The sequence below is a fragment of the Wyeomyia smithii genome, chromosome 2 (assembly GCF_029784165.1).
Source record: "Wyeomyia smithii strain HCP4-BCI-WySm-NY-G18 chromosome 2, ASM2978416v1, whole genome shotgun sequence".
NCBI lineage: Eukaryota > Metazoa > Arthropoda > Insecta > Diptera > Culicidae > Wyeomyia > Wyeomyia smithii.
In genome coordinates this window covers 116,870,357-116,942,193 of record NC_073695.1, presented here as the reverse complement: position 1 = coordinate 116,942,193, position 71,837 = coordinate 116,870,357, and the positions used below count along the sequence as shown (strand labels likewise).

Here is a 71,837-nt window from a genome sequence, read left to right as displayed (position 1 = left end):
AAACTTCGATGGTGCTGTTGCATGACTTGCACATTCCGCACATGATTTCGCTGTACGCTCGATGTCGGCGTCTATTCCAGGCCAATAAACGAAAGAACGGGCTAAACCTTTCATTTTTACGACTCCGATGTGTGCCTTATGCAAATCGTTCAGAATTGCTTGTCGAAGAGCTGGCGGTATTACCACTCGATGCTCGAAAAGCAAACAATTAGCGGCTATCGTGTATTTTACGTCCGGGGCCTTGTAGCCTAGCTGCGTTAGATTGCGGCCTAATTCCAAATCTCGGATAATTTTCCCGAGGTGAGAGTCCTTCCGTGTCTCTCGTGCAATATGTTCAGCTCGCACTGGTAGCTGGTGTATTTGGTGTATAGCAAACTGTCCGAAGTCGTCATCGGCATTTCTTCCCTCGCCCAAAGAAAAACTCTTGACATTTGATTGTGTTGATTTACTCGGCACTCTGGAGCAGTAATCAGCATTCGTATTCAGATTGGTCGGCTTATAAATTATGTCGAAGTTAAAATGAGCCAGGTTATCGGCGTAATTGGCCATTCGACTTATACAGAGCGTAGGGAGTGATTTTCCTGGGCTTAAGATCTGCGTGAGAGGCTTATGATCCGTAATCAACGTGAACTTACGGGCGTATAAATAGTGGAAAAACTTTTTCACTGCCCATACTATGGCAAAAGCCTTTTTGTCGATTTGCGGATATCTTTGCTCTGTTTTTGACATAGTGCAGCTAGCGTACGCAATTGGTCGCTCTGTTCCATTGGATAGACGGTGGGACAATACTGCTCCGAGACCACTTTGGCTAGCATCTGTTGCTAGAATTAACGGTAATGCTGGGTCGTACTGCATCAAGACTTTTGGGGAGATTAGGATCTGTTTCAAGTCCTGATATGCCTTTTCTGTGCAAGGTGTCCATTTAAACTTATCGGGAAGCAACATATCACGCAAAACTCTAGCTCTAGTAGACAGGTTTGGTATGAATGCACTGTAATAGGTTGCTTTACCTAGAAAAAGCTGCAATTCCTCAGGGGTTGCTGGACGTGGTGCATCGCGAACGGCTTCGATATGCTGGTCCGACTTGTGTAGGCCGTGACGATCGATTTTGTGCCCTAGAAATTCGAGAGATGGCTTAGCAAAGACACATTTTGCCTTGTTGAGTCGCAGTCCATGTTATTTCAGCCTTTCCATTGTCGCAGACGTTTGCGAAGACGATAATGTCATCATAGAAATTGACGACGTTGTCCAACCCTTGGAATGCAGACGTCGCTGCTAAATAGCTGGTATATTTGCGGCTCCGTAAATTGCTCTCGTGGGACGAATAAGACCGTGTGTCGTAGTGTTCAAAGTGAGTACGTGACGGAATTCGTTATCGATAGGCAGATGAGTATATGCATCGGTTACATCCAAATGACAAAACAGGGCAGCGCCTTTCATTTTGTTGAAGATGGTTTCAACTTTCGGTATGGGGTGCTCATCCACTATCATTCTTGGGTTGACAGTTGGTTTATAATTACCAGTGATTCGCAGATTTCCGTTTTTCTTGACGACGATGTGAGTCGGAGATGCGCATTCCGAGTAATCCACTTTTTCGTAAAACCCTGATGCAATTTTTTTGTCGATTTCCGACGCGTACCGATCATGTAGAGCTAGCGGTACATCGCGAGCTTTGGCGAAGATTGGAGAAACATCTGCTTTTAAATGCACTTTTGCTGGCGGTCCTACCAGCTTACCGGGGACGTCACTGAAAATGCAATCCAAGAGTTCCGACAGTTGTGCAGCTTGATCCGGTGTTAGTTCGGTGTTTGTCAGTGGAGAAATTTTGCGATGGAGGTTTACCAGATCTGCAGACTTCAACTATGTGGCCCTTTCTTTTACAATTATTGCAGATGACATCGCGAAAACGACATTGGTTTCGCATATGTTGACCACCACAACCGTTGCAGGCACCCGATCCACTGTTGTGCCGACTGCTAATTGACTGTTTTCCGTTTGCTGTGTCCCTAGGCTTAGCAGACTGTTGCCTCTGTTGACGATTTAGCGGCGCTGATCGGGACAGCTTCTTCATCCTCGGTTTTTCAAAACCAAGCTTGTTTGTTCCTTCTGGTAACGTTGATGGTAGTCCAGCGTTGACTTCTCGTGCTGTATTGCGGGTCGCTTCCAAAGAGTGCGCGATTTCATACGCGGCGGCAAACGTTGCGGGATTCTTCGAACTGATTTCGTCGCAAATATCTCGTGCCTCTAACCCATGTAGTAGTTGCTCGACCAGCATACGGTCTAAAAACTCGCCGTAATCGCAGAAAGCAGCACCTTGCTTGAAACGTAGGACGTACTGTGCGACTGTTTCGCCTTTTTGTTGCACGACCTGTCTGAACTTAATGCTCGCGACGAACTTGTTTTTGGCACGATCGAAATGGTTGACGAGTGTTGTGCGTAAATCCGGAAAGGTAATCACCGCAGGATCACGAGGGGTTACCAGGAATTTCAAAGCGTTGTTTAGCTCACCTCCCATATGAACTCTAGCAAAATTCGCGTACTGGGCTTCAGGTATATGGCTTAACTGCAATGCCCATTCGAACCGTTTAAAATAGTCTGAGACGGACGAACCTTCTGTCGAACGATATTCACTCATCGCAAAAGATGGAACCTTCGGTAGTGGAGCAGCGGCGTCTTCCCGTGGATCGATTTGACCAACATTGGCGTGCTCGATAGCATTTCCTATTGATGACTTGAGCGCTTGGGCGATCATCGCAGACAATGCCTCCATGAATTCGGGATTTGCTTGAGCCATTTTGTTTGCTCGGAAAAATGTGCTCTCCGTACGATTATAACCTCAATTTCGAATCGAACGAGATTTTTTCCACCAATCCCACTTCTGACACCAAATTTGTTACGTATGTGGGTGGTTTCCGGAAGCACGAATATCTTGGTTCAAATAACTCGAATATAGCTTTAATTTCTTGTATTTTCCATTAATAATAAGACGATTTAATAGATCGAGTACAAACGCGAAACGCGGTTTTTAATCTTGGTATATCATAACTGACAGATGTGATAAAGTGTTATACACGCTAAACGTAAGGCGTCGGATTTGGATCAAAGCATACATAACAACCCGAACACTTCACTTTACCCTAACATCCGAAAAAATATTACAATTTTTTTTTATTTTTCGACTTTCCAGAGTAGGGTCCTCGCTAAACGTATGTGTACATCTTTCAATGAGAAGCTGAAGAAATTCGTCAATTACTATTCAACTATTCAACTATTCGTTAAAAAGGCAACAAACGTCAAACATAGAAATGAACGAGGGGCATGTGAATGGGAAACGAAATTTTAAAAATTCAAGTTTTTAATTGGACATATTAAAAAACATAAATTAATGCACTCGCTTTTGCCATTCATTTTCAATCAGCTCACCTCGCAATGACTAAACGGATAGTTTCTGCTGCATCATTCTGTACGAAGCGAATCAGACAATCGACGGCTTGAATGGCATGGATAAATTCCGGTTTCTGTTGCTCTTCCTAACTTCCAAAAGGTGTTTGCATAGATACGTCGTCTGGTTCATCCGAGCCAACGAACGAATCCCTTGGTGCAGCACTTTCACCCGCTTCTCCCATAACCGCCTCCACTTTTTTTTCGTCCGTATATACGATACTCGTCACCCAAGCTGTGTTTTGATTCTCGTCGTACACACAATCTACCATCCATGCTTCGAATTCCTCCTCCGACGTTGTAGTGCCGGCTAAAGCGTCTACGGTCTTGAGAAGAGCCTTAATGTCAAGCATAGGGGCAGGTTCACTGGGTTCAACAGGGCGCCACTCACAATCTGAGAACTGCGGGATCAGTTTTTTCCACGAGTTCTCGATTGTTTCCGGGCCGATCTCATCCCATGCAGCTGCCAACCAGTCCATACTGTCCTGCAATGAAACCCTCTTTAAACGATCTTCGAATTGAAGATGTTCGTTTTCGAGGACATTCCTACTTTGATCATACCACCATCCGACATCAACTCGTCGCCTCCATCGAAATGTACTGTACAGTTGTCGAGCAACAGCAACGCCTTTGGTTCTATGCCAAATTTAGTGGAAAACTCTCTTACGACCGGTACAAACTCCATATAGAACCACGCCCGAAACAAGTCACGTGTTATCCAGGCCTTTTTGGAGTTGTAATATGACATCGGTGAGTGCTCTCTGTCTGGAAGCGACCGTGGCTTAGCGACAGTTTCAATAAGCATTAGTTTCAATTCATTAGAGCCGTCTATGTTGCTGCAGGGCATGAATGTGTAGCACGTCTTGTTACCCTTCCGACCTGAAGGCCGATTTTCGTTAGCAAGTGACGCTAACAGTTTAACGAAAATGGCCGACTCATCAGCGTTATAAATTTGCGATTTTAGTAAACCCAATTCTACAATTCTCATCAGCAAAATGTTCTTGAACTTTAAGTATGCTTCGACATCAGCTGAAGCTCTCTCACAGGCCACCCGTTTCACTTGCAAACCGAACCGATCCCTGAAGCGCTTTCTCCAACCATCCGAAAATGCAAAACATTGCCCGACGTAATGCCCTCGTTTTTGGAATACCAACTCCTCCTTTACTCGCAGTATTTCCGGTGTAACAATAATGCCTTCTTGACGCTGCTGAAGAATCCATAAATAGAGAGACTTCTCCATTAAAGGAAGATGCTGCTCCTCGACGGTTTTGCGGTTTTCTACACCATGTTGTCTATAATCTTCTAGCTTGGCCCGTAATTCCTTCCTATTTTGAAAAAATCGCGATACAGAAGTCGATCCAACACCGTACTTCCGGGCGAGTGATTTTTGCGGTCGTTCTCCGCGTTCCAATTCGTCAATAATTCGCACCTCCCCGCCGAAGTAAGTGTCTTCTGTTTTCGCTTCTGTGTTGGTCCAACCGAAAAATCCATTGCAAAACTGTTCGGAAGTTTTTGTTTACGGTAATTTGGAAACAATATGGTACAGTACCTAGGCCGTCTAAATACAAAGTAGATGGATGGTAGCACCCATCAACATAAGTACTACTCACAGGAAGTGATATTTATCACTTATAAAAGATAAAGAGTAAACACTTACGTATAGTCCTATTCCGTAGATCTTAATCGTATTGAAAAACAGTATATACTTGTACAGATAAAATTTTAGAATAGTTGATCTAAAATAGTAGAGTAGAAAAACTGGAAATATTAGCGAATATAATGAGCACTACTTAAAAACACCCTCTCACTCAACTGGCATGAATTCAAAAAGCCGCTTGAAACAGCAACAACAGAAATCAAGCTTTCAGTCTGACGGCAGGGATGCCACATTTCAATCTGTATTTTGAATTTCTAAAATCTTTTAGATTTTTGGTATTATTATTTAGATTTTCATTAGTATTCAGATTTTTAGTATATATCTGTAGATTTTGTGAAAAATCTATAGGAATCTGTACGTTTACGTTGATGTGAGAATGAAAATATTTTATGAAATTGTCGTGAAACAGCGTTATCCCTTTATACATCGATATCCCCCTCGGCGTTTGCTTGCGTTTGAAATGAAAGCCCAGTTATCGAGCTGATTTCGATTAGCAATACTCAGAGGAAGAGATATGCGAAGAGAGTGTTGTGAGCCAAACGAACATGTCAAAATCCGAGCCAAACGAACAAGAAAGGTAACACATTGAGAGGTACTGTAATAAGGTTCAATAAAGATTATATTTATTTTTACACGTTTTTCATGTTCTGTTGTTAAACAATGAATTGAGAATGCTCCAAAATTACTTCATCACAGTGATTTTTATCTGGTGGTTCACAAACCCTTTGTATGGTCTACAATATTATGATGATAGTATATAAAATTAAGCATAAACATAAAATTTAACACCTTCACGGTTTTTGTGATGCACTTTTATTATTCCCCAGGACTTCCACCGTCACCATCAGTTATATGAGTCGAAAAAAAACTTATTCACGATTCATAAACAGAATCTCAAGTTCTGTGGCGCTCATGAATATTAAAATTGTCTGTTGCAGAAAAGAAAGTTTATATGCCGTAATGGGTCCCAAACAGTCAACATTGGAAAACATATTCTCAATAGAAAAGCAGTCGTATTTATGGTTATCGCTGACACGATGGCATAAGAAATAGTCAAGCGCACTTGAACAGGAATAGAAAATGTAGGCTGTAACAAATAACAACCTGTTTCTTGAATATGTCTGAAACAATTAGAAAACTATTGGTGTAATTTGAATGGTACCGACAGTAGTTTAGTAGAGGATATTATTTTGATCAGTAGTTTTCTTTAGAGGTAATAAATAAATTGTAAAAACATTGTAACATGTACATGGATGAATTACAATAAGAGAGTATTTTGACGTGCGAGAATAAACGACTACTCCTCGAGGAGTTCAACAGTTTCAACTAACTCAAATCGAATTATAAATTCGTGGTAATTTAAAACAATTTTACATTTTTCGTGAACATTGAACACTTGTAAAGTTAAATAGACAAATATAAGCCAACATGATAAGAGATGTATTAAGCACACCAAATCACTTAATTCAGATATTCCCTTAATATACAAAAATAATAAATATCCACATTTTTTATTTCAAATTTACTAGTAATACTCGGAATGTAGCAAACTATATTATTCTTTTTGAAAACCACATACACTATGTATTTCGAACATGGAGTCAAAATTTAACTAGCTTCAACCTCTTGAAACAGAAAATAAACAGGGTGTACGAGGTTTCAAAACATTTGACGATTAAATCTAGCTCCTGCTGTAATTGTATCCGTAATTGTTCTTGTTAGGCAAAACCTGGTTTGCATAATATTTTGCCCTTGACTCAAATGTTTGTTGCTTTTACCACGGAAATGAAGCTCAACTATAGCTATAGCACAATCCGGTAGTATAAAATGTTTATGATCGTTACAAACGTCACTACTGCAGATTATTGGTTTCGAAGTACACCCAATCAACCATCAAACAAACAAAACCGCGTCAACTGACCTCAAAGCTGTGATTACAGTCGATAATATGGAAACATAGTTTCCCGACTTCTCGTTTTGCTCAGTTCTGGCCTATAAATTGCTTAATTAGCTTTCTCAGTTGCCTAAAGGAAGTGAACGCCAGCCAAATGGTACAAAATGGACTTCATCAAAGCAAACAAACCACGGTGGCGGTCTCTTGTCGTCAAAATATGACCATTCTATTCACACGCACAGGAAGTGGCTGAGTGAACACCCCAAATCTAATGAGGGAAAGCTAAACCAAATAAAGGTAACCGTAGTCCTCGGTGTACGTTTTGGCACTGTGGATGTTCTTAAAGCTTATAATTTCCCATTCGTCAACTACTTCGGGAGACGGCCTGAGTGGGCCAAAATTGAGTAGTTAAATTTGCATAATTCATTTATGCTTGGCTTGAGAACCGCTAATAAATGAATAATAAATAGTTCTAATCGTTAATACCTATAGTAGATAAGGGCAGCTGGCCACTCTAGACTAGTAAAGCAACGAAACACTTTTACTCAGTCGAACCCGGAAAGAAACCATAATTTGCAACTCAAGCTAGCCGCTCTGTCGGAGGATCTAATCATTTAACCTATAACAATGAAGTAATTCACAGTCGTTTGTCGCGCAAAGATACAAACCAAAATCACAATCAACCAGGAATCAGCAAGTGAATAAATTTGAAATTTTAAGCATTCACAAATCCCTCCCAGACAGACCAAATACGAAGGCATCAGTGCGTTAAATCGGGCGCAACAACACAGGACATTTGCCTCCTTTCGCCTTTCCTACCTTGTCGAAGAAGAAGCTTGGATTTGATCTTTTCAACTTGCTCTTATGCCCTTTTTGATGGGAAGAAGTACAAGCGGTCCGCCTGGAAAAACTTCCTTTTTTTGCCTAAGTGTATTCAAATTTTATGCAGATCCAATACGATTTAGAAACATACTTTAAGTATTTCCCTCTCTAGGTTTTGCATGGCTTTACCGGGGCCAAGTAGAGCATCAATGAATGATGTCACATCGCAATAGAAGATACCTACAATATAGGCGCACAGGTTGAGTTGTCCGCGGGTATATGGGGACATAGATTAAAACATTGTGAAACGAATTCAGGTGAAGCAAATTCAAAATCAATAAAGGTTTGTAGAGGTTGGGTTACAAATGTCAATTTTATTTTTTAATCTTTCAGTACGAACTAAGAACATTTTTGAAAAGTTTCGAGTTAATCAAAAGAAACCTTTTGAAGAGAGTGGTCATTCAAACTTTTATGAAACACAATTTTGGAAGCCGGACAGCATGATTTACTTCAAGCTAATGCACCGATATTACTGAAATTATTTATACCTACTTATGTACAATAGCACTGATTTGTGAACGAATGATTTTTTGTTTATCTATTGAAACTAACAAATCTCCTCATGGTTCAATTGCAAGCTTTAGAACTCAGGATAGAGTTACCACATTTCTAGTAAATTTTATCCATATTTTAGCATTTAGGGTAATCAATGCTTGTTATTTGAGTAAGAAATAAGATTTATTATCATACATCAATGTTTCGTTTGAATACAGTTATAATAGTATGGCTAGTGTTATTTTTTTGTTCAATTCTAGCGTTGATTATATCTAAAATAATAACATTTTATGGATGATGTAATTCATTGAGTTTCGATTCACCCGCGCTAGCAGAAGAGTATAAATATGTTTTGGCGTAACAATATCAAGTGAAAAGTTCATTTAGGATCGTCAACTCAATCGATTTAAGGAATATCAAAGAAGAACTATAAAGAAATTTTCGACCATGGAGTAACCGATCCCTTCGAAAGAAAGCAGTCTCACAAAGAGGTTTACCCTCATTGGAAATTTATATAAATACGAATCTCCAGCCAAGCAAACTTGCGCGAACGTAAAACAAATAAAGAAACAAATATTATTTTTCGAGATCCATTGGTCAGATCAAAAGTTAACAAAAAACATCTGGCGGCATCACTTGTGTTTGCTTTTTTTTTGTAAATTACGACATCTTTGAGAGGCTGGTTGAACTGTGTGAAAAAATGATGCGCAAAACATCTGCAGTCTGCATTGCAGTAAGGATATTCGCTCGAGTGAGGGCGATGTTGTCAGATTCCACGCTGAATGATACCGATACCTTTTTAGACGTTATAGACGTTTGTGTGCTCATCTATAATGATAAAAATGCACCATCTATTATTGGTTTTTTATACTGCAGGCATTTGCGATGAAATCCTTCATATACTGCTGCAGCATGCTGCTGTTGCAAATTCAATCATGTGATAAGAAATGATATCGTGTAAAATTTATCTTGGAGGCTTCTCCGAAGATACTATGAGCGAAATTCACACTTTCAAGCTTACTTCCACGCGAAATTATTTCTCATCCTTAAGCAAGTTTTCAATAGCAGCATGCTGTAGCAGTGTTGCTGGAAAAATTCAATAGTGAGCCGTTCGTTAGACATTCAATCAGTTTGGGGTGAATAACTTTTTTTACAAGCATCGTAGCGCCTTACGGTCTTCAGATGAGTTTTTCCCAGAAAAATTTCCCACAAATATCATGTATCGATATATTTTTAGGAGCCAACTGAACATCTTTAGAGAATAAGATTTGAAAATGTGGATTTTCCCATATAAAATCGTATGGAAACTTTAAAAATCGGGCGCAAAAATATAGTTCCATCGATCGATCTGAAAAGTTACACGATTATTGAAGGACCCATAAGGAACACAAAAAGTGCATGGAAGCGAAAAAATAACATCATCGCTTTTTTCCCATATAACCGTGTCCCAGTCTACTGCCCATGTTTTGAAGTCGCCAGCACCCATTAACGGTGTGACACAGATCAGCTCCAAGGTGCCTCGGTCGACCATCCGTGCGTACCGATCAGTGGACCAACGTATATGAATATAAACTGGAAAATCTCATGTTTTGAGCCTCGCTAATGACAGGGCCCACCATTTTTCTATATTTTGACAAAACATTATAACTCAAAGATCCGTAAGAGATACTGACAATGTCAAACACTATTTTTAAAGGTTTTTAAATTTACAACCGAATGCAGCTGCTCGAAAACCGATTTTTTTTAAATCCGACACTGACCGAATGGCATTATCGGAGTTTGCGTACAGTGTTTTTTGTATTGATATTTTTGTGCTTGAAAACTAAGATTGCCGTTTTCTCAAAATAGGGTAATTGCTCCTATATTCATCTCAGTACCTAAATTCATCTCATCGCGCCTTTTTGATCAATTTATCGTCCAATTTTACCATCTTTTCAACGTACAACTTTCAACCACTTGACAAAATTGAGAAGCAAATAGATTTACTTTCAAAAATTTATAGAAATTTGACGGTAAATTGGTCAAATGAGAGTAATAAGATGAATATATATGCACTTAGCTGTTGATATGAATAATGGAGCGATTACCCTAATCCAATTTTTTTAATCTGATGTAACCAATGTGTTCAACGGAAAACTTCACATGAGGATCACCTACCTACCTTCATTCGCAGCTTTTTAATCAGTCGTCCTTCATAGGGAATATAATGTTTACCGCAAGCCGCTGCATGTAAACAAAAACAAGCAAAACTTTAAAGTCAACTTTTGAATAATAATAAAAAAAACCGTAAATCAATAAGAAATTTGTATTAACAGTCACGTCACGATGTAAAGTTTAGTATATGCCGAAAGAACATTGACCAACGAAAGTTAACGTTCTCTCACGTGTACGCAGAAAAATGAAAACACCCAAATATGCGTATTTTTAACGTAAATCTTCCCTTCTGTGTGGGAAGGAACTTTTAGGTGAAAGTGATTTACTTACTTTTACGTACCTGCACTGAAGTCATCATTAGGTAAAATTGAATGCCTAAAATTATCAATAACAGTATCAAAAACTCCATACAAATTTTTACCTAGCATTGAGTATTCGCATTTTATCAAGCTACTGCGTTGTTTTTACCATTTTTACGTATTATTTACATAAATCCAGATCAAAGATGAAAAAACTGGAAATCAGGTATCATGTTCCAGTCATCTTTGCCAAAATGCACTTTTTTGTTGATTCGGCATTCTTTCCTCAAGGTATTAACAAAAATAAAACTTTGTTGTTCTGAAACTTTTGAGAAATATTGAAAACCGTTCCCTCCTGCGGTATGGTAGTCAGAAGTACCTTCTTCCCCCGCAAAGACATCCCCAAAGCCACCTGGAGATCACCTGACTTACAAGTGAAGAACCAAAACGACCACGTTCTAATCGATGGTGAATTCTTCTCTGACATCATCAACGTTCGCACCTACCGCAGTGCGAATATTGATTCGGACCATTACCTTTTTGCAGTATGCATGCGCTCAAAACTTTCGACGGTGCGAAACACGCGTCAAAGTCGCCCACCAAACGACCAAACATCGGGTAACTACGGGACGCCGAGGTTGCACGGGAGTACGCGCAGCAGCTGGAAGCAGCATTACCAACGGAAGAGCAGCTTGGCGCAGCTACTCTTGAAGATGACTGGAGGGACATTCGATCAGCCATAGGTAGTACTGCTATAGCGGCGCTTGCTACTATGGCTCCGTACAGGAGAAACGACTGGTTCGACGACGAGTGCAAACAGTTATTGGATGAGAAGAATGCAGCACGAGCGAGAATGCTGCAACACCAAACGAGGGCGAACGTGGAGCGCTACCGACGCGCACGGAACAGGCAAAACTCGGTGTTACGGAAGAAGAAGCGCCAGGAGGAAGATCGAGATCGCGAGGCGATGGAGGAACTGTACCCTGCGAATGACACACGAAAGTTCTACGAGAAGCTGAACTGTTCCCGCAACGGCTATGTGCCACAAGCCGACATGTGCAGAGACCTGGGCGGCAACCTTCTCACGAACAAGTGTGAGGGGATTGACAGATGGAAGCAGTACAACGATGAGCACCTAAATGGCAATGTAGCAGAGGACGACGACGGAGTGGTAGTAGATCTCGGTGTACGCGAAGATGACGACAGAATCCCAGCCCCTGACCTCCAGGAGGTTAGAGAGTAGATCGGCCGGCTGAAAAACAATAAAGCCACTGGAGCTGACCAACTCCCCAGCGAGCTGTTCAAACACGGTGGTGAATCACTAGCTAAGGCGCTACACTGGGTTATTGCCAAGATTTGGGAGGAGGAGGTAGTACCTGAGGAGTGGATAGAGGGTACAGTGTGCCCCATCTACAAAAAGGCGACAAGTTGGATTGCTGCAACTACCGTGCAATCACGTTGCTGAACGCCGCCTACAAGGTACTCTCTCAAATTCTGTGCCGTCGACTATCACCGTTTGCAAGGGAATTCGTGGGGCAATACCAAGCGGGATTCATGGATGCCCGCGCCACCACGGACCAAATATTCGCGGTTCGGCAGGTCCTACAGAAGTGCTGTGAGTATAACGTGCCCACGCATCACTTGTTCATCGATTTTAAATCGGCATACGACACAATCGTTATAGATCAGCTATGGCCGATTATGCACGATTACGGCTTTCCGGATAAACTGACACGGTTGGTCAAGTCGGTGATGGACCGGGTGATGTGCGTAGTTTGAGTTTCGGGGACACTCTCGAGTCCCTTCGAATCTCGAAGAGGGTTATGGCAAGGTGATGGATTATCGTGCTTGCTATTCAACATCGCTTTGAAAAGTGTGGTACGTAGGGCTGGTATCGACACGAGTGGCACGATTTTTAGAAGGTCTGTTCAGCTCATTGGCTTCGCCGATGACATTGATATTGTAGCACGAACCCTTGAAAAGATGACGGAGACGTACATCAGACTGAAGGCTGAAGCCGGACGAATTGGACTGGCCATAAACGCTTCGAAGACCAAGTACATGAGAGGAAGAGGTTTCAGAGAAGACATTGTTAACCTCCCGCCACGAATTCATATTAGCGGTTATGAAATCGAGGTGGTAGACGAGTTCGTGTACCTGGGCTGGTGACTGGTGACTGCTGACAATGACACCGGCAGAGAAATTCGTCGACGCCTTATGGCAGGGAATCGTGCCTTCTTTGGACTCCGGAGAACGCTCCGCTCGAATAAAATCCGCCGCTGCACGAAGTTAACCATCTACAAAACACTTATCAGTCCGGTAATCCTCTACGGCCACGAAACCTGGACTATGCTCGTGGAGGACCAACGCACCCTTGGGGTTTTCGAACGAAAAATGTTGCGTACCATCTGTGGTGGAGTGCAGATGGAAGAAGTATCATGGCGGAGGCGGATGAATCACGAGTTGCATCAGCTGCTGGGAGAACTACTCAACGTTCAAACGGCGAAAATCGGGAAACTACGGTGGGCATGTCGTTAGGATGTCGGACGACAACCCGGTGAAAATGGTTCTTGATACCAATCCGACTGGAACAAGGCGACGGGGCGCGCAGCGAGCAAAATGGCTCGATCAAGTGGTAGACAACCTGCGGGGCCTCCGCAGACGACATGGCTGGGGAGCTGCAGCCATAGACCGAGTTGAATAGAGACGACTTCTTCGAACAGCAAGGGACACTTCGGCCTGTAGCTGACTGGTAAGGTATGAAAACCGTTTTGACGTAACTGCCAGTTGGTTGCAAAATTGGCGTCACTTTATACAAGATTAATATTTTTAAGATAAAATTGTATAAATCGAAAAATGATCAAGGGAAAGGGAAAAAGAGAAAGAGAGTTTGAATTTTTTGTATTGTATCTTGATATTTACACATACATCAGGATCTCGGAAGGTCTAAAGTGACAGTGTCCTTCCCCCTAGATCCACTATTACTATTTCAATCAGAATAAATAGTGAAAAAGTGTGTGTTTCTTAGGGTGGGTAAACTTAATCGCCAAAACGAGGTTTTTTGGTTCCATTTGGATCCCTTGAATAATCTTGAACTAACCGGAAGCCGATTGATCGACAGATCTCTTGTAAGAAATATGCGAAAAAGGAGGTTTCCAAACAGATCATACAAATTTGATATGTATTATGTAATGCGCCAAAAACTCCATACAAATTTTTACCTAGAATTTAGTATTCGTATTTTATCAAGCTACTGCGTTGTTTTTACCATTTTTACGTATTATTTACATAAATCCAGATCAAAGATGACTAGACCAAGATACCTGACTCTTGCAGTATGCAGCGGACACGATTGTCGCTGCGCGTGAACAAAAGTCGAACTAATTTGTATACTGGTAATTTGATAATGACAGCAAGGAAGCGAAAAGTGAAGCAATTTTTGTCAATATCCTTGTATGGTTTTGCCATCTTATTTTCATATCCTTGTACGGAGCGGCCATCTAATTTTCAATAGCCTTATATGGTGCTGCCATCTTGTTTTCATTTTTAATCGACAGTGTCCTTCCCCCTAGATCCACTATTACTATTTCAATCAGAACAAATAGTGAAAAAGTGTGTGTTTATTAGGGTGGGTAAACTTAATCGATTTGCCAAAACAAGGTTTTTTGGTTCCATTTGGATCCCTTGCATAATCTTGAACTTACCGGAAGCCGATTGATCGACAGATCTCTTGTAAGAAATATGCGAAAAAGGAGGTTTCCAAACAGATTATACAAATTTGATATGTATTATGTAATGCGCCAAGCGGAGGCACAGCAATTGATTGCCAGTAGCTGTAGCATTGTGTAAGGGGCCCAAATAGAACCAAAAAAAACTTTGTTCTGGCTCTGTGTCGTCTAGTTTTCATTTTGCCATATAACGATCACCCACTCTAGTATATATGTGAGTCTTTATGTACGTGTATGTGTGTGTATTTGTGTGCGTGTTTGTTTGTGCTTGTGTCATTGAAACTATGCGAACAATCTGCGATTGTTTCACGTTTCTTTGCATAAACGCGGTTTATTCTTCGCGGTTTTTCTGAATAAATAATCACGGATAACACCGTAAAATCCATGCAATCCTCATTTTAACATGAATCTTTATGAAATTGACAGACTATTTTGTTGAAATTGTCTCTCAATATGATTATTTGGGTTAAAATAACAAAAAACGCGCTTTTCTCGCAATGATGGCGTTGGCTGTTACGTCAACTATGTAAACAGAGACAGTACAGTATCAATGTTAGCGTCGTTGGCATTTTCTACCGACTCATGCAATACGCACCTTTAACACAATGACAAATCGTACACTGCCATTCTACGTTTAGTTGTCCCAAAGACTAACAGACGTAACACTGGAACTGAACTTAGGTCCACCGTCACAAAACAACGATCATTTCAATTTCCCAATCGAATAACCGTCATCGCGCGACAACACCGTCTGGGGCGCTGTCATACAATCTCATACATATTTTGTGATTCCCAGTATGACATATGCACGTACGCGCTGATGGCGAAATACGCAGCGCAAACACGAGAGAGAGGATGATACCAGTATCCGAATCTTGATCCGAAAGATGATTTTATTGAAAATTTGTTTAAAGTCTGTTAGTCTGTGGTTGTTCCATATTACAGTGAAAATAATTCTCACGCTCATTCCAAATACTCCTTAGGGTAGTTTGGGGTAATTTGGACCCCCTAAGGAAAGCTCCTGTTATTTCGTAACCTGTTTTTTCTATCCCATAAACGTAATGTAATATAGTAATATTGATCTGTTTTCTATGTTTCTGCACGAAAAAACCTTGATATTGAGGTCAAAAAAACAAAACAAAAAATAACGGAACTAAAAATTATGATTTTCGGACATAAAAAATCGTTTGGGGTGAAAATGGACAGCTATTGGGGTAATATGAACAGTGTTTCGGGTGATGTCGACAGGGTAAAAAATGTGAGTTTTATAGTATCAATAGTTGCTTAATACACAGTAGAAAGTGGTATCAGGCATACGGAATGATAACTGCAATTCTTAGGCTTTGCACAGTGGTTCCACAGTAGGCCAAAAAAATTCCCCTTCTCCAATTATTTATACTAGAAACTGAGTATGCGATCGTATGTCGCACACGCGCGTTTGTGTGTGTGTGCATGTGTGTGCGTGTTTGTGTGTGTGCGTGTTTGTGTGCGTGTGTTTGTGTGCGTGTGTGCGTGTGTGTGCGTGTGCGCGTGTGCGCGTGAGTGTGTGTGACTGTGTGCGTGTGTATGTGTGTGTCTGTCTATGTGTGTGTGTATGTGTGTGTGTCAGTGTATGTGTGATGTAAGTTTCATGAGAATCGGATGATATACCAATTTTTGGCAGCACTTTGAATGTTGCTGTGTCAGAAAATTTCAATGATTTTTATGTTCGAAAATCACAATTTTGAGCTTAACTTCGATTACCTAATTCCCTTAATTTTGATCTGATTTTGGATCAACGAGTTTCGTGTTGAGGGGAAATTTATGTTATTTTTCAGAACTCTTGTGCACCGTACAGTCCCGTGAAACAGTTCGGAATGATCGGATAATCAACAGCCTATATGAAATTAACCGTATTTTTCGAATTTTTGGGTCCCGGATTGCATATCGTCGTTCCAAATCCGTTAATCTCAAATTCGCGAAACGGGAAAATATATAACGAATGTACGTTGACGTACGATTTCTTATTTTTTCTTGAAAGGCCTATCAAATTCCTTAAATTTTCCATTAAATCTCTTAATCGGTCAAACGGCTCAAAATTTTTTAAAAATGGATGCCGACTTTTGGCAACTTTAATTCAAAATGGATCACACTAAGGACCAAACAAAAAAATACGGGTATAAAGTTTTTCGATAAAGAACAAGTATACCAATGTTGAACATGATCTGAACAAAAAAATAAATCTGATAATAAGACAGGTTTAACGGCATTTTGGGGGAACAACATTTTCGGACATCAGAAATGAGTTCAGCACCCAAAAATTGGCATTATACGTCATTTTCAAGCATTTTAGAAAAAAAATTAGGTTTTCCCAACTTTTGTTCATGAGCCCGTTTTCCCAATTTTTGTTCATGATTATCGCAATCTTTCATTAAAATGTACTCTTTTACTAGACAAACACGGCTGCAAAGCTCATTAGACTGAAAACATCGAAGAAGTTCTCAAAAAACATTAAATACACAAGCGTAAAACTTACAGCAAAATCAACTTTTGATGTTTCCTTTGTTTACATTGGCACTGCGGTGCACCTGTCACAGCAAACCATGAAATTTTTATGTTAGTTAGGGTTTAGTAGTTCAAGGAAAGGATGAAGTAGTACATGGAACCCAAAAATGTAATACTTTCCAAGATAAAACCCCCGTCCATTTCACCCCAGGGGTCCAAATTACCCCAAACTACCCTACACATGAATGCCGGTAAACGAACTCAATCATTTTATCATGTCGACCCATACCAATTATTATTGGACTTTCACTTGTTTTTTGACGTATTTTGGCATTTGGCGTGTTTAAGCATTGAAATCTAAATGTTAGGAAATTAATTGTGGTGTGCATTACATAGCAAACCGAAATTTAGAATACCTCGATTTTGTGCTGTGAATTCAACCGCAAGTTCTTGTTAGTTATTTTTGCAAGTTATTTTTCATCACCAATCAGCCTATTTTCAATATACATGAAAAATTATTAATAATAATATTTTTTGTTCCGATTTTTTTAACATTACCAAATCTATTTGCCTTATTAATCATTTTCTGTCAATTCCATTCATTTTATTCATTCAAGTTATAGGAGGGTTTCGTTAATTTTATTAATATTTCAGTTATATAAAAGTGTCACGAAATATTTCGTATTTTTTTTTTATGTTTTTGTATTTAGCAAGGAATCATAAGAAGTGAATTTTTGTGAGGGCCATAACCCCCTACACCTCACCTAAATCTGGCTATAGATCTTACCTCATCTAATAACATATGCTATGTCCAGAATTCCAGTATCAAGAATCATTTGTTCAAGTGCGGCACCTATTTGTCTTTGTTTGAAATACTTTTAACTTTGTGAACTAGTTCGGCATCCGAATGTATTGATTTCCTGAGCATAAGAAAATAAAAGCACGAGATGACTATGAATTGAAAGTTAGAACAGTTCCCCTTAGCGTAGCCAAAATTGTAAAAGTTTAAGAGGGCCTACTAATAAGCAGATTTCAAAAAGTGGTGGTTCACTTTAATGTTTTTTCTAGGTGAAAAAAGCGACACAGAGGAAAAATTCTTTTCCTTTATTTGAAGGTAAGTTTGGACAAGAGAAAAAAAAATTGCGATACAAAAAAATGGCGGCCTAACAATTCAAAAAGCGTGGACAATTTTGGCCTTCCTTTTTATTATTATTCATTTTCATTTCTCTATCCATTGATAAGAAAAGGACACAAGGCGACGTCTGATGAAGTGCCATAGTATGTAAACTCTTCATCAATATCATTTTTGTGCTTCGTGATCGGTTAACATTCACTCCACCAATGCCCATCTTTCGTCAGTTTGACATTGACATGCAATTTAATCTGAATAGTAATAATTTCTGAATTGTTTGGTGTGAATACGTTGCTATTCCATTTGAATTTTGCAAGATTATTATGTTTTTAAGGCGACTCTAAACCCAAAATGAATTCATATTTGTATACACGAGTACATCGAGCGGCAAAAAATTTGTTTGATAGAGAAACTACAGACGACTAGATTAAATCGCCCTAACCAATTTCAAAATAATTTATTCAATCAATTGTTAAGAATAGTTCCTTTCTTCTAGGATAAACGCAACAAACTTCCATTGCAACCAACTATACTCCTCTGCCTTTTCTTCAATATTTTGTTTCGGACGTTTCCTTACTGCTTTCATGTTTGCACATGTGGATAAAAGCAAATCCAAACGATTGGTGGGTCTGTTTATTTTATTGCAACACTATACATCAACTGAGCTATCCGTGGTTACATCGAGACGCTTTTTTCCTCTACTTTGCCAGATGTGAGAGCCACACCCTTATTCTAAGGGTGGAGTAGCAAAAGTATCACTCTCCTACGCCCTGCTGTTTTACGACGCGGTCGCGCTCTTCGCTGCTTTTGGGTCCGCTCGTAAGTTTTCACAGACTTCTATCGTGCACTAGAATCTATCTTGCCAATTATGCGACAACTACTGAGCGGGGCTGGTCGGGCGAAGGGATGCTGCTACGTAAATAAATATTCTCTGTTCTTGTTTAGCTAGAAGTTGTCAATTGCAGATGTTTCCACTTGAGCATCTAAAGGCACTGTCTTTTGCATTACATTCCATTTTACCTACAACGCTGCTTGAAAGAAGCGAGTTCAATTTCTAAGTGCACAACCTACCTGACCCTCACTTCAAACGATTAACAGTATTAAATTACGTTCAAACCAAACAATAAAGTAAACCACGCTAAGCACATCAATATACTACGACATTAAATAGTCCTTCTTCAAAGACATTTGCAGTCTGAATGATAATCATCAAACTTGGAGCAATTGCACCCATTCTCCATCGAATTTCGCAAAATTCAACTCTTAGCAAATGTCATTCTAGGTCAGATCTAAACTCGTAACAACGGCTGTAAAGCCGAATTAGATTATATAGCTATTAACCCTCTAGTGCTCAAATTAATTTTTAGACGGACTTCGAAACATCACTATCAAGCTTTATAAACATTTTTAAAGTCCTTATTGAAGCTTTTTAGAGGTTCAACTGAAGTCCATCTAAAGGCGGCATTGGGCACTAGAGGGTTAAGAACGATGCATAAATCGAGTATTTCTGTTATTCAGACATACTAACAATGAAAAATTTATCTTCCCAATTGACTAGGGACCATCCATTAATGATGTCACGCGTTTAGGGGGGGGAGGTTCGATTATTGTGACATGTTGTGACATATGGGGGAGGAGGGTTTAGCTTTAGTGTGACATCACATTTCAACTCAAAAAAATAAAATAAATAAAAAAGTCACATACCTAACCACAGAGTTCAACTCAGAACTATTTATGATATTTGCATCATTCATTTATAGCTCTACGATCACTGTTTTGCTTAAGATTTGCTTAAGATAAAATAAATAACAATTTTAAAAAGCATAATGTTCGTTAATTCTGTTTTACCGTGCATGTTCGTTTATGAACCACAGCACAATTTCATTAATTTTAAGTTTCTCTCAATCCAATCAATACAAAAATTGTGACAAAACGTAAATAAGAATGCTTGGTTATTGTAACATGTGTAGAAGATTTGGATTGTGAAATGATTGAAGAAGAGGAACTAAATATTGATGGTCTTTCAGAAATCACCAATGATGCTGCAGTTTTTATTTCACTGCCCATAATTCAAAAATTGGCTAATATGCCATAGGCAAACCGCATTTAAAGTTTTTTGTCGGTACAACATATTTTGACTGTTTTTTGAAAAGTTATCATTTTTTTATTGACTATATCTTCCTTCTTATATGATGGAATCTTGCCGCTGAGTTGAAACAGGGAAATTTGCAGGAAAATTTCATCCACCACGTATTTTTAACGCAATAGCCGTTTATTCAATTATAAACGAAAGATCAGTTGACAAACCGGTGGGAAATTTGGCTAATATCCATACGATGTGAATTATATCGTGCCACTGTTGCCAACTGTACAGATTTATCTGGAAATGTACAGATTTTCTCGGTTTTTTCGGTAATTATTCTGTACCGTACAGAATACAGATTTCGAGAAAAAGTACAGATAAGTACAGATTTTTTAGATGGTTAGAAAGGATTAGACAAAACTTTTTGGCCGACTCTGTAACGATACAATGAATGGGATCTTGCAATCCACGCACTTAGAATTTACTGTCAAATCTCGGTAATTTGCTGCCGAGAATGGCGGTTAAAAAACGGCAGTTGTTACATTTTTTCGTAAATTTCGATTTAACCGTTTTTTGGCTGAATTTTCAGGAGATTGAACCGCAATGGCTCGGTAATATGCATTACCGAGTCCCATTCATAAGTGTGCAAAAGTTTTATTGACAATCGAGCTAGTAGTTTTGAATTAATATTAACTGAGTCAAGTCAATCAATTATAACCAAGGAGGGGTGGGGGGGTGGTTATGAAAACGTGACGTAATTATGGGAGGGGTTCAAGAAAGTTGTGACAGTTTGTGACAAGGGGGAGAGGGGGAGTTGATTTTTTCCAAATTTTGCTTGACATCATTAATGGATCGTCCCCTAGCTAAAATCATACTGACGCAAAAGAATAGTTTTGGAAAGAGCGACCACTCTTATTCTTTATTCTTAAAATATAATTCTTGTGTCCAAAAGTTTAGGGTACAAAAAGATGCGCATGGCCAAAAAAATGTCACTTAGAAACTAGTTCTTAAGATGAACTTTGGTTACAATTTTTTTCGATTCAATACGATCATTTTGCATAGCTTAGCTACATCTTACGCCTCATTTTGGCCATTTTCATTTGTTAGAAGCCCCGAAAAACTACATTGGAAACATTTATAATGATTTTAGGTTATTTTCTAATAACCACTCAATAACAAAAGTCGCGTTATATAAATACACACCATATTTAATATTAGTTCGCAATATACGCTCAATCATCACTAGGGTGGGTCAAAATTGTATTTTCTAATTAGGTTTAAGAAGTACTCGGTTAAGAAAGGTCCGGCCGATTACGTAGCTTTAAATTCAATGCAGTTTTTTTTCTAAATTGCGCGGCTAGAGTAAGGTTTTATGAGCGAAGATCCAGCGAGCTAAAATTTACGAAAGGATAATATGGAACGAAAAAGTTGAATATAGCTGTTTATAAGACACAACCGCAGAGTTAACGTAGAAAATACGACAACCTTTTTTATGCCAATGTATTTTTTGAAATAGGTTAAGAAATACTCTCAATTGGGGTTTACTCTAGGTATAGCCGACACCGGTAACGACAATGAACAACAGCAGAAGCTATGTGTAGCTATGCGGTTTCACTTGCTGCCGTATCAAAAACAAGAATGAAATGTTTTGAGGCTGTCTTTTGTATCAAGTTGCACTAAGATATCTTATTTAGGCAGTGGCTACGAAGAGGCTATAGACGAGGGCAAACAGTGCATTCCCTATCTATAGTATAACAGTTCAAATAACAATTTTTTGCATTTCACAATAGCGTAGATAATTTTACGACTGATTGCTGCAAATAGTAAGACTTCAGTGAAAAATTATGTGATTCAGGATCACTAGCTCAAAAATTCTTCAGATACACTTTGAAGCATAGCTGAAGTCAAAAAAGGTTAATTGTGCTTGTCAATGCCATTTATTGACAACTGAATATTTTTTTTTCAACATGGCAAATTTTTCATTTAGTTTTGGATGATTTACAGTGATAAAATTATTTACAGTGATAATTAAATTCAACATGAGGTGATTTATTTGCAATTATATATGAAAATTTAAATCGCTATAATACTACGCACGCTATATAGCAAGCCACGCACACGCTATATTGCAAGCCACACACGCTATAGACATCCACAGACACGCCAGACATGCTATATAGCAAACCACGCACGCTATATAGCATGTCGCACCCGCATTAAACATGCACACACGCGCTACAGACATGCATACACGCTATAAACATACACACACTCTATATAGCTGTCACGCTATAAATTTACACACACGCTATATAGCAAGCCACACACGCTATAGGCATGCACAGACACGCTAGACATGCACACGCTATATAGCAAGCCACGCACGCTAGCCACACACCTTATATAGCTAGCGACACACGCTATAGATATTCACACACGTTATGTGCACACACCCTCTATATACATACGCTGGATGAAGGTGGCTTCTCATACCACCTGGAGGTGCGAGTCTCTTTCAGTTCCGGGTTGTATTAACCCAACGATATCTGAATTGGATTACCGCTGGTGGGGTCCAACACAGATCTAAGGGAAGCCGAACTGAAAGAGGTAGGAACTGCAGCTAACCACTACCACCGCCGCTGTTTCCCGCTACTGATTCACGCTGCCTTCGTCTACTGTCATCGGTGTTGATGCCCGCTGCTGCTGCCTGCTGCTAGTAAACTGATTTGTTTGACCTTTTTTAATTCAATGTGTATTTATTTATATTTTCATGTGGTTACATATGGTTTACATAATAATTGTTTAGCCTTTTGAGGCTCTGCATCTTTGTTTTGAGGTTTGCTGGTTACTTAATTCTACAGATTTACATTATTAGTGTAGAATTTTACAGTTCTTTCTTTATACGACTTGTTTTTAATTGAAAAATAAATTTTTCTAACCTACTTAACTACCAATAACTATCTTAAAATTAACTTAAAACTAAGGTATCAGCTCACGAATGATCAGGTGACGTGACCTGGCGCAGGACTCTCTGAACCTAGTCAACGATGTTGTTCTCCGTTCCTCCAGCAGCTGAAGACCAGCCAGGCGATGGATCTCAGAGTTCCGTGTCCTCGGAGGGGTGTTTAGGATCATAAGTAATATTTTATTCTGAACAATCTGAAGTTTAAGATGGTGGGTTTTAGCGCAGCCTTACCAGACATGCAAAACTTACTCTATGACCAGTAAAATTATTTGCTTGTGAACGGCAAGCTTGTTGGTGAGGGAAAGGGTGGATTTCCTATTAATGAGAGGATAGAAGGATTTGAAATAGAAGCTTTTGGTCCAGGGAGAGACCAAGACCAGGGTCCAGGGAGAGACCAAGACAACCTCACTCGACCATTCGATGGGAGTGTTATAAAGATGGATTCTCACGTTGGCAAGTGGAACAAGTCGAGTTGATTTTGAATGCCGGAATATAATAACCTGGGTCTTAGCTGCATTGATGCAGATCTTCTAGCTGTTGAAATAGTCGGACAAAACATCCAGACCCTCTTGTAGTCTACGCGTCAAGGCCCTAATCACTCGTCCTTTGTAGATAATGGCAGTGTCGTCTGCAAACATAGACAGGATGCCACCACCCGGAAGGGGAGGAGCATCTGTGGTTAATATGTTGAACAGGATGGGACCAAGAAGGCTACCCTGTGCGACCCCAACATCTACGTTAAACGAATTAGAGGGAAAGTTGTTGAGAAAGACCCGGAATGATCTTTTCGCCAGATAATTCTTGATGATCTTCACGAGGAAGATCGGGAAGTTGAATCGCTGCAGCTTAAACACCAGGCCATCATGCCAGACATTATCAAACGCCTTTTCGATGTCCAACAATGCCATAGCGAGACGGAAAATAGCTGAGCTCCAGATACTTATTAAAGATCGCTGCCAGGTGTTCGAAAAATTCTCGACTCAAGTTTTTCAGCTCAAGGTTCAGGACTTCATCGACGCCGGCGGCCTTCATGTTCTTAGTGCGCTTGATGGCAGCTAACACCTCAACCAACACCACCTAACCATGGCATGACCCAAATTGTAAGAGTTGACAAAATGCTGACCAAGTGCATTGGCTTTTTCAGATTCTGTTAAAAGGAAATGACCGGGGATTGGTGTTGGGGGTGATAGAGGGGAAATAGGTCTCGGTTTGGTTTTCAAAATTTTGGTAAGTCTCCAGAACGGCTTTCCACGCACTGGGAGGGAGCGAAGATGTTGAGAAAAATGTTTGTTTCTTAAATCCACCAACCTGGCTTTGATGATTTTGTTGAGACGATTGATAGTGGTCTTCAGGTGAGGCAGGCCAGAGCGCTGGTACTGACGTCTTATTGTTTTACGGAATTGGATATATCGTTTGGTTATGTCGTCTAAGTTCAGAGAGTTTCTCACCAGACTAGAAGCCGGCACATGTAGATCCCGGGCCAGGGATAATGCCTCAACGATGCACTGAAGACACTGGCCGATGTTTTCTGAGGACTCGAGTTGGACGCTGTAGTCAATTGCGTTGTCCACACATCGCTTGAACCGCGCTCAATCGACTCGATGGTAGTTACGCCGAGAGATTTGGAATCGATTAGCAGAGGATCCAACTTCCACTGGGAAGTGGTCCGAGCTGAGTTCTTGGTGAACAACCGGGTCAGTGATGTTTCCCATATTGGAGATGAACAGGTCGATGGTTGCGTGTACTCCGGATCTGCTCAACCGGGTGGGAGCGGCCGGACCTAGGCCGTTGTAGTGGCCTACTTGTAGGCCGTTGAAGAGGATCAGGCCGTTTTGGTTACGTTGACTGTTACCCAAGGCTTGATGTTTTGCGTTGAGGTCACCCGCAATGATGAACTGCCCCTGCCTCCGAGTCAGTTTGATGATGTCGCTTCTTAGGTTCGTTGCCGACCCGTCCCTTACTTTGACTTGCTTGGGACAGTAGGCTGCGATGATGGTAATGGGACCAGTGGTTACTTCCAATCCCACGGCCTCTATGACCTTGAGTTGAAAACTCGGTAGCAGATGACAGCTTTTTTCTCTGTATGCCTGAAGGGCACTGGGTACTGAAATGCCACTGCGACATTCTTGCTGATTGTCTTTTGTGGCGGGAGATGACAGCTTATTTCACGCCGAAGAGCAATAGCCACACCTCCTCCAAAAGAATATGCTCGATCCAGCCGTACAAATCGAGAATCGGGAAGGAAGATGTTCACCTCAGGTTTTAGATGCGTCTCTGTGAAGATTGCAATGTCTATTTTGTGTACGTTGAGGAAGTCAACAAGCTCGTATTTTTCCTCGTTCCTGATGGAGCAAGCGTTCCAGATAGCAATCTTGATGATTTCACGGTACATACTTGGAAGCGATCATAACCGCAGATTGGAGTTATTCAGCTCTACTTTTGCAAGTGCGAAAAGTGTTGATACATTTCACAACCAGTGAAACGTATTGCATGGGTTCGTTGTCACTTATGCCAGTTGCAGCTTGGGGGAAAGTCATTTCAGACGAGTTCCCTTGGAGACCTGGTGGGGGTGAACGGCTTCCGAATTTCGTTGCTTCAGCATACGTAGAGGCAGCTGTGACTAGTTTGGTGGTTGGATTCAGCGGTAGCGGGGCGAGCAAAAGTATGGGGTGCCGGGAGCCAATGGCAGGGAACTCCTTTGTGTTGTTTGGGGGCACCTTTCGTCGACCTGGTTGATTGTTGGTGGAGGCCCGCCCACGAATCTCAATGAACTCTGCGCGTTTCGGGCACGTTCTACTGGTTGCTTTGTGGGCAGCCCCACAGTTGGCGCACACCGGATCGGCGGTCTCCATCAGCTGGCAGGCATCAGGGGCGTGCGTTTGACCACACTTAATGCAACGGTACGCCATATGGCAATTTTTAGTCCCGTGTCCAAACAGCAGGCAGTTAGAGCATTGGTTGACGTCACGATGTACTGGTTTGTAGCGCTCCCAGGCTACGATGATTTGAAAAAGTGCTCGGATGGACTGCAGGTCAGCCAGGCACGTTGAATTTTTCTCCAGGTTTACAAGATATAATTGATCACGGTACTTCCGAGTTTTTTTGTGCCGCGTAATCTTGTGGATCTGGATTGGTTTGAGTCCTTTTGCCCTTAGTTCCTCGAACAGGGTGTCAACTTCCATGTCAGGAAGACCGCGGAGAACAACCTTGAGGGGTTTTCTGCTTCGATACAATGGGAGAAATATTCCACCTCGTGTTTCTGCAGTATCACTTGCTCCGCCTTGTAATGATTCAACGACGGAACCATCAGTTTGTATCCCTCAGTGCACATGCGGATTGTGCATTTCAGTCCTTTGTCGATATAAAACACAATTACTTCACGTAGGCCTTCCGGGAAGCCTTTCACATAGAAAGGCGGGATTTTCTCCTTCTCCACTACTTCGGGATCCGTGGCGTTCTCCAGGACAGCGAATCTGTAGTGGGCCAAAAGCTTTTTAGCCACAGGATCAGGCGTATTGTCAGGCCGAGGCCGTTTTTCCCGAACTGGAACTGGTTTTTGATTTACCCATATCAGGGTTCATCGTAGCGTCGGTTTCCAGCTCGCCAAGCTAGCAGAGAAGCTAATCATCTGATCTCATTAATGATTTGCTTGAGGAGAAACAGACTCTTATATAACCCAAAGAGTGCACTCCCGGCTAACTAGGTACTCCATATTGTCGTCCTTTTTAGGGAAAGGCAACAAGCGGCCAATCAAAAATGGAATTTGCGTTTCGACAATGTTCAACAATTTTCAATAGTACAATAGTTCGAACAATCAGATTAGTTTTTCGCATTTGGACGGGTGCTTAAATGATTTTCCAATCGATTGCTGCAAAAACGACAGAAATCAGCTGAAAACTGACTGAGTTTAAAACGTTTGAAATTGGACAATTTTCGTGATGCTCTCGATGTTTTCGGTTTTGAAATTGGATCCCTGTATTGAAGTTGGGTCCCTGTATATGCTGCCGTAAGACGAATTCTACGTCCAAAAATGTAGGTACTTCTTCAACTGTGTTAAACTGTCTAACGATCAATAAAAAGAAAATTTGGGATGGTTGCAAAAAACTGTAAAAACAATACATCATCAAAAGTTCTATTCTGTCTTCGGCAAAATTATCTTATCAAACAGATCGAGGCAGTGTTGTGACCTCCACTCCACTCGGTCTGAGGCTGCAGTTCACCAGCTCTGCAGTCTGCGTACACACGTAACTGCATAATGTTTTCTCGGTAAAGCGAAAAACCGCACTACTGAAAAACATTTTTGGTTTGCGCGCAATACGGTTTTCCGTAAAAATCGGTGAAACAGTTCAGTAAACTAAAATACCGAATCTCGATACCCTGATATCATTGAACCGAGATCTCCTCAAACAAAATAGCTCTTATCGAGACTAAAAAACAGAACTGTCAAAATAACGAGTGCTTCACTATCAGTTTTGCGATTGATTATAATTATGCAGAAATCTGTAATATTCAGATTAACCAAAATATTGAGTGAGTGCACACTTTCACGATTTTTTTCTCAGAACTTGTTTTCGTTCATTACAAACATTATTAAAAGAAAATAATGATTTCTTTCTCTACTCAAACGACTCGCTTCGCAGAATAAGAAGGTGCTAAATAATGAATGTTGCATTAATTTTTGAAAGCAACACGACTTTCCCGTGATTAGCTGTAATTGTATTTTTTTGGAATTGTAATTACATTACAATTGTAATTGTAATTGTAATTGTAATTGTAATTGTAATTGTAATTGTAATTGTATTTGTAATTGTAATTGTAATTGTAATTGTAATTGTAATTGTAATTGTAATTGTAATTGTAATTGTAATTGTAATTGTAATTGTGATTGTAATTGTAATTATAATTATGATTGTAATTGTAATTGTAATTGTAAATGTAATTGTAATTGTAATTGTAATTGTAATTGTAATTGTAATTGTAATTGTAATTGTAATTGTAATTGTAATTGTAATTGTAATTGTAATTGTAATTGTAATTGTAATTGTAATTGTAATTGTAATTGTAATTGTAATTGTAATTGTAATTGTAATTGTAATTGTAATTGTAATTGTAATTGTAATTGTAATTGTAATTGTAATTGTAATTGTAATTGTAATTGTAATTGTAATTGTAATTGTAATTGTAATTGTAATTGTAATTGTAATTGTAATTGTAATTGTAATTGTAATTGTAATTGTAATTGTAATTGTAATTGTAATTGTAATTGTAATTGTAATTGTAATTGTAATTGTAATTGTAATTGTAATTGGATTTGTAATTGTAATTGTAATTGTAATTGTAATTGTAATTGGATTTGTAATTGTAATTGTAATTGTAATTGTAATTGTAATTGTAATTGTAATTGTAATTGTAATTGTAATTGTAATTGTAATTGTAATTGGAATTGTAATTGTAATTGTAATTGTAATTGTAATTGTAATTGTAATTGTAATTGTAATTGTAATTGTAATTGTAATTGTAATTGTAATTGTAATTGTAATTGTAATTGTAATTGTAATTGTAATTGTAATAGTAATTGGAATTGGAATTGGAATTGTAATTGGAATTGTAATTGTGATTGTAATTGTAATAGTAATTGTAATAGTAATTGTAATTGTAATTGAAATTGTAATTGTAATTGTAATTGTAATTGTAATTGTAATTGTAATTGTAATTGTAATTGTAATTGTAATTGTAATTGTAATTGTAATTGTAATTGTAATTGTAATTGTAATTGTAATTGTAATTGTAATTGTAATTGTAATTGTAATTGTAATTGTAATTGTAATTGTAATTGTAATTGTAATTGTAATTGTAATTGTAATTGTAATTGTAATTGTAATTGTAATTGTAATTGTAATTGTAATTGTAATTGTAATTGTAATTGTAATTCATTCGAAATTTAGTCGTTATTATCGAGAATTGAATTCCAATTGTTGGTTGCGTAGAAGTGAGGTATTTTGATGCATGCCAATATTTTTACTGATCTCTGCCTTTTAAATCTCGGTAATTTATTTTACCGTAATCGGCGAGAATATCTAAGTGTGTAGGGTTCGTAGGTCGCCTTCCACCTGATCCATCAGACTTGTTAGTTATGGACCTCTCCGTCTCGTCCCTGGTGGATTGGTTTCAAGAATCATCTTTACTTACTTACCTTTACTTTGTTGGCTAACGGACCGTTCACCGGTCTATGACCGAATGATTTAGAGATGTCCAGCTTCCTCTGTCTTGGGCAGCCGTTCTCCAGTCTCCTCGTACACCAGCAGATCGTGCATCTTCTTCCACCACGCACATCTACCGCGTGCTAGGCCTACCTCGAAGTCGACGGCCTCTTACTAGTTCTCTGTTGAAGATAGTTTTGACGGCTCTCTTGTCAGGCATTCTGGCTCCGTGTCCAGCCCCCTGCCCCGCTGTATTACCTTCACTATATCAGCATGTTTGTATACCTGGTACAACTCGTTATTCATGTGTATGCACCACACTCCATCTTCCAATTTACCGTTAAGTATCGCAGAACTTTACGCTCAAAAACTCCGAGCACTCGTCGATCACCTTTCTTCAGCGTCCATGCTTCATGTCCGTAAAGGGGCACCGGGAGTATCAGCGTCCTATACAGCGCTAGTTTTGTGCGGGTTTGCAAACTATGGGACCTTGGCTGGTTACGTAGTCCGTAGAAGGCCCTGTTCACAGCTGCAACTCGTCCTTTCACTTTACGGCTCATATCGTTGTCTCATGTCACGAATTCGTCAACCACTTCAAATCGTTCCCCAACTATCTCCATCTCAGCACCAACACCACGGGAATTCCCACGCTCCCTGCCAGCTTCGTTTTGACAGAGGTAATGACAAGTCCCAATCTCGTTGCTTCCCTTTAAAAAGGTACGAAGGCCTTCTCCACGGCCCTACGGTCGATGTCGATACCGATGATATCGATGTCGTCCGCAAAACCAAGAAGCACGTGAGATTTCGTGATGATCGTACCGTTTCTTTGCACGTTTGCTCTTCGTACTGCACCTTCAAGGGCGATGTTGAATAGTAAGTTAGAGAGCGCATCCCCCTGCTATAGTCCATCCAACGTTACGAATGCGGCTGATGTCTCGCTAGCTTTCCACACGCATGATTTCGATCTCTCCAGTGTCATGCGATTCAGCTTAATTAGTTTCGTCGGGAAACCGCGTTCCAGCATGATCTGCCACAGCTCGTTGAAGATTTGATCCGTCGTGGAACGCCCCTGTCGAAAACCAGCCTGGTATTCGCCAGCAAAAGATTCCGTTAACGGTCTCAATCTTAAGAACAGGATACGGGAGAGCACTTTATATGCGGAGTTGAGCAACGTTATGCCTCAATAGTTGCCACAATCCAATCGATGACCCTTCTTATAGATAGGGCATATGAGGCCTTCCAACCAGTTGTTCGGCATTTGTTCATCCGCCCAGATCCTTAGTATCACAGCCTCTCGCTTCCCGCTTTTAGAAGTTCGGCCGGGATGCCGTCCCTCCCAGCGGCCGTGCCGTTTTTTAGCTCACTAATCGCCTTTTACACCTCCTCCTGTGTTGGTGGCTCCACAGCTTGTTCGTCACTCATAATCGTCATCCTGATCATGCTCTGCTCATCCGGTCCTCACCGTTCGATAGCGCCTGAAAAAGCTCCTGCCTCCTGGCTGCAACCGTCGGTTTATCAGTAATCAGGTTGCCGTCCTTGTCATTACATATGACCGGCACAGGAAAATTCCTGCTTCTGACTCTGTTGACAGTTCTATAGAATCTCTGCACGTCGTTCTGAGCATAGCTGTACTCTGCGCTGGCGAGCCTTGGGTTCTATTTTCGGCAGCTCTTGCCCTCCTTTACCTCTTTTTGTTCTGACGCATAGCCGCGGTGAGCATGCGGCTCCTGGCACGGTTCTTTTCATCTGTCGCTCTTTGGCACTTGGCATCGAACCAGCCGTTACGCTATCTTCCACGCGTCGTACCAACCACCTCTCTCGCAGTCGTTTCGATGGCACCGTGGATACTGCTCCACAACCCATTTATGTCTTCCACTCCTTCCTCCTGCTGTTCTACGATCCGTTGATCCAGCTCTCTGGCGCATTCATCATTTCTGGTTTCCCGCCTTCAAAAACATATAGTGTGAACATGAATCATCATGATGATACTAGCACCGGTTAATACTTTATAAGGGTAATGATTTGGAGCTGTCTAATGTCGTTTTTGTTTTCGCGGAGTCGCTACACTTTTTCCGTGCTATACTTTGCAGCTCCATGTCGTTTTCGTTTTCGCGGTGTAGCTACACTCAAACGACACTTTTGACACCGAAAATGTTTTATTTGATTTTTCGTGCTACCCTTTTTCTGTCTCTCCCTACACTTTTTCTATCACTGATGACACCCGAAAAAAGCAGAGTTTACTGTAGGAAGTTACCAACACATTCACACGTATGTGTCAAAACTGGTTCGTTTTGGTTTTCGTTCCACTTGGTAAAGTGTCGGTAAATTTTTTCTCAGCACATTTGCGAGATGGTAATATGCAATGGAAACGAGACAAAATGACGAATGCGATAATGACCAAAACAAAACGAATTGACAGCTATCCCATTATTACGCATACCAATGCAATGACACTGAAAATGTTTTATTTGATGTCGTTTTCGTTTTCGCGGTGTAGCTACCCTTTTTCCGTGCTATACTTTGCAGTGCAAAATATTGAGTGAGTGCACACTTTCACGATTTTTTTCTCAGAACTTGTTTTCGTTCATTACAAACATTATTAAAAGAAAATAATGATTTCTTTCTCTACTCAAACGACTCGCTTCGCAGAATAAGAAGGTGCTAAATAATGAATGTTGCATTAATTTTTGGAAGCAACACGACTTTCCCGTGATTAGCTGTAATTGTATTTTTTTGGAATTGTAATTACATTACAATTGTAATTGTAATTGTAATTGTAATTGTAATTGTAATTGTAATTGTAATTGTAATTGTAATTGTAATTGTAATTGTAATTGTAATTGTAATTGTAATTGTAATTGTAATTGTAATTGTAATTGTAATTGTAATTGTAATTGTAATTGTAATTGTAATTGTAATTGTAATTGTAATTGTAATTGTAATTGTAATTGTAATTGTAATTGTAATTGTAATTGTTATTGTAATTGTAATTGTAATTGTAATTGTAATTGTAATTGTAATTGTAATTGTAATTGTAATTGTAATTGTAATTGTAATTGTAATTGTAATTGTAATTGTAATTGTAATTGTAATTGTAATTGTAATTGTAATTGTAATTGTAATTGTAATTGTAATTGTAATTGTAATTGGATTTGTAATTGTAATTGTAATTGTAATTGTAATTGTAATTGTAATTGTAATTGTAATTGTAATTGTAATTGTAATTGTAATTGTAATTGTAATTGTAATTGTAATTGTAATTGTAATTGTAATTGTAATTGTAATTGTAATTGTAATTGTAATTGTAATTGTAATTGTAATTGTAGTTGTAATTGTAATTGTAATTGTAATTGTAATTGTAATTGTAATTGTAATTGTAATTGTAATTGTAATTGTAATTGTAATTGTAATTGTAATTGTAATTGTAATTGTAATTGTAATTGTAATTGTAATTGTAATTGTAATTGTAATTGTAATTGTAATTGTAATTGTAATTGTAATTGTAATTGTAATTGTAATTGTAATTGTAATTGTAATTGTAATTGTAATTGTAATTGTAATTGTAATTGTAATTGTAATTGTAATTGTAATTGTAATTGTAATTGTAATTGTAATTGTAATTGTAATTGTAATTGTAATTGTAATTGTAATTGGATTTGTAATTGTAATTGTAATTGTAATTGTAATTGTAATTGTAATTGTAATTGTAATTGTAATTGTAATTGTAATTGTAATTGTAATTGTAATTGTAATTGTAATTGTAATTGTAATTGTAATTGTAATTGTAATTGTAATTGTAATTGTAATTGTAATTGTAATTGTAATTGTAATTGTAATTGTAATTGTAATTGTAATTGTAATTGTAATTGTAATTGTAATAGTAATTGGAATTGGAATTGGAATTGGAATTGTAATTGTGATTGTAATTGTAATAGTAATTGTAATAGTAATTGTAATTGTAATTGTAATTGTAATTGTAATTGTAATTGTAATTGTAATTGTAATTGTAATTGTAATTGTAATTGTAATTGTAATTGTAATTGTAATTGTAATTGTAATTGTAATTGTAATTGTAATTGTAATTGTAATTGTAATTGTAATTGTAATTGTAATTGTAATTGTAATTGTAATTGTAATTGTAATTGTAATTGTAATTGTAATTGTAATTGTAATTGTAATTGTAATTGTAATTGTAATTGTAATTGTAATTGTAATTGTAATTGTAATTGTAATTGTAATTGTAATAGTAATTGTAATTGTAATTGTAATTGTAATTGTAATTGTAATTGTAATTGTAATTGTAATTGTAATTGTAATTGTAATTGTAATTGTAATTGTAATTGTAATTGTAATTGTAATTGTAATTGTAATTGTAATTGTAATTGTAATTGTAATTGTAATTGTAATTGTAATTGTAATTGTAGTTGTAATTGTAATTGTAATTGTAATTGTAATTGTAATTGTAATTGTAATTGTAATTGTAATTGTAATTGTAATTGTAATTGTAATTGTAATTGTAATTGTAATTGTAATTGTAATTGTAATTGTAATTGTAATTGTAATTGTAATTGTAATTGTAATTGTAATTGTAATTGTAATTGTAATTGTAATTGTAATTGTAATTGTAATTGTAATTGTAATTGTAATTGTAATTGTAATTGTAATTGTAATTGTAATTGTAATTGTAATTGTAATTGTAATTGTAATTGTAATAGTAATTGGAATTGGAATTGGAATTGGAATTGTAATTGTGATTGTAATTGTAATAGTAATTGTAATAGTAATTGTAATTGTAATTGTAATTGTAATTGTAATTGTAATTGTAATTGTAATTGTAATTGTAATTGTAATTGTAATTGTAATTGTAATTGTAATTGTAATTGTAATTGTAATTGTAATTGTAATTGTAATTGTAATTGTAATTGTAATTGTAATTGTAATTGTAATTGTAATTGTAATTGTAATTGTAATTGTAATTGTAATTGTAATTGTAATTGTAATTGTAATTGTAATTGTAATTGTAATTGTAATTGTAATTGTAATTGTAATTGTAATTGTAATTGTAATTGTAATTGTAATTGTAATTGTAATTGTAATTGTAATTGTAATTGTAATTGTAATTGTAATTGTAATTGTAATTGTAATTGTAATTGTAATTGTAATAGTAATTGTAATTGTAATTGTAATTGTAATTCATTCGAAATTTAGTCGTTATTATCGAGAATTGAATTCCAATTGTTGGTTGCGTAGAAGTGAGGTATTTTGATGCATGCCAATATTTTTACTGATCTCTGCCTTTTAAATCTCGGTAATTTATTTTACCGTAATCGGCGAGAATATCTAAGTGTGTAGGGTTCGTAGGTCGCCTTCCACCTGATCCATCAGACTTGTTAGTTATGGACCTCTCCGTCTCGTCCCTGGTGGATTGGTTTCAAGAATCATCTTTACTTACTTACTTTTACTTTGTTGGCTAACGGACCGTTCACCGGTCTATGAGCGAATGATTTAGAGATGTCCAGCTTCCTCTGTCTTGGGCAGCCGTTCTCCAGTCTCCTCGTACACCAGCAGATCGTGCATCTTCTTCCACCACGCACATCTACCGCGTGCTAGGCCTACCTCGAAGTCGACGGCCTCTTACTGGTTCTCTGTTGAAGATAGTTTTGACGGCTCTCTTGTCAGGCATTCTGGCTCCGTGTCCAGCCCCCTGCCCCGCTGTATTACCTTCACTATATCAGCATGTTTGTATACCTGGTACAACTCGTTATTCATGTGTATGCACCACACTCCATCTTCCAATTTACCGTTAAGTATCGCAGAACTTTACGCTCAAAAACTCCGAGCACTCGTCGATCACCTTTCTTCAGCGTCCATGCTTCATGTCCGTAAAGGGGCACCGGGAGTATCAGCGTCCTATACAGCGCTAGTTTTGTGCGGGTTTGCAAACTATGGGACCTTGGCTGGTTACGTAGTCCGTAGAAGGCCCTGTTCACAGCTGCAACTCGTCCTTTCACTTTACGGCTCATATCGTTGTCTCATGTCACGAATTTGTCAACCACTTCAAATCGTTCCCCAACTATCTCCATCTCAGCACCAACACCACGGGAATTCCCACGCTCCCTGCCAGCTTCGTTTTGACAGTGGTAATGACAAGTCCCAATCTCGTTGCTTCCCTTTAAAAAGGTACGAAGGCCTTCTCCACGGCCCTACGGTCGATGTCGATACCGATGATATCGATGTCGTCCGCAAAACCAAGAAGCACGTGAGATTTCGTGATGATCGTACCGTTTCTTTGCACGTTTGCTCTTCGTACTGCACCTTCAAGGGCGATGTTGAATAGTAAGTTAGAGAGCGCATCCCCCTGCTATAGTCCATCCAACGTTACGAATGCGGCTGATGTCTCGCTAGCTTTCCACACGCATGATTTCGATCTCTCCAGTGTCATGCGATTCAGCTTAATTAGTTTCGTCGGGAAACCGCGTTCCAGCATGATCTGCCACAGCTCGTTGAAGATTTGATCCGTCGTGGAACGCCCCTGTCGAAAACCAGCCTGGTATTCGCCAGCAAAAGATTCCGTTAACGGTCTCAATCTTAAGAACAGGATACGGGAGAGCACTTTATATGCGGAGTTGAGCAACGTTATGCCTCAATAGTTGCCACAATCCAATCGATGACCCTTCTTATAGATAGGGCATATGAGGCCTTCCAACCAGTTGTTCGTCATTTGTTCATCCGCCCAGATCCTTAGTATCACAGCCTCTCGCTTCCCGCTTTTAGAAGTTCGGCCGGGATGCCGTCCCTCCCAGCGGCCGTGCCGTTTTTTAGCTCACTAATCGCCTTTTACACCTCCTCCTGTGTTGGTGGCTCCACAGCTTGTTCGTCACTCATAATCGTCATCCTGATCATGCTCTGCTCATCCGGTCCTCACCGTTCGATAGCGCCTGAAAAAGCTCCTGCCTCCTGGCTGCAACCGTCGGTTTATCAGTAATCAGGTTGCCGTCCTTGTCATTACATATGACCGGCACAGGAAAATTCCTGCTTATGACTCTGTTGACAGTTCTATAGAATCTCTGCACGTCGTTCTGAGCATAGCTGTACTCTGCGCTGGCGAGCCTTGGGTTCTATTTTCGGCAGCTCTTGCCCTCCTTTACCTCTTTCTGTTCTGACGCATAGCCGCGGTGAGCATGCGGCTCCTGGCACGGTTTTTTTCATCTGTCGCTCTTTGGCACTTGGCATCGAACCAGCCGTTACGCTATCTTCCACGCGTCGTACCAACCACCTCTCTCGCAGTCGTTTCGATGGCACCGTGGATACTGCTCCACAACCCATTTATGTCTTCCACTCCTTCCTCCTGCTGTTCTACGATCCGTTGATCCAGCTCTCTGGCGCATTCATCATTTCTGGTTTCCCGCCTTCAAAAACATATAGTTTGAACATGAATCATCATGATGATACTAGCACCGGTTAATACTTTATAAGGGTAATGATTTGGAGCTGTCTAATGTCGTTTTTGTTTTCGCGGAGTCGCTACACTTTTTCCGTGCTATACTTTGCAGCTTCATGTCGTTTTCGTTTTCGTGGTGTAGCTACACTCAAACGACACTTTTGACACCGAAAATGTTTTATTTGATTTTTCGTGCTACCCTTTTTCTGTCTCTCCCTACACTTTTTCTTCCACTGATGACACCCGAAAAAAGCAGAGTGTACTGTAGGAAGTTACCAACACATTCACACGTATGTGTCAAAACTGGTTCGTTTTGGTTTTCGTTCCACTTGGTAAAGTGTCGGTAAATTTTTTCTCAGCACATTTGCGAGATGGTAATATGCAATGGAAACGAGACAAAATGACGAATGCGATAATGACCAAAACAAAACGAATTGACAGCTATCCCATTATTACGCATACCAATGCAATGACACTGAAAATGTTTTATTTGAAGCTGCAAAGTATAGCACGGAAAAAGGGTAGCTACACCGCGAAAACGAAAACGACATCAAATAAAACATTTTCAGTGGCATTGCATTGGTGTGCGTAATAATGGGATAGCTGTCAATTCGTTTTGTTTTGGTCATTATCGCATTCGTCATTTTGTCTCGTTTCCATTTCATATGTCCATCTCGCAAATGTGCTGAGAAAAAATTTACCTGACACTTTACCACGTGGAACGAAAACCAAAACAAACCAGTTTTGACACATACGTGTGAATGTATTGGTAACTTCCTACTGTACACTCTGCTTTTTTCGGGTGTCGTCAGGGACAGAAAAAGTGTAGGGAGAGACAGAAAAAGGGTAGTCCGAAAAGTCAAATAAAACATTTTCAGTGTCAGAAGTGTCGTTTGAGTGTAGCTACACCGCGAAAACGAAAACGACATAAGTGTGTCCAATACAATAAACATACGCTAGAGCATGAAATACGTTATGAACAACACACATTCGTTGCACTGGTTTCAAAATGACACAATATGCAATCGTTTAAATCTCAATAAACTAACTTTAATATGAGTGCTCGGAATTTTTCGAAATATTTCAAACCAGGATCAATTTTGGTATGGTTCGAACCAAGACCAAAAACCCTAGTTTAAATAGTTAAAATTATTGCAGACAAACCACACTAGTTCACTTTTGCATTCATAAGTTTGCGCCCTCTGATGGCCATCCGTAATACACTAGCTATATTTCACATAACATTTGTGAAAGCTTCAACCACATTTTGATTTCGTTCAAATTGGTTTTTGTCTGAGCTAAACTTCGTCGTTTAAAACCCCAATGAAAAATAAACGCAACAAAGCTTTTAAAACAGCTGTTGCAGCATCAGCTGTCAGTGAATTTAGTACAAACGTGCAAACAAACAAAAATGCGCACTTTCTCTACGTTATGTCAATTATTTCAGTTAAAGCCGTACAGTCCGGAAATTTAATCAAAATTCGACCGTAAATGGTTTTTCAATTTTATTTAGACCAGTGAATTTGAAAACATGGATGGGATACTGTCGAATCCAACAGAATGGAAACGGCCGGACGAAATAATTCGATTACAGCGACTGAAACAAAAGCAGAAAGCACTCCAAGCACGTATGCAAAAGCCTTCTGGGGAAACACGCAGGACCCGATCTTCGACATCAGCAGACAGTGAACTGGATCCATTTTCAGCAAACCAGAAACGGAAAAATCCATTCTCAAGGTAATTAGGTACTTAATTCACTAAACACTATTCAACTGCGCACGCCATTGAAGTACATATTCAAACCTATTTTCGCTGGATGGATTCACAATACAAAACAAGTAACAAATTTTCTATGAAATATTTTTTGTTACTGAAACTGCTTGTTGCTGAAATGATAGAAAGTTTAATAATATTTTACCTTTCAGAAACGAAGATAACATATATAAAAAGCAAAAACAAACAAATCCAGAACCAACAAACGAAGACAGCGTGTTCGAGCTTTTGAGCAAATCAACATCGAAAGAGGTACCTGTTCTTGAGGCACCCCCAGCCAAGCCTGTCGTACAGCGATTTTTTATAAATCCTCAACAACAGTTAGTTGATAGTACAACAACGTTAGATGCCGAGCAGCAACAAGTTATACCCTCTAAGAACCTTCCCATCCATTGGAGTATCAACAGCCGGCTACGAATCGTTTGCAAATCTCAAATCCCTGGAAACAATCTTCGCACAAATCAGGAAGCAAGCGGTCTAACGTCATTCGTTCGATGCATCGGAGTGAAAGATTCATCTCCAAGCTTGGATATCTCTGCTGGCGCCCGATTTTACCAGAGCACCTTATACTGGCAGCATCCCCATCTACCGTGGCTGACGTTATTTCCGCGCAATGCAAAGTCTAACAACGGAATGGTTCTTGGAGAACCAGAGCGTGCTGCGCTGGCCAAAGAGTGGGAAATTAGCTTTAGGAACTTATTCCAGCTTGTACGTGCCCGTCAATGTCCTTATTTTTATGTGTGCGCAAATAGTTTTACCGTACTTTTCCGAGCGGCTGGAATTGGAGGTCGAGTAGAGACACATGCTCTGCTAACACCTACTTCCCGTGGTATGCGAGCAGCTCTGAAACAGGAAAAAATTGAATTCGTTATGCCACTTAAAAAACCTTCCGATAATAAACAGGAACTAAACCGCTCCAGTGAATTATCACCAATGAAAATCCATAACGGAAGTTTTTCGAATTCTTCGGAGGATCAACAAACGGTAAAAGAGCAAAAAAGATTGTAGTAATATTTCAAAACTAACGCACAAAGTTAACTTTCAGCTTACGCAGCATGACGACGACGACAACGGTGAAGATTCCGACGACATGGAAGAAGAAAAATGGCTCGCAAGCCTCGGTGTAGAAGCGGAGGAAATTAAAAAAATAAACTACAATCAAATACAAAAACAGCAAAATCGCGAATGTGACGACGACTACAGCGACCAATCGACGGTTCTTATCGAAGGGATAGAATGTCAAGCCTTTTTCAATTTTTTGCTCAATGCCAAAAGTACTACCACCAGAGTTGGACGTTTAGCTGGTGTACCACCGACCCTGCTAGCTCCAGTATCTTTCGTCGGAGCAAGTCTACGAAGCCTAACAACCCGTTCAAGCAAAATTCGCCAGATGGGCGAAGATTACCACAGCACCGAGCTACAAGGGGTCATCTTGCCCCACGTTTTACCCTATCTATGTGATTTGTTAACTGAATCGAAAGATAAATTCAGTGCCACTTTAGTAAGCGTTCCAAACACAAAAGCATTCTGTAAAGTTTCACAAAAAATGATCGATGATGCCGACAAAGAGAACGCAGCAACTGCAAGTGGTGATCAGGTTCTGTGGAAGGAAAATCTTTCTGACAGTGGTCTTTCCGACCATATTTTGGAGGCCATGTGTCGAACAACTAAAGATTCGGTAAGCGATATGGAACGGTTTATTTACAGCAAAGACGATGGAGGGTACACATGGAGCTAGCAAATCTGAAGCCCCGGTGGCAGCAGCGATATTTAGATATAAAATGTATTTTAAGAATTAGATCATTTTTCGTAACAGTGTTTTTACTATTCAGTCATTGCATGCTTGAGTCTCGGATATGATGAACCGCCAACCCCTCGTTATGTTCTGCACACTAATAGTTGGCTATGAAGTTTGTGTCGAATAAACAGAAGGTCACTGGTCTCTAGTCGGAATATCGCACCTTGACTTTGCTCTATCTACTTCCATGAAATAATTAGACTTTAGTTTTTCACATTTTTTCAACATATATTTTTTAAAACCTATTGCTTATTTGTTCTAGGATATGAATATTAATGATCGATAATAATTAGCTCATCGATACTCCAATCTTCATATGAAGCGTCAGGAAGATACCGTCGTATAATTATTGGTATTTTTCGCTGTTTCAATTCTTTCATCGCGATCTGCAAAGGATCTGTTTCTCCTTCCAGCTCCACCATGATAGGGGCGCACATCGCTATTTGTAATGCCCGCGTTCCTAGCACACGTGCCCGTTCATACTTGGTCATGTATTTGGTTGTAATACGCTTCGATTTTGGAACGCCTCCTCCAGCTTGACCAGGTGTGATGAGCTCTATGTTATCTCCGTCTTCTTCCTGGTTCAACTCGTCGATATTATCATCTTCTTCGACGTCGTCGAACTCATCTCCTCCAACACTGCAGGTTACCAAAACAATAACTTTATTTTTTTTATGGATATTCAACAAAATACTTACTCATCATTATCGTAATCTCCATCATCCATCGTTTGCAACCGTCACAAAAATCTAACTTTTCTTAATTCTACGAAGTCTGGAAAACAAAATTAGTATCTACACGAACACGAGCTTTTCAATCCGTCTAGAAAATATCAAAATCAAGCGTCTCTCTGCGTTTTGTCTTTTGACTGACAGTATGTGTCAACTTTCTGGTTAGGGATGACCAATACAAGTTAGGATCCCTTTGATTTCGATATTAATGCTAAAAGTAAATTTCAAGTGACATATCCAGGGGTGGCATTGTGCTGCTCGATTCGAACGATCTTCGCTATTTTCAAGCTAGGACAGGACAAGGGAATGGTATGGTAGTCTTCAAGCGTTACGAACATCTATTCCTGTACCGTTTGTTCCAAAAATACTTTTTCTGCTGTCACAGTTTGCTTCACTTTGCTTTGGGACACAATTAATGTACTAAATATCACTTAGAATATCACATACCATGTGAAAACCTTAAGAAATTGCTTAAAACTGTCTGATATGCTATTAATAATTGCAGTCAACATTTAGCCGGTTTACCCGAATCAACATAAGATAAGGGTAAACTGCCCATTTTTCGGGTGCCAGTGCCAGTGATGTTGGTAACGCGTCAAATGTATGGTAGCTGACAGCGATGCCATTCCCGTGGGACAGGACGTGACAAGAGAAACCAAAAATCACCTAAAGTTCTGTTGAAGCGAAAGCCCTCTCTGATTGGTCGATTTTATTAGGCGCACTGTTAAATTTTATTATTAGTCGGTACGGTTGGCCTTGCTGCGAAAACTATCGATATTTTTTGTTTACACAGTTTTTGCTCACCAAGTGAATAAACAGCTTTTGGTTAAACCATTTTTTGAAACTTTTTTATACACTAGACTGTGTAATGTCTATAAAAATCAACATTCGGAATATTATTCATGTTTTTGAAACTACGTATGATGAACAATAGCAGATTCATTTCATGAAAAGCAAGAGGAATCAGAAATGAGTTGTAATTATGGCTAGCTCAAATAAATTTAACATATATCTTTAAATCAATTGAAGATTTACTGAACTAGCATTTTCAAATGAATTAATTAAAATTGAAATCCAGAACAGGGGAAATCCTTGATATTGATATTTTCTTTATTAAACATTTTGGAAACACTGGCAAGCGTCGTGCCGAAAAATCACAATGTTTCATGAGGGTAATTTTGAACGAAAATAAGAAGAACTGGAAGCCACTTGTCACGTCCTGTCCTAGTTTTCAAGTACGTCACATACTGCCAGTTTCGCTTTAAGCGCGAAAGAAGCTGTCATTGTCAGCTGCCGAAAATCAAATTTCGGCTCATCTAACCTGCAAAGTCGAAAAAAATACGAATAACGAAACCATATCATCTGACTGTAGTGTGAACACCTGAAGTGATATTCGATATCATCTGGCGATATCAGGTGATATGCGGCGTAGTCTGAACAACCCGCATAATCGACCATAAACGGATGATAATACAGATCGTTTAACCCACACAGTCGTGACTATATCCCGAACTAGTTGTAAAGCAAGTTCTATGGTTATTGATTATACGGGAAGGCATTAAAGAACCAGCTCTTTAGCAGTTTACTCGAAAAAAAATTACATCAAAAAAACCATAAAAGTTGCTGTAATTGTACATAGTTTTATCATAATTTTACTATGTTTTTCATTGCAAATACATCATTTTTACAGTAAATATCATTGTCCAGAACAATGGAAAACATTGTTTTTGCCATTTTCACCATGAAAAAGGGGGTTGTTATGTACAGTCGCCATTCGATAACTGCAAGTCTTTTAACTGCAACGCTTTTTAACTGCAAGACCGATAACTGCAACAACTTTGCAGTTATCGGACCGCAATCCGTCAAATCTGAAGTCATTCTAAATGCATTCGAAAATGGCAATTGTTGAATATCTAGAAACATTTAAAAAGGACCTTTTCATTTCGATTTCGTTTACTTGTTGTCTCTTCGTTCTCTACTATTTAGGGGTTATATACCTTTTTGGTCGAGAAAAATGAGGGAAGTTTGAATTTATTTTTAAGTGCATAGCACCATTTTTATTGCATCAAAGTGGTATTTTTCTGAAAGTACAGTTTATCAACAACAACAAAATACGTTTGATTTTGAGATATACCAATTATTACTGGAGTAATGGGCGTTTCCCCGAAACGCTGTTTTTTTGCAGAGGCTTGCGGTGATCCTGATAGAGACTCAGCGGGTCAACCTTAATAAAAAAAACTCATATTATTTCATTAGTTTAGAAGTGTGCCGTGTCCTTGAACGATCGCTTTTATGAGTATTTTGTTTTCAGTGCAAATGGGAACGTTTTTTCCAAAAAATGTACGTTTGAACGCTAAAAATTGCATTAAAATTTTTTTTGCGGCAAAATGTAACTGAATGTTTCAAAAAGCGATCGTTAAAGGACCGGCGAATTTAATAATGAAAATTAAAAAAAAAGATGAAAGAAATCGGTTCAGTAGTTTTCCCGCAATCTGGATCAGGGCAAAGTCATTTTTCGGAAAACACTATTCCGAGATAATCGCGTGTTAAGTTTCAAGTTTAGCTTATGCGGCCGTGGCGAGGCGCCCTGCAAATCGCTCTAACTTTCTTTCTTTTGCTCAGATCTTTATGAAAATTTGTGAAAATGTTCTCAAGATGTTGTATTTGAAGATAATGCAACAAAAATTTTTTCGGTTTTTTGAAAGCTAAGAAGGTATATAACCCCTTAATCAATGAAGCAAAATCACCATGTTATGTGGTTCACTTTCCGTAATTATTATAAGAGAAAAAAAATATTCCTTGTGCATTGTTTGGCTAGCTTTCACTACTCAGTGAGGCAGTGCATAGTAGATCACAAACAATATTTTGTGAACTAGCGTTAAATAGACCATTTTAGGAACTGGTACATGTCACGGATCCTGCTGACATTGATGTTGCTTTTACTTGCGTTATGTCAGCGGTTCCGAGCTTTCTGTCAAAATTTCATTCATGAATTGAGTTCAGAAACGTCTCGTAAAATGATTATCTGTACTGCCCCTGTTTACATAGTTGACGTAAGAGCCAAAATTACCAAAATGCACTTTTTCGTTGATTCAGCTTTTTTTCCCTAAGATACATACACTACAAATGAAAAGAAAACTTTTTTGTTCTAAAACTTTTGAGAAATATCGGAAAAACGTTTTGGCGTAACTGCTAATTGGTTGCAAAAACTGGCGTCACTCCATACAAGGTGCAATTGTCTATGTTAAGTCGTTTTACTCGACTGTCTAACTACTGTCTGTTTGTCTAAGTTAAGTCGTTTAATTCGACAAATATTCCATGGAAAGGGGAAAAGGGGAAAGGGGGATTGAATTCTTGTATCGTATATTAATGTTTTTACAAACACTCAGCCTCAGGAAGGTCTAAAGTCACCGCGTCCTTTCCCCCTACTAGTGGATATTTGCATCAGATGAAATAATTAAAACGTGTGTGTATATTGCGGTGGGTGAATTCAATCAATTTGCCAGAACGTTAATATGGTTCTATTTGGGGCCCCAAACAATCCTGACACTACCGGAAGTGGATTGATCGATAGCTCTCTAGGAAGAAACATGCGAAAAAGTTTTCCTATACTAATTTTCATACAAATTCATGTACTACTAATTTTCATACAAATTCATGTACATTGTGTCCCAAAAAAATTGATGTTGTAAAAGTCAAGGTGCTCAGCCCTAAATTGAAAGATAATGTTATTTATAGCATTTTTGTAGAACATTTCGACTTTCTAAAAAATTGTTTTCAGGTTGCCCAAACGTGATTGTATAAATAAAGAGTATTCGATTGCCGTGTGATACGCCTCATTTTTTCATAGAGGATTCAATGATTCAGTTACACAGAAATCATCATAAATGTTTGTAAATAAAAAGTCTAAGTAACAGTTCTGTTGATTTTTGATGTGGTTGATTTGGTTCAGTCCGAAATTTGCGGTTTTGTCAAAAATAAGTTGCAGTGTTTCATTGTCCCCAACGACTGGAAGAAGAATACATTCATTTTCTGAGTCCTTCATGAAATCTGCATGGCGTTGATTAAAGTCTCCATAAATATGGATTTTAGCTTCGGGAGGAAGTTGTGACAAAATTTGTTCAGTAATTTGGAAGAAGGTTTCATAAGTGGTTTTGTGAGCCTGGTCAGGAGGAAAATACACTGAGGCAAACACGTGTATTTCACCTGCTATGTGGGATTTAGCCCACACATGCTCAAATTCCTTAACTTTTGTTGTTTTGATAGTTTCGGAACTATAGTTAGACGAAACAGCTATCAATACTCCGCCGCCTGACTTCTTTTGGGACTCAACAAAATTCCTATCATCTCTGAATACATTATAGGCGCTATCAAAAATTTCTTCACTTTTTATACTTTCATCCCAGCTGGTTTCAGTAGCCAGAATAATAGAAAAGGATGCGCTAAGTAAATTTTTATAAATTTCCTTCATTTTCGCAGGGCTTCTCATGCGATTGAAATTTTGACAACAAATCAAAATTTCATTCGCTTTCTGTTTCAGTGAAGAAATTTTGGGAAGTAGGTCGATTGACTGAGAATTGTTTACCTCTTTCTCATCGAAAGGAGTCATTATTTCCGAAAAATCGGTCTATAAAGTTTGTCGGCACTTTCCCTTGCGCGTTGCAGGGATTGAATCCTCTGGTTGTTCAAGTGTCTACTATAAGAATTAAGGTCTTCGGAAGCCGCTTGTTTCGGTACGCCGAATTCTTCATGTACCTCGAAGAAAAATTTCCTGAGCTCCTCCGCAGCTACTGGTAGTCCCTCTGATGCCAAAGTAATTTGTATGCTGGTTTTCGTCATACCGTCGTAGCAAACCGTTGGGTCTTTGTCATGCATGTACGCAAGGTAAAGACGTACAAGGTGCATAATTTTTGGCTCTCGTAAACGCGCCTTCAGAAAACGCCCGTCTCCAACAGCTGATTGTTGTGTTAGGTTGACAACAGGAGGCCGCATGGGATCGAGCGACCACGATGTTGGGTGCGATTCTAATGTTGCTGACGAAGTAGTGTTCTCATTTGGTGGCGATTCAATATTATGTTGGTTCTGGTTGTCTGAACGGTAGGGTTTATGGTTTCACCCTTCCGGAAGTTGATGAAATATGGAACTGCGAGGCCTACTATAGGGTGGTCAATAGTTGATGGTGGTCCGGCAAATTTAACTTTGGCGGTTGCCAGTAATTGTTTATCCGATCCATTGACACGGATCTGGTCGTTTCGGTAAGTGTGTGTGAACTTGTGGTTGTTGTTGATATAGTTACTATTCGTTGTCTTGTTACTGTTGCTGTTGCTGTTGGTGGTATGGTTTCGATTGCTGTTGAAGTTTTTCGATTCAATATGTTGTCGCCTCCCGCGTTTCCTGTTTCGTCTAGATTTTTCGGCAGCCTTTTCTTGGAGCCTACGAGTCCGTTGTCTAGCATCATATTCCGACCAGTCTGGCATCCAGCGCCATTTATTGCCCAAAAATCGCCATCCTGGCGAAGAATGGTCCATTATGGGCTTCGTAGCTTTATTGTTAGCTGCCAAAGTTTGATTTAATTCTTCATGCAGTGACTTGTGTTGTTGTGATGCGCTAGTTTGATTAATTTGGAGACTGGTAATAGCTCCAGAGACAAATTTTACCTCGTCGAGAATTTCACGAAGAGCAGAACCAGCATTAGACTGCGCTGAACCGGTTTCAATTGTAGCGAGTAATTTGTTTATTGTCCCTGTCGTTGAGTTTGTAGCTGCTGCTGCTGCTGCTGTCGCTGCTGACTTAGCCATCACTTCAACAGCTGCTGAGGTGTCCGAATGTGTATCAAGAAGTGTTGACATTTTGTTTTTTATTTCTGCGGCACTGGCTTTGTTGCTGCTCGCGGCGTTGCTGATGGTAAGTTTAATTTCATTCAGGCTTTTTTCAATATGCTCCAGCAAGTTATCATGAGTCGCGCTGAGATTTTTATAATTTGAAAGCAGCTTATGGTTTACTTCAAGCGTCTTTCCGATATTTTCTGAGATGTTTCCGAGATGAGATGTCAGAGCCCTAAGATTTAGGTCGGTCACGAACTTTTCCTGGCAGTCCTGACATAGCGGCAGCATAAAAGTCCGCAGGATTTCCTCGTGCTTTCTTTGTGCACCTATGCACGCAGCATGAAATGTTCGGTTACAGATTCCGTGACAACGCCAGAGGTAGCGATTGTCACCTTGCGCACAGTTTACGATACCGCACTTAATTGCACTCGCGACGTTAACAAATGACCGTATCAAGTAAAAACAAATAAACTACTTTTGAATGCTTGCGCGCGTTCCACACGTCGTCGGTTGGATGAAAAAAAAAATGTTGAGGTACAAAAAAAAGTTAAGTAGTAAAAAAAATGTATATATATACTATAGTGCAGCACGCGCGTCCGAACTCGACGACGGTCCGTAAGAGCTTCTTCAGCTACAAACCGACTCTTTTGCACTTTTTTCAATTCTGTTCGATTTCAAATTTTTCCATATATTTTTTTGTTTTTGTGGGGTTGTTTTTGAATATTTTCAGCATTGCATTCAGTTTTTTGACTCTCAGAGCCCATTAAACATCACAAAAAAATATGTTTTCTAATAAATTTAGATAAAACCCTACGAAACACAAATAAAAAAAATTGTGATCAAGAACTGAAATTTTCATTGCAAAGCGGGATTTACGACGAAAGTTTACATGCAAAAAGATACTTGATATCTTGTCGGGGAGCTGAGATATTGGCATTTTTATATGTGATGGAAAACTATGCATTTCAAGAAATATGTTGAATAACTGTTTCATTTTGGGAGATAAAAAATAACAATGTTCAGAAAACAAATGCATTTTTAGATGGCTGATAAATTTGTGCAAGGTTCAAAAATTCGCAAAAATTTGCGAAAAAAGTTAAAACGGAAATTGTGATTTTCAGTGCCTTCTATTTGAAAACTCAATGTTGCTCGTAATAAATAAAGTAAAGTTTCTTGTTTCAATATAACCTAAAACTTTGTCGAAGACACCGTGCGTCTATCTTATTCCGATTGAGAAGTAAATTTTTTATCTCACTCATAGGTGGATTGATCACCCATCGTTCTACATTAAAAGATGAATTTTTGAATATCCTGAAACTCCTCCGAACATACGTTATGGCTATAATCATCATTTGAATCACTATTTAGGAAATTATACGCACAAACGGTAAAATATAATACTGTGCAATGGAGATATTGAGCTTTAGTGGCATTTTTGACAAAATGCATAACTTTCCATCACATGTAAAAACGCCAATATCTCAGCCCCCCGATAAGATATCAAGGATCTTTTTTCATGTAAGTTTTCGTCTTGAATCCCGCTTTGCAATGAAAATTTCAGTTTTTGACCAAAAAGAATTTTTATATGTGTTTTGAAAGGTTTTATCTGAAAATTATGAAAAAAATTCACTTTTTTATGATGTTCAATGGGCTCTGTGAGTCAAACAATTGAATGCGATGCTGAACAAAACCATGCAAAGTATTCAAAAAAAAACCCACAAAAATAAAGAAATATATGGAAAAATTTAGGAATCGAACAGAGTTGAAAAAAGTGCAAAAGAGTGGGTTTGTATCTGAAAAAAGTCGTTTTTTTTCATAAATGACGTTTGGGCAACCTGAAAACAATTTTTTAGAAAGTCGAAATGTTCTACAAAAATGCTATAAATAACATTATCTTTCAATTTAGGGTTGAGCACCTTGACTTTTTCAACATCGATTTTTTTTTGGGACAGCCTAATGTACATGCATATGTAATGCACCAATCAGAGGCACGAGTAATCCATATTCAGCAGGTTTAGCATTGTCTGGAGGCCTAAACTGAACAAAAAAAAGTTTTTTTTGGCTCAGTGCTGTCAAATTTGCATTTTCCCTTGTAACGATTACCCACCTTAGCGTAAATGTAAGTTTTTGTGCATGTGTTTGTGTGTGTATGTGTGTGGGTTTGTATGTGTGTTTGTGCGTATTTGTCTAATTGAAACTGCCGATGAACAATAATTTTCGTTTGACCGAAACACGATTGATAAAACTAATTCAATTGCGAGGCAGAGTAGGAAATAGTCGAGTTTTTACGCCAAGCTATGCGAACAATCTGTAAGAAAAATGCATGTTTATTCGCATAAACTGGCGTAGCGGTTTTTCTGGATTAATTACCATGGGCAGACTCGTATAATCCATGAGGCCTCTATTCAAACACCAATCTTCATGAAATTTACAGACTATTTTGTTGAAATTGTATCTCAATATAACTATTTGGGCTAAAATAACAAAAACGCGTTTTTCTCGCAATGATGGTGTTGGTTGTTACGTCAACTATGTAAACAGGGGCAGTGTAGTGATGAACTTTATCTTCGCCTACATATTGGTTATGTAAAGTAGTTACTAAAACGCAATAAATTATGATGCGGAAATATGAATATCAAATTGACTTATCAAAAAGCTTGCCTATTTTAGTTTTCTGCTATTTTTTGCCACTATTCCATTAAAAAAATACATTTCGACATCATTGAAAACAAAAATGGTAGTGACGGATCCCTGTCTAAATTTTGGCATGTGTCAAGTGTTGCAGTTATCGAACAGCATTCGATAACTGCAATGTAAACATGTTGCAGTTAGCGAACGACGACTGTATCCTAATCAGACATGTCTAAACCCACCACACCACCCGCGTGTGTGTTTCAAGCGATGCCAAGGAGGGTATTTAGATTGCCTTTCAGTGCGTATAGAAAACGAAAAACCCGCAGTGTTCTAGATAAAACAGCTCTTCGAAAGATTCGGCAAACACAAACCCGAGTGTTCTCAACTTCGTGAGCCCTCGGGAGCCCGCATGCATACACGTGTTTTCTCAAACGCTTCATTTTTTCAAAAGTACATATGAAAAAATATTGCAGGTGATTGTATGCGATGGCTAACATCCAACTATCCATTATTATTCCATTGTCAATCTCTTCGTGGCGACTAATGCTTGTGTGTTCCCCGAAACTGCAAGCCCTTGGTTGCCTCATGTGCCGAAGTCAAAAATCCTCGGTTGGCGTGTTTACGAATGGCTCTCCAGTGTTTTGTCTTGAGCTCGCGACGAAGGGTAATACGAAATGCCCTGCGTGGTGTTTGTTAGCGGATGGGCCATATGCGCTTTGGAGTGCTGTGGTTTCCCCATGCCTGATCTTAACAGCATTTTTCCGGGCACTTTTCTCATACATTTAGAAATCACTGACAATGTTTTTCATGGTAAAATAATTGTCAGTGGTAGATTCAATAGCAAAAAACATTGTTAAAACATAGTGATAACAGAAAACGTTCGCAAGCTTACAATAAAAATACCATGTTTTTTATGATTACAATAAAATATATTGTCCATTAACTGTTCTCACCACAAAATACATCGTATTTTTTTTTCGGGTACCCACCCCTAATAATCAGTATAAAAAGAATATCGATATTATCGACAGATTTCGAAAACTATCTAAAATGTGCCACCCCTATCTAAAACGTAAACAGTTTTTGAACAACAGTGAACAGTGACAGATCCAAACCGTGCTCGTGTCGTTGTCGTGCTCATTTGTATGAACACTCAACAGTAAGTCCATGTGCGGTTTAACAACCAGAAATTTAAAAAAAAATCTTCCTAGGGCTTCCAAAAATAAGTGTATGTCCGTTCCAAAATGGCAAGCATTGAAAAGTTTACAGAAAAGCAGAAAACTCATAAGAAACGACAAGCAGGTAATTATAATCAAATTTAACCAGAATGGCATACATGAAAGTATATACTTTTTTTACAGGTGTGAAAGCTGATAAGAAAAAAAGCAAGAACAAACCTTCCGATAAAACCAAGAATGTTAAAGCATTTGCAATTACAAAAGCACGAAGTGCAGAAAAACGTTTCCGGCGTAAGGAAGATATTTTAACTAAGAAACAGCATATTCCACTGATAGATAAAACACCGGAAGAACCTCCTCCTGTTTTAATAGCCGTCGTTGGCCCTCCGAAAGTAGGCAAATCCACTTTGATTAACAATTTGATCAAAATTTTTACAAAATCAAATGTAACCAGCATCAGTGGTCCAATAACGGTAATAACCTCCAAGAAACGGAGGATTACACTGATAGAATGTAATAATGATATAAACAGTATGATCGATATTGCAAAGTGTGCTGATTTGGTGCTGTTAATGGTAGACGCTAGTTTTGGGTTCGAGATGGAAATTTTCGAGTTTCTGAATATATGCCAGGTACACGGTATGCCTAAAATCATGGGGATCCTTACCCATTTAGATACGATCAAAAGTGCAAAAGCTGTGAAAATGCAGAAAAAAACTTTAAAACATAGATTTTGGACCGAAGTGTACGATGGCGCAAAGTTATTCTATCTATCCGGTCTAATCCATGGCGAGTATTTACGAAATGAAATTAAAAATCTGGGACGATTTATCTCGGTAATGAAGTTTCGTCCTCTGACATGGAGAGGAGCGCACAGCTACATACTAGCCGATCGAATTGAGGATATCACTAATTTAGAACAGATAAGACTACAACCAAAGTGTAATCGAGATGTCGTGCTCTACGGCTATGTGCGGGGTGTCCCGTTGAAAAAAGAAAATATGGTTCATATTGCTGGTCTGGGGGATACCCGAATCGATGAACTTAATGCCCTTCCGGATCCTTGTCCACTTCCTTCAACTGAAAAGAAAAGAAATCTATTGGAGAAAGAGCGATTACTGTATGCCCCTATGTCAGGCGTCGGAGGAATAGTTTACGATAAGGATGCAGTTTACATTGAATTGCAAGGATCACACAGTCACAAAGAAAAGCAGAACAGTGAGCAGCAAGCGCTAGTGCAGTCAGTGATTGAGAAAAAAGAGACATTAGATATCCAGATTGACAACCAGGAGTTTAAATTGTTTAGCGATGGTAATGTTATTAAATCAAGAGAATTTCAGCTGAACGAAAACGCAGATGTGGGTGATGATGAAAATGAGCATGACTCTGGAGTTGAAGATTCTGATGATGAAGAAGTAACAGTTAGGTCAGGATGGAATCCAGACCAAGAAGCACAAGAGGAACCATCCGATGAAGAGCAAGAGGAAGAAAATGAAACAGATGAAGAAAACGAGGTGTCTCAACCCAAACATACGAGCGGTTTTTTATCCTCCGAAGAGGAGTTTGATACCGAAGACGTAGCGCAAAATTCGTTAGCTTGGAAAGAAGGGTTGGCATCCAAAGCAAGGAAAGATTATTTGGAACGTCAGTCAACCAGTAAAAATTTAATGAAAATCGTCTATGGAGTATTTAGAAAACTTAAAAATACTCCGGTACAAACGGAAACTCAGGAAGATACAGGAGATGATGATTTGTTAGGAGGCCTGTTTAAGGGAGTTTCTCAAAGGCAAGCTGAAATGCATAAAAAGAAATCTATTCAAGACGATGACGAAGGGTGTTTTTTTGAAGAATATGCTGGTGGTGTGCGAGACTGGACTGCAGAGGAAAACAAGCGGCTTATCAATAATTGTTTCGTTACTGGCAAATGGAAACATTCTGAGGACGCTGAGGAATTGCTGAAGTTAGACGATATGAGTGATGGAGACAGTGAAGTCTTTGGAGATTTTGAGGATCTAGAAACAGGCGAAAAACATGCGGCAAAGAAAGGTAACACAAAGGAGAAGGAACTAAATAATACAGAGGAACCCAAGCAAGAGGAAAATACAATGAAGAGAAAGTTATCAAGAATTGAAGAAAAAAATATGTCTAGAGCAGAATTGATGGCGAAAAAGATGAAATTAAAAGCAAAGTTCGACGCTGAATACGACAACCCCGAGAGGGATGATCAACATATTGAAGGTGATCATCAATATTATGAAAAATTGAAAGCTGAAGCTCTACGGCAAACTGAGCTCAACAAAAAAGAGTTCTCGAGTCTAGACGACGATGTTCGTTTGAATATTGAAGGCTACCGAGCAGGGTTGTATGTGCGAATGAATTTCAAGGATGTACCATGTGAGTTTGTAGAACATTTCGATTCCGCCTTTCCGGTTCTCATTGGCGGGTTAAATATGGCTGAAGAAAATGTTGGATATGTTAGCTGCAAAGTTAAAAAACACCGGTGGTATAAGAAAATTTTAAAAACTGGCGATCCACTTGTCATCTCTCTCGGATGGAGACGCTTTCAGACAATCCCAATATTTGCGAAAGTAGAGGATGATCTCAAGCATCGTTACCTTAAGTATACACCGAATCATGTCACTTGCAGTATGACTTTTTGGGGCCCTGTGACTCCACAAAATACAGGGTTACTAGCTATTCAGGGTACCACCTACGACGAAAAAGAAATGAAAAAGGTTGGCTTTCGAGTAGCTGCCACTGGAGCTATTACCGAAACTGATAAATCTGCTCAAATTATGAAAAAATTGAAACTTATTGGGACACCGTACAAAATTTATCAGAAAACTGCTTTCATTCAAGGTATGTTTAACTCCACTCTAGAGGTAGCAAAATTTGAAGGAGCAAAAATCAAGACCGTATCTGGTATCCGAGGGCAAATCAAGAAGGCAGTACCACCAGAAGGTAGTTTCCGTGCAACTTTCGAAGATCGAATCGTAGTTAGCGATATAGTGTTCTGTCGTACATGGTTTAAAGTACATGTTCCTACTTTTTACGCCCCCGTGACAAATCTATTGTTACCACCAGAACAAAAATCTAAATGGGTTGGAATGAAGACACTCGGACAGTTAAAGAGAGAGAAAAATATAAAGTTTGAGGCCAAACAGGACAGCACGTACAAGCCGATTGAAAGACAAGACCTTCAATTCAGACCTTTGATTATTCCAAAGAATTTGCAAAAGGCATTACCGTATAAAGATAAACCGAAGCATGGACCGTTAAACAAGACCAAGCAGCCAGGAAGTGAACGAATAGCAGTCGTACATTCGCCACATGAACAAAAGGTATTGATTCTAGTTTAGAATGAAGACGCGTTTTTAGAAAAAGTTTTTTTTTTCAGGTTGCAAAAATGATGAACATGATTCGTACTAATTACGAAGTAAAAGAGGAAAAACGAAAACAGCAGGCTAAACAAAAACAGGAGAAATATAAAAAAGAGAAAGTAAATGAGGACTTCCGCAAATTGCAAAGGCAGAAAGAGTTGAAGAAGAAGGTGTTCAAGGCGATTAGCAAAATGGAAGCTAAACATCAGAGTAATGCTGTCAAAAGAGGTAGCGGCCGTTAAGCTAGATTAGATTGCTAGATTAATCTAGGCCTATCGTTAGTTTTTGTGAAAATACAAGATTTTGTACAACTTTGTCAAGAATGCCTGTTCACTCACCCTCAAGATACGCGCAAAACATTCATTGCTATACTTATCGTCCAAGTTGAGCAAAAAAACCTCGCAACGGATTCTGACGCGATACAAATATTGCAAACCCGGGATATTTGGTCACGTCACTTTTACCTAACAAATATTAGATTTAAGGAAGTTTCAACATTTTTTGACTTCGTAGTATGCTCATTGAATATTTAATAATAAATAAAATGTATAAACTTACTATCAAAGCGATCATATTCGGTATCGTGTTCATTTGTCCATATCTAACATTCTTGAAGCCAAACTAAGAATTATAGGACCCGATTGCTGCATCAGAAGTCGAGTAGACGCGAGTCGACCATAAGTGAAATACGATACATAAACATTTGCAAATGCTTCAGTAATAACTACTAACTAGATCTACTTCTGGTTCATCAGGATGGCATTAAACTGAATTTCGTTATTAAATATTCAACATTTTATACGTGCTTGGTTACCAATCAGACAAATGTTCAAATGCAGATTGAACAGTCGAGACCGGTAGCACATGGTTCATTAAGTTTGCAAGCTATATGTAGTGTATTCATGGTGTAACCAATACTTGACATCAACATCGAACCCCTTGTGGTAGCGAAAAAAGGTTTAGGAAAATCGCTTCCGACTTGCCGGTTGTCTATGGTTACTGTGCATAACAAACAGTGCCGCAGTAGTCAGAACAGCTGGTGCGAAAATTCAGTGCACTTTCCATTACAGAAATTTTATTGAAAGCAAAACAAAAACTGCTGCTAGTGTGATTCGCAAAATAAACTCCTTTATTTTGTAGCGTTTGAGGTGTAAATGAGAAAAGAAATCCGTCTAAATATATGGAAAGATAAGGCAATAGCTTGAAATCGATTGAAACCAGTGAAATCTAATTGAATAGAAGATGTCATCCAGCATACTGTCTTCGTGAGTATCGAGTTTAATGGCCATAAGAAGGGAGTATCTACTGGATTCATGAGATTCTGATAATTGAGTTTCGTGATAAGTACTATAACAACTTAAAGCTTCACAATTAATGGTTTGAAATTTGGTAAATATTTATTTAAACATTTTATTTCACCTGCTTATCAATAGATAATAGCAAAAATTCAATTGTCACATGTTTGTTTTTAAATAGAAAGTGAAAGTTATTTAAATTGTATATATGCCGTTTTCTTGGCAGTAACCACCAGCGCATAATTTTTAGCATATTTCTCAGTACACAATAAACTATAGAAGCACACAAACTATAATCTTAGAAGCATCAATGAAATAAATGTTTTGTTTACTTTTTACTTAGACAAAATATAAAAACAAGTCAACGCTTGAATCCTTCTTCTTCTTTACTTCTTCATGCGATGGAAAGCGTGATCCCAGAGATTTTTCGCCTCAGAAAATCTCCCGGTGTCAGCTAGGTTTTAATCTAGACCAGTTTGGTTGGTTGTGTTGTGTTGTGAGTGGATCACGCCACCCCAAACAACCATCAACACCTATGTCGGCGTTGGCATTCGAACCCAAGCGTCGAGTGTGGTTGGCGGAGACGTTATCAACACCGCTAGGCCCACGCCCACAGAACAAAGTTTTATATTGCAAAAATAATACTGAAATAACCTACTTAATATTTTACAGTTTCAGATATTTCATTATTCAAAGTATCTTAAAATATGCTCATTTCCCAATTTATGGAGACATTCAATTAGGACATTTGATTGGTCTTTTTGAATAACAAAACTTAATACGTTTTTCAAGAGATTGCTTCCATTTAGTTTTCTGTGCAAAATTTAATCCTCCAAATGTTTTGTACAAAACTTCATTATATTTTTTGCAACAAAATAATAGTATAAATTGCGATCAAAATGAGACTCAATACATTTTACTTAAAGCGATGATATCCAGGGATGCCACATGTACAGATTAATCTGTATTTCACAGATTTTTGGCCGAAGTAACGGTACAGAATCTGTATATACAGATATACAAATTTTCGTCGAAAAGTACAGATTTACAGATTTTTCGAAATTGACATTAATTTTCAAAAACTATCCAAATTTTATTTCATTCAATACTAAGCAAATTGAAAATATTTTCAACTTCTCACACATTTCAAGCTAAAAATTTCGTTTATGTACCATAAAAACTTAAAAAATACAAAGTTCTTTATGTTTAAACAATACAGATTTTTTTTTTACAGATATTTTTCTTCCAGATACAGATGCTCAGATTTTTTCAAGGGAAAACACAGATTTAAATGTGGCAACCCTGATGGTATCAGTAAATCTACACGTTTCAGTTCTTCATTGCATTATCTAATTATGAATATCAGATAAAAGCAGATGACGAACATTTTCTGTAAACTAATTAATCAATCGATTTTTATTTACATTTTGAATAAACGTACATGAATAACAGTTTCAACAAACGTCGCAAATTACCGTAGATCAGCAGTTTCTTTATTTTTTCACTTACAAAAATATCAGCATCAGTATAATTTGCATTTTAAACCAGTGTACAATAAATCACAAGTTTGTACAACAAATCACAAGTTTGTTTGAAGTCGTTATAAGTCACTACGTAAGTTTCAGTGCTAAAACAAAGCATAGAAAGTTGAGGTATAATTATTTACAACTGTAATATTTTTAAAGAACACCTTTTGAGCCAGAAACACTCTATTTACCGAAAGCCGTTTATAGGAAAATTCATAGAAACTAGGCGTGTAATTATAACTAGATACAAATTGTTCGCTCCATCGTAAGATTGTCTGTATACCTTATCCCGTTTGTATCTTATTTTTGAGAAAATCTTTTAATGCTTATTCAAGGGTTACATCATTGGCACACCCCAGTAATATATGTACGATTATGTAAATAAATTGTTTATTTAACTCCCTTGTTTATTATGTAAAGCAAATAGAGTTTATCGTTACTATGCACATGACAACATAACTACGTCTACGTCATTTGATGTTAGCCGTGTCAGTTATTCTCTAGACGTGTGACTGAACATAACATAACATTTATAGCATTTAGAAATTATAAAATTCAAGACTTCATATAATAACATGACTTTATCATAAAATATCATATCGTACATCAAATTGTTTTTATAGTGTATTTGAATTTATTTTTCATCTAATAGACATGAGGTATTGAGCACATACAAAAACCTATCACAAATTGTTAGCATTGGTCTCAACTAATATATTCGTTTCAGGATTTCCATGCGAAGTATGGAGAGTTTATACTCCAACAAAAGTTCAAACTTTTCTGCGCTTCACCGGCGAAAGGTGACAGCTGCCCGGCAACCAGCGATTATAATAGCATCTAGTAACGACGTCCGACATCGAGTTATGTCGGCACGTGTCTTGCGCTTCAAGCAATTACAAAACCAGTTGGAAGTCGCTCACCATCAAATTGCTGTAAGATGAAATTACACATATCTAAACATATTTTTAAAAATGAGATTGTTTCGCAGGAATTGACAAAAGATAATAGACTTTTGCGGGCTCTGCAAAAGCGACAGGACTCTGCGTTATCCAAATATGAAAATTCGAATGCAGAACTACCGAAACTATTACACTCGCACGCTGAAGAAATCCGTACGTACCAAACTAAATATCGGAATCTTCAAAATCAAAATAAGGAATTGCTCAATAAACTAAAGCATAAGGATGCACACATTTTGACCATAACTGATCAAAATAAGCATTTAGTTCAGCTAAACAAAGACAAGTGAGTGTAAATTAAACAACTACCATCTAACAGAAGCACTATCTAACAGTTTCGTATTTAGGCATCTGGAGGAACGCGAAAGATTAGCAGAACGTGTCCGAGACTTAGAGAGTCGTTTAATAGAAAAAGACAATGATGCAAAACTTTTGGCTAGACGGCTGCAACTCGAGTCGAAGAATTTCAAAGGACAAATTCAACAAGAAGTTCTCAAGCAACGTGAAATTAGTCAAAAACTGGAACGAGCGCACCACGAAATCCAACGGTTGAATTCCGTTATTGAGGTATGATATACTTTTTTTCAGTATCGACGGTAGAACTAAGTATAATTTTATATTGTGTTCCATTAGTTTTTAGACGCTTAACGACTTATCTTATACCGGTTCAGGTTGATCATGATGATAACATTTCCACTGATTTCCAAGAATTTCGTTTTGAATGCTGAAATTCATGCCGCTGACATATTTGTTTTTCGCTGACAGGGTTGCACGTGCACTCAAGCCGATAATATTCGGAAACACATTTATAATGAGTTGCTGTTTCATCGATATTAAGCGAATTTTGCTAGACGGAATCAACCAAATAAAAATCTCAACCGGTGCTTCTCCGTCACCAATCGCTAACAAGCGGCGTGCAACATAACTTGAGATCACTTTGTTCCAAAATACAATTTTTCTAAATACCATATTTCAAAAACACTCATGCAGCTATTGCACAAATCCTGCTTCTGGGCTTTTAATATGAAACACTTACTTTACTTTTCTGGCTAACGAACCGTTCACCGGTCTAGGGCCGAACGAATTAGAGATGTCCAGCTTCTTCTGTCTTGGGCAGCCGTTCTCCAGTCTCCTCGTACACCAGCAGACCATGCATCTTCTTCCACCGCGCACATCCACCGCGTGCAAGGCCTACCACGGAGTCGACGGCCTCTTCCTGGTTCTCTACTGAATATAGTTTTGGAGGCTCTCTCGTCAGGCATTCTGGCTACATGTCCAGCCCACTGAAGCCTGCCCCGCTGTATTACCTTCACTATATCAGCATGTTTGTATACCTGATACAACTCGTGATTCATGCGTCTGCGCCACACTCCATCTTCCAGTTTACCGCTAAGTATCGATCGCAGAACTTTACGCTTAAAAACTCCGAGCACTCGTCGATCAGCTTCCTTCAGCGTCTATGCTTCATGTTCGTAAAGGGCCACCGGGAGTATCAGCGTCCTATACAGCGCTAGTTTTGTGCGAGTTTGCAAACTACGGGACCTTAGCTGTTTACGTAGTCCGTAGAAGGCCCTGTTTGCAGCTGCAACTCGTCGTTTCACTTCACGGCTCATATCGTTGTCACCAGAGTCTATGTTTATAATAAGAGTCCCGCAAAGACGAAACCAAAGGAACCAAATCAGTGTCAAACGAGGGTGCCAATCGAGCAATGTAAATAAACAAGGTGATAATGTTAGGAGTGGATGAAAAGTGTTGTAATCGAGCGTAATAAAGAACATGTGTTTTTCCGAAGTTTTACTTACACATTTTAATCCAACATTAAACCTGTACACTGGTTCACTTAAATTTAACAAAACATCACCGGTGTAATCTTTCAAAACTGTGTACCTTGTGAAGAATTTCAAAAAATGATATTCGCTTATGCATGGTGAAAAACAGAACTGTATAGTTCTTGGCAACAAAACGGCACAAAAACTGTGTTGCCGAAACGATAGATTTTCTCTTCGCGCGACTCTATATACACATAGACTCTGGTTGTTACGTGTAACAAGCGTACCAAGATAAACGAATTCGCCAACCACTTCAAATCGTTCCCCATCTATCTCCACCTCAGCACCAACATCACGGGGACTCCCACGCTCTCTGCCAGCTACCATGTACTTCGTTCTGGCAGAGTTAATGACAAGTCCTAATCTCGCTGCTTCCCTCTTAAAAGGTACGAAGGCCTCCTCCGCGGCCTTACGGTTGATACCGATGATATCGATGTCGCCGCAAAACCAAGAAGCATATGAGATTTCGTGATGATCGTACTGTTTTTTTTTCTCGTATGCTCTTCGTACTACACCTTTTAGAGCGATGTTGAACAGTAAGTTGGAGCAGGGCCGGATTCAGACGCTGGGGGGCCCGGGGCAAATTTGTTTGTGAGGCCCTCTTTTCCTAAAACATCTAGAGATAACGTTCTGGAAGGTGACAAGCAAAAAAAAACCCTAAATTAATCCCCCTAGCGGTCAGACTCAGCCTTTCTCATCCAAGCTTATTATTTGTAAAGATAGATTTACATGGACGCTTCAATCCAATAAAAGTATATTCACTATTTGGGTTCTAAAATATCGATGTTGTAATTGAAGCATAAAATATGAAATTTAACGTAACGTTAGTGCTTGAGAAATAGCGAAATAAAATAATTGACTTTTAATTTCGAACAATTTTATCACGAGCAATACCGGGAACGTTCAAATAGTACGAAACCACATTTAAATTATGTTGAGGCCACATATATTGATCAAAGCAGGAATAGTCTTTGAATTTCTTTTCGTTCCATAACCTTCGAACCACATATCAAGTTGTTATGAAGTTAGTTATTTGTAAGTTTGAAAGATGACTCGTTCCTATGACACTAGTATTGTACATAAGTCGTGTAATCTTTGAGATAATAGACTTTCGTTGTTTTAACAATTTAGTACATAACGGTTGCTTAAGTTCGATTATAATCAAATGAAATGGGAACGTATAGAGCAGCCGAATTATGAAACCACTTGTTCAATCATAATTCATCAGTTAATTCTTGACTTGCCCGTTCATCTGATATCAATATTGTTCAAATCGGTTGTGTAGTTGCTAAGATAATGAAGTTTCGTGATTTTCACATTTCGATACATTACAGACGAAGTCACAGTCCGATGACAGTTAAATTCAATAGGGTGTTATGAGGCAGCTGGACCTCTCATTTGACACTAACTTAGTGTAAATCGGTTCTGCCATTTCTGAGAAAAGTGAGTGAGTTTCAGTAGTTTTGTGAATATTTTACTTTTCATAGCTGGATTTCACATTTTTGAACATAACAGGCAAAGTAATAGTCCGATTGCAAAACAAATCAATAGGGTCTTATGGGGCAACTAGACCTTCCATTTGACACCGATTTTATGAAAATCGGTCCAGCCATCTCTGAGAAACATGAGTGAGATTAAACAGTCTTCAGAACACATTTCTTCCCATAACATTTGAACCACATGTCCAATCTTTATGAAATTCAAAAGTTAAGAGTTTTTTAAGTAGCCCGTTCATTTGAAATTTAGTTTGTTCAAATTGGTTGCGTAGTTTCTGAGATATTGATGTTTCGTGATTTTTACAATTTGATACATAACCTCTAAACTAAAAATCCGATTACAATAAAATTCAATAGGGTCTTATGGAGCAAATAGACCTTTCATTTGCAAATAATTTCATTGAAATCGGTCCAGCCATTTCTGAAAAAATCGAGTGAGCTTGGGAGAGCGTTACACACACACACACACACATACAGAAAATGCTCAGCTCGTCGAACTTAGTCGAGTGATATACAACATTCGGCCCTTTTGAGCACTTTTATACCTTTAGTTTTTTCAGTGATTGCTATACCTTTCTAGGAGAAAGGTAAAAAGGTCGCCCTAGGACTAGGGGGCCCGGGGCATTTGCCCCCTTCCCCCCTCAAATCCGGGCCTGAGTTGCAGAGCGCATCCCCCTGCTTCAGTCCACCCAACGTTGCGAACGCGGCTGATGGTGAGTAGGTAAGTTGTACTCCCGGAACTTATCGAGGATCTGTCGCAGAGTGAAGATTTGATCCGTCGTGGAACGCCCCTGTCGAAAACCAGCCTGGTATTCGCCAACAAAGGATTCCGTTAACGGTCTCAATCTGTAGAATAGGATATGGGAGAGTAGTTTAACTATATGCGGAGTTGAGCAACGTTATGCCTCGATAGTTGCCACAATCCAATCGATGACCCTTCTTATAGATTGGGCATATGAGGCCTTCCAACCAGTCGTTTGGCATTTGATCATCCGTCCAGATCCTTAATATTATCTGGTGGATCACATAGTACAGCCGCTCTTTAGAAGTTCGGCCGGGATACCGTCCTTCCCAGCGGCCTTGCCGTTTTCAGCTCCCTAATCGCCTTTTTCACCTCCTCCTGTGTTGGTGGCTCCACAGCTTGTTCGTCACTCATAATCGTCATCCTGTTCCTGCTCTGCTCCTCCGGCTCCTCACCGTTCAATAGCGCCTGAAAATGCTCCTTCCACCTGGCTGCAACCGTCGGTTTATCAGTAAGCAGGTTGCCGTCCTTGTCATTACACATGACCGGCACAGAGAAATTCCTGCTTCTGACTCTGTTGACAGTTCTATAGAATCTCCGCACTTCGTTTTGAGCATAGTTGTCCTCTGCGCTGGCGAGCACCTGCTTCTCGTACTCGCCCTTCTTCCGACGGTGGGTTCTATTTTCGGCATCTCTTGCCCCCCTGTACCACTTTCTGTTCTGACACGGGGCGGCAGTAAGCATGCGGCTCTTGGCACGGTTCTTCTCATCTGTCGTTCTCTGGAACTCCGAATCGAGCCAGTCATTGTCTTCCATGCGTCGTGCCTACCACCTCTCTCGCAGTCGTTTCGATGGTGCCGTGGATACTGCTCCACCATTTATGTTTTCCACTCCTTCTTCCTGCTGTTCTGTGATCCGTTGATTCAGCTCTCTGGCGTATTCTGCTGCCACGCCATCGTCCTCTCTGTGCGAGATGTCAGCACGTTCGACAACCGTGCGCGGATCTTACAAACGACGAGATAATGGTCAGAGTCAATGTTCGATTCCCGAAAAGACCTAACATCAGTAACATCCGAAAAGTACCGACCGTCAATCGGTACGTGATCGATCTGGGAGCAGGCTTTTCCATTTGGATGCCTCCAGGTGTGGAACATAGGAGCTACATATGGCCGTTCCTTTGGCCGCGGCAAAGTTTATCAGCCTCAGGCCGTTCTCATTGGTTGACGAGTGGAGGCTATGCCTTCCAATGACCGGACGGAAGAATTCTTCCTTCCCAACCTGTGCGTTTGCGTCTCCGATGACGACTTTTACGTCGTGTTTTGGGCAGTCGTCACAAATTCGCTCAAGCTTGTCATAGAACTCATCTTTGACTTCATCGGATTTGTCGTTTGTCGTTGCGTAGGTGTTGATTAAACTGTAGTTGAAGAATTTGTCCTTAATCCTCTACACGCATTTACGGTCATCTACGGACAATGGTCAATGGTCTGGCTTGTGACATTCGTCGCTGCAAGGGGGATGGCAATCAGCAGTACCTACTTCGCACGAAAGAATATCCGCAAACACACCTGGCAACACCCGAGTGGTGACACTTACTCTCAGATAGACCACGTGCTGGTCGACGGTCGACATTTCTCGGATGTTATGGATGTGAGGTCATTCAGAGGGCCAAATAATTGACTCAGATCATTATCTTGTAGCTCAGCGGTTCTCAACCGGGGGTACGCGTACCCCTGGGGGTACTCGAAAGCGTTTAGAGGGTACTCGAAAGAAAAATCAGTAATGGCGGACAAAGCAATTTTTTTATAATACTTCATTTGTTGTTCAATCTTGCTCTTAGAACATTACTGTAGTAATCAAACAAACTATAGGTCAATTTGAAATCTGAACTAGACTACCACAACATGATCTACCACTACTTTCTCCCACTCTGCGAGAACATTCAAGGCCAGGGGGCAGGGCCGGATTTAGGTGATGGAGGGCCCTCATTTCTCAAAAAATGTGTAAGTAAGAAGATTTTTAATTTTGGAACGATTTAATGCTTCACAGGAAGGTAACGAGCAAAAAAAAGGTCTCCACTCTGTCGTCACGTCTGACCCAGGGCTAGGGCCCCCTCGTTTCGGAAGGCCCGGGGCAGTTGCCCCTTTTGCCCCCCCTTCCCCTAAATTCGGGCCTGCCAGGGGGTACAATCAATATGAAAAATATAGCTAAGAGTTACGCCGACAAAAAAGGTTGAGAACTGCTGTTGTAGCTGCAAAAATTCGGGCGCAATTATCCAGCGTCACGAGTGCAAGAAACAACAGAACGATGCGTTTCAATATCCAACGCTTATCAGCTGAAGGGGTATCTGCAGAGTACGGCCGGAAGTAAGATGAAAGGATAGGAGAAATCGACGTAACTGGCAACAGCAACAGTTTATGGGCGTCTATCCAAGGAACTGTGGCTACAACAGCGCAAGAGGTGATAGGTACTGCTCAGCGACGCCAACGAAATGGTTAGTTTGATGAGGAGTGCCAGAGAGTGACGGATGAGAAAAATGCTGCCAGAAGCCGATAGCTAGTGTCTGGTACCCGATTAACTAAAGAACGGTACAGGGTAGCAAGGGCGAAAGAGAAACGAATCCACCGCAAGGAGAAAAGACAGCACGAAGAAAGTGTGATAGCTGGAGTGCAAGAAAGAATGGATCAGAATGATATGCGGAGGTTTTATGCAACTGTCAACGGTGCGCGGCACAAGACTGCGCCAGTGCCCGCCATTTGCAATGACCGAGAGGGGAATTTGCTGACAAACAAAACAATGGTGACAGCCAGGTAGAAGGAGCACTTTGAAGAATTGATGAATCGTAATAATGAAGGCGTATTGAGAAGCAGGATAAATGTAGATGACGGTAAAGCTGTGGAACCACCAACATTGGATGAGGTTAAGAAGGCTCTGAGCGAGCTGTAAAACAGTAAAGCTGCTGGGAAGGACGAGATCCCGGTCGAACTTTTCAAACACGGCAGTGAGCAGTTGCATCAGTTAATCCACCATGTTCTTCTAAAGATATGGCAAGAGGAAGGGTTACCTACCAGATGGTTGGATGGCCTCATATGCCCAGTCTATAAGAAAGGGTACAGACTAGAGTACGCCAACTACAGAGGAATCACCCTTTTGAACTCGGCGTACAAAATACTGTCACGTATCCTGTTCAACAGACTGAGACTGCTTGAGGCGTCCTTCGACGGCGACTACCAGGCTGGTTTTCGTGAGGGTCGATCAACGATAGATCAGATGTTTACCCTGCGGGCGATCCTGGATAAATTCCGGGAGTACAACTTGCAGACCCACCACCTGTTCATTGATTTCAAGGCAGCGTACGATTCGGTAAAAAGAAATGAGTTGTGGCAGATAATGTTCGAACATGGTTTTCCGGCGAAACTGATTAAGCTGATAGTGCAACGCTGGATGGCTCGAAATAAAGTGTTCGGATTGCAAACAAAGTGTCAACTTCGTTTGTGACCTTAGATGGATTGAAGCAGGGTGATGCGCTGTCTGATTTACTATTCAATATTGCACTCGAAAGTGCGATTAGGAGATCAGGCGTGCAGAGAAACGGCATCATTTTCATACGGTCGTACATGCTCCTTGGCTTTGCGGACGATATAGATATCATAGGAATCAATCGCAGGACAGTGGAGGAGGCTTTTTCACCCCTGAAGAGGGAGACGGCGTGGATAGGCTTGACCATTAACTCTACCAAGACGAACGGGTACGGGTAGAGACAGGGGCAGGTCTAGTGGTATTGGTGCTGAGGTAGTAATTGATGGGGAAGTGTTCGAAGTTGTTGACGAACTTGTCTACCTTGGAACACTTGTGACATGTGACAACGATGTTTCCCGTGAAGTGAAAAGACGGAGAGCGAATAGGGCCTTTTACGGACTGCGTAACCAGCTCAGGTCCCGCAGCTTGCAAACGTCGACGAAATTTGCTTTGTATAACACGCTGATCCTTCCGGTGGCCCTCTACGGACATGAAGCGAAGCCGTTGAAGGAGGTGGACCGGAAAGCTCTCGGAGTTTTCAAGCGAAAAGTGCTGCGTACGATTCTCAGTGGGAAACTAAAAAGTGGTGTGTGGCGCAGACGCATGAATCACGAGTTGTACCAAGTGTATAGATAAGTGAACATTATAGACCGCATTAAAAAAGGCAGACTTCAGTGGGCTGGTCACTTAGTGCGAATGTCGGAAGAAAGAATAGCGAAAATAGTGTTCACTAGGAAGAGGTAGAGGTTAGCGGCTTCGTGGGAGGCCACGAAGACGCTGGCTGCACCTACCTTCTTGAGTTATCGCGAAATTAGCTTACACACTCATTTTCCTGGATTTGGCCGGGCTGTGAGACCAGCAATTTATCCAGCGAAATAAATTTAGCTGTTTATCCAGTAAAGTAAAATTTCATTCAACTGACAGCACTTAACTGTAACTTCAGCAAACTTGAATTAAATTACTGAATAATAAGCAAAGTATAATCTGTTGGTTATCCAGTTAGAGTAAGGGATGTTTTCCTCAGGTACCACCTTTCATCCACCGACAGGATCATAATCTAATTACTGTTGAACTATAGATGTACATATATTTTTCAGATTTAACAGTAATCAACAGTAATTTAGCTACGGTCCCGTACCGGCTATCAGTAACTGAGCTATGATCCCGTATGAGCTTCGCAGCGATTTGACGGATTGTACTAATGACAGCTTGGCGTGAAAGTTTCTGACACATCGATTTGGACGCTGGTTAGGGGCCGTTCCTAAACCACGTGGTCATAAAGAGGGGGACGGGGGGGTTTGTCAAAAGACCACGAAAGACCACGCACGGGGGTGGGGGGGTTGACGAAATGACCACGTGGTCTTTTCTGACTTATAATTTATTGTTGCCACTTAGTCAAGAATGAAACTTTTACATTCTAGAAATATGAATGTAGGTACTGAAAGTATAACAATAAAAATGTTAAAAAAATAAGCGAATTTTCGGCACTTGACAAATAAAAAGACCACGTGGTTAAAGTCGCAAGGGGGAGGGGGGTTGGCCAAAAGACCACGAAAGACCACGGGGGGGTACGGGGGGTATAAAAAGTGATCAAAATATGACCACGTGGTTAAGGAACGGCCCCTTACCAGCAAACATTCAATTACTGTTTTGTGTCTAGCAAATAGTTTTGCTGTATTTTCGTGAATCATTGAAACGTTTACTGGTATTCAGTAAAATAATCAATTCAAGACTGGTTCACAGTAAAAATAAAATTGCTGAATGAATTTCAGTAAATTTTGAAACTGAATTTCAATAATTTTTTGGAAAAAATGCTGTTAATCAGCGAACAAGCGGTTTGCTGATATGCTTTCAGCAAAGTATTTTGTTGAAACATAAAGGGACGTTTTGGTGTGTATACCACAGACTAACAGACATAACACTTTGAACAAATTTCCATGCGCAATTTGCATGCAAAATAAGCTCAAAAAATGGTTTTGGTGAATAAAAATAAATATTTCACATATCCACGATGAGGTTGCATTTTTTTCTAATAATATATTCTGTTCATTAAGCAGACAGTATGTCGGGATGCGCTATATTTTTCTAAACCTGTATCATATTTCCAGTTCGCTGATTTCTCGCTTTCCCTACTGCACATACTGTCTGCTTAATGAACTTGTGTGTTAACGGGTAAACGCCGTTGTTGAACTTAGAAATTTAGTTCGAAAAATATATTCTGTAACATTGTAACAATTCATTTTTCCAGATTATCTGCGATCCAGAAAATATTCATATTTTTTCAATTTTTGTCTACAACCTACTGTTATATTTACGTTTCTAGATCTATGAAAAACGAACACCATCAACATTGCTAAAAAATAGTAGTTATCTGATGAAACCTCCCAAACCAACATCTGGACAGCTGTCCCGACTTTCCAATGGTTCACCAGTAAAACCAGCATTTCCGGTATGTATGAAACTCTCATTATGATTTGTTCTGTTGATAACACTGATCGACAAAAGCAAAAAAATGCTGCCCTAAAGCTCGAAATAGCTGCCCTAGAGAGATTCAAGCTTTTTTACCATTCCTGTGAGTTTTGGTGACTAGCCATATCAAAACGCGTCAACTTAGGTGAGAGTGTCGCATAGTAATTGCTCACCGGGTTCGTCGCTTCAACGTTATGTTTACGAGGAAACTCATTTATGTCTCTGAAAAAAAATGTAAGTGGCACCTTAATTTACAGGAATGGCTAAAAACCTATAATTTTCATTTTTTTTTCTAGCTAGAGAGTGCTGTAGAGTCTCACCTGTGTTGACCAGTGTAACCTTTACAATTATCTAATCATAATTACCAGTTACAGAGTTTGGCCGAACCAGTACCGGTGACAAGCATGGAGATTGCTCCCAAAAAACTGCCTGATGAAGGAGACGGTGATCACCGTTCATTGAACCCTAGCCCGAAAGCACTTAAACCAATTGGAGTCATCGAAGATCCGACACCCGCAGTAACACCAGCAAAATCATACCGGTCGAAAAAGAAGCATTTCACACAAGCAGTTTGCGAGGAAACAGACAATAACAATTGCGAAAAAAATGATAAAAAGGGAGAGCATCCTTACGATGAAACTTTTTGTAAAGATTTTAATCAATATGCTCTTCAGCAAGAAGCTGAGTTTGAAGAGACGATCGAAAATGAACTTTCTAGATTAAAGCAAGGTATTTCTACCGATGCACCAAAAGCTAATCTTTTGCGAAGACGAAAGCATTTTACTACCACTGAAATTTCTTACGATGATGATTTTGAGCCTGAGCTATCGCCCGAGAAAAATCACAACGGAATTATAGAGATCTATAACCATAAGGCCCATATCTCAGAGTTGGAGGAACAAATTCGCAATATGGGAGGACCTTTGATGAATGGTAAGGGAATAAAATACAGCAATGGGCCGACAAATGTTTCGCCCGGAGAAACAGATCAAGAGTCTAACACGAGCACAAGTGTAAGTCGAGATTCTTCGTCGAAAGAGTTTGAAAGTTTGAAAAAAGAAATACGACAAAGTATATTGAAGAAAGAATGTTTGCTTGATCAGTTTTGTGACGAAGTGATTGGAAATGATACACAATCGAAATCATACTCTAACAGTCGCATAAAAGACAGCCATAAGCGATCTCAAATTGATCCTAAGAAGAAGAAAAACTTGCTGGAAGCATTAAAGGCTATTGACGGAGAAGGTGTCAAATAATATGAATTCGAAGCAGGTGCATTTTATCTATACTTAACAATTATTTATTGGGCTGATGTGCGCGTTTTTTACCACTGGCTGTTAGATTCAAATGTATATATTTGTCAACTCAATATTTGAAATAAATCTATATTTTAACTACATATACTTGTATACTTAGTTTCTGATTGCAATACTAAGGTCTCTTAGCTGAGACAGTCTAAGCAAGTTTTTTATTTTTTAAATAAGATTCTCAACTCAGTTGAATTGACAACGTTTGAGCTCCACGCAAAAGTTAAGAATGTGCGTAACCAGATCATTTATGAGCGAAATAAGCGCATTTACTGATTAAGTTTGGAACCAATACAACAAATCTATGCTGAGCATAACGCATTTCATGCTAAAGCGAATTTTGAATATATATAGCACCTTCAAATCTAAGGGGAGACATCTGGCTTCTTACTCTTCTTCCTCACCCACCTCGATGATCCCTGTTATTTTTTTCATAAGTGATGCCGTTCACTCCGAAAATACCTGAATGTTTTTAATGCTTTTCATCAGCATTATGCACTATTCCCCCAGCAGGCGATAGTTTTACTGTCTGGGGGTTACCGGAGAGTCTGCATCTTTAATATCCTTAAAATCAAACGTGTCATCCATCAATGATTATGATTCATTCATTGACCCATCGGAATTGTACTCTCCGCACAAGTAATATGCCTGGTATGTTCCAAACTGAATTTAGAACGGACTCAACGATTACTATCTTAAGCTCACACTACACTATTTACTTCCGACATTGAGCAGCGGTGCTGTTCTTATGCTTCACGCAAAACCGTATTAACTCCTTGCGCACATTTAGATCTTTTGGTAATCGATATAAGTGATGATCCAAGTCGGATCTCTTACTACACCCGTATTTGTACGCTTTGTACTTTATTTTAAATGCTAACTTGAAAATATCTTAGATTATAACAGGTGACATCATAAAAAAAATCAATCAAAACAATGAAACATGTTGTTCAACATGTTAATAAGTTTCCAAGCAGCCAGGAGTTTTTAATACCCCGTTCACACTACAACGCATATAACCTGATATCAGGCGATTCGTGCTATCGAGGCCATATCACCATCCATATTACCTGATATCCCATACAATCGAGCTGTCATCGGATATCACCTCGGCTACATGCTATCGCAGATATCATGTTAGAAAACCGTTAAAAACCAGATTTGTAGCAGTTGGTAACACGGCCCAAAGACATTTGACGCAACCCTACAAATTTCGAAATTCGCGTTGCATGCGAAAAACAAGGAAGGAAATATTTTTGCTCTTGTTATCCCGCACATTTTGTCAATTACATATGGTACGAGGGCGTTGGTGTGAGGCAACTAGCTGACATCTCTACTCTAATTGCATTGTTCTACATAAGTCCGATATACATTATCATTAGATCTCAAATCAATCGATTTTTAAACGCTTCCCATCTCCATGAAATCATTTCACCGTTCAAAATGGTCGTGAAATAATTCCACGCGAAAGTCGCTCCTTCCGTTCTCACTTCACTGATATGACACTCATAATAACCCAGATTCCACGGCAGATGTCACTTTGCGACGTTTTTCTCACTTACGTGAGTCTCGTAATAGGATTTTGTTCACTTCACTCTGATTTCACCGCGAAGTGACTCCCGTAACAAGCACCATCCGCGAAGTGACTCCCGTAACAAGCACCACTGTAGTGTGAACAGCCAAGGTGATACCCGATATCATCTGGCGATATCAGGTGATATGCGGCGTAGTCTGAACAAGGCATTAGATAAATATTTTTGTTGGAGTTACTCGAAACGAAATGCGCAATGCCACCTCAGTTTTTAAGTTATTTCCTTGAGGCAAGACACTATTAACATATATCGAAATATTTCTAATATTCAATATTACGAAGTATTTATCGTTGCATTTTTAGGCACGCCTCTATTAATATCATCATAGCTCATTGACGTTATATTATCGTTGAAGGGGTTGTCAATTGACAGATAAACAATAAATATCAAAATATATTTTCCGATATCGAGTAATATCATTGAAATATTTTGCATGAAAATAAAGGGGTCTAGCCCCTAGGTTATTTCAAAACGAAATCAAGCGAAGTCAAATCTTACCCATTTTAGTGCTACTTTTTACAAGCGTGTAAGACTCTTTAATATTTTGACGTTTCCACAATTCTCACCTTCGTTTTACCTTTTGAACGTTTCTCGTGCTAAAACGATAAATGGCAATTTTGTTTTTGCGATGGTGCTACACCAAAGCTACACTTCTTTTTATCGCCTACACAACCCAAGGTAACTACACTTGAAATGTTCGTTAATGGGTATACGGAACGGTGCAGCACCGCAGCTAATATGAAAGCGACATTAGTTGCTTAGCAAACAACTATTTTATTATTCTCATGTATATGATTCATTCAAGTTCTCTTTTACCAAGTTTACCATTGTACTTTTCAACGTCGAACGTGTCGGTCGTGTGTTAGCGAAGCGGGCGTGTTTTGGGCTCGTGTGGTCGAATAAACCTTTGTAGGAAGAGTATCGGTGGAAAA

At 39.1% G+C, this 71,837-nt stretch overlaps 5 protein-coding genes across 10 annotated transcripts in view; 4 read left to right on the top strand and 1 right to left on the bottom strand.

Moving 5' to 3' along the window:
• Positions 1-38,261: 38,261 nt before the first annotated feature.
• Positions 38,262-40,581, top strand: LOC129721829 (protein downstream neighbor of son homolog). Its single transcript, XM_055674869.1, has 3 exons — positions 38,262-38,592; positions 38,781-39,612; positions 39,674-40,581. The coding sequence occupies exons 1-3, from the start codon at positions 38,387-38,389 to the stop codon at positions 40,364-40,366; spliced, it is 1,731 nt and encodes a 576-aa protein (XP_055530844.1). The 5' UTR covers positions 38,262-38,386; the 3' UTR covers positions 40,367-40,581.
• A 40-nt stretch (positions 40,582-40,621) lies between these two features.
• Positions 40,622-41,307, bottom strand: LOC129721830 (DNA-directed RNA polymerases I, II, and III subunit RPABC2). Its single transcript, XM_055674870.1, has 2 exons — positions 41,125-41,307; positions 40,622-41,065 (listed from the first exon to the last, which is right to left on the bottom strand). The coding sequence occupies exons 1-2, from the start codon at positions 41,151-41,153 to the stop codon at positions 40,699-40,701; spliced, it is 396 nt and encodes a 131-aa protein (XP_055530845.1). The 5' UTR covers positions 41,154-41,307; the 3' UTR covers positions 40,622-40,698.
• Positions 41,308-50,716: 9,409 nt separating this feature from the next.
• Positions 50,717-54,748, top strand: LOC129723824 (ribosome biogenesis protein BMS1 homolog). The gene is made up of 3 exons (XM_055678278.1): positions 50,717-50,918; positions 50,978-54,135; positions 54,192-54,748. Exons 1-3 carry the CDS (start codon positions 50,861-50,863, stop codon positions 54,414-54,416), a joined length of 3,441 nt encoding a protein of 1,146 aa, XP_055534253.1. The 5' UTR covers positions 50,717-50,860; the 3' UTR covers positions 54,417-54,748.
• A 155-nt stretch (positions 54,749-54,903) lies between these two features.
• On the top strand, positions 54,904-69,405 carry LOC129723825 (lebercilin-like protein). Of its 3 annotated transcripts, none has more exons than XM_055678279.1 (6): positions 54,904-55,439; positions 57,723-57,927; positions 57,984-58,240; positions 58,302-58,521; positions 67,861-67,986; positions 68,375-69,405. In XM_055678279.1, exons 1-6 carry the CDS (start codon positions 55,417-55,419, stop codon positions 69,260-69,262), a joined length of 1,719 nt encoding a protein of 572 aa, XP_055534254.1. In that variant the 5' UTR covers positions 54,904-55,416; the 3' UTR covers positions 69,263-69,405. The 3 variants fall into 3 exon arrangements, with proteins under 3 accessions (XP_055534254.1, XP_055534256.1, XP_055534255.1); XM_055678281.1 differs by having other exon boundaries at positions 54,904-55,563; XM_055678280.1 differs by lacking the exon at positions 54,904-55,439 and adding an exon at positions 57,578-57,654.
• Positions 69,406-71,643: 2,238 nt separating this feature from the next.
• The window catches only part of LOC129723613 (cilia- and flagella-associated protein 410), a 36,568-nt gene continuing 36,374 nt past the window's right edge, over positions 71,644-71,837 (top strand). For 2 of the 4 annotated variants that reach the window (XM_055677941.1, XM_055677939.1), the window contains exon 1: positions 71,644-71,837. This exon is cut by the window's right edge and continues 716 nt beyond it. The gene's annotated coding sequence lies outside the window, so the exon portion shown is untranslated. The other 2 variants (XM_055677942.1, XM_055677940.1) reach the window with 2 other exon arrangements.

What these genes read in the sequence shown, in the direction of transcription:
- LOC129721829 (XM_055674869.1), top strand. Translation starts at nt 38,387, where the DNA reads ATGGATGGGATACTGTCGAATCCAACAGAATGGAAACGGCCGGACGAA. An exon ending in CGGAAAAATCCATTCTCAAG is followed by an intron (nt 38,593 to 38,780) that starts GTAATTAGGTAC and finishes TTTACCTTTCAG; the next exon opens with AAACGAAGATAACATATATA. An exon ending in CTTCGGAGGATCAACAAACG is followed by an intron (nt 39,613 to 39,673) that starts GTAAAAGAGCAA and finishes GTTAACTTTCAG; the next exon opens with CTTACGCAGCATGACGACGA.
- LOC129721830 (XM_055674870.1), bottom strand. Translation starts at nt 41,153, where the DNA reads ATGGATGATGGAGATTACGATAATGATGA. An exon ending in GGAGATTACGATAATGATGA is followed by an intron (nt 41,066 to 41,124) that starts GTAAGTATTTTG and finishes GGTAACCTGCAG; the next exon opens with TGTTGGAGGAGATGAGTTCG.
- LOC129723824 (XM_055678278.1), top strand. Translation starts at nt 50,861, where the DNA reads ATGGCAAGCATTGAAAAGTTTACAGAAAAGCAGAAAACTCATAAGAAA. An exon ending in TCATAAGAAACGACAAGCAG is followed by an intron (nt 50,919 to 50,977) that starts GTAATTATAATC and finishes CTTTTTTTACAG; the next exon opens with GTGTGAAAGCTGATAAGAAA. An exon ending in ATTCGCCACATGAACAAAAG is followed by an intron (nt 54,136 to 54,191) that starts GTATTGATTCTA and finishes TTTTTTTTTCAG; the next exon opens with GTTGCAAAAATGATGAACAT.
- LOC129723825 (XM_055678279.1), top strand. Translation starts at nt 55,417, where the DNA reads ATGTCATCCAGCATACTGTCTTC. An exon ending in TCGCTCACCATCAAATTGCT is followed by an intron (nt 57,928 to 57,983) that starts GTAAGATGAAAT and finishes ATTGTTTCGCAG; the next exon opens with GAATTGACAAAAGATAATAG. An exon ending in CAGTAAAACCAGCATTTCCG is followed by an intron (nt 67,987 to 68,374) that starts GTATGTATGAAA and finishes CATAATTACCAG; the next exon opens with TTACAGAGTTTGGCCGAACC.